Source organism: Zingiber officinale, chromosome 4B (assembly GCF_018446385.1).
Source record: "Zingiber officinale cultivar Zhangliang chromosome 4B, Zo_v1.1, whole genome shotgun sequence".
Lineage (NCBI taxonomy): Eukaryota > Viridiplantae > Streptophyta > Magnoliopsida > Zingiberales > Zingiberaceae > Zingiber > Zingiber officinale.
This window is the reverse complement of record NC_055993.1, coordinates 53,030,995-53,103,083: the sequence shown is the minus strand read 5'-3', so window position 1 is coordinate 53,103,083 and position 72,089 is coordinate 53,030,995. Positions and strand designations below refer to the sequence as shown.

Genomic DNA, 72,089 nt, shown 5'->3' with positions numbered 1-72,089 from the left:
TTATGCTCTAGTTAAACAAGCATGTATCATGTTTCAAGTAATAGATAGTAAATTCAATTTTATATGCATGAATGCTGGCATGTTCACCTAGTTTGTTTATATGATTAAGTTTTAATTTTCTTCCGCTGCAATGATTGCATATGCATGTATGTATGTTCGCGTAGCACCGCCCTTGCTATCAGTAGGGGAAGGGCGAGCGTTACAGTTGGGCGGGCGTTACAGTTTGGTATCAGAGCAAGTATGCCTTTCCACTACACACACATCAAGCCTCCATCCTGCCGCTCCAAGTAAGAAGTTCTATGCCTACTCTATTTCTTTTATGTATGATAAGGAATGCTTTAGTTTAAGTATGCATGAATGTAGGTTAAGATGATAATAATCTTATACTAGCCTTGTTGTCATTGATGAAGATAAGCATGGCTAGAAGACACAATAACAGAGTCGATGAGACAGTACCCCCACCTGATCTGATACATGTAGTTACTGAACTCCAGCGTCAGGTTACAGAACAGCAGCAAGAAATTAATGCTCTGATGAATCAGCAAGGGAATCCTACCATCCCACTAGTGAACCAGAATCAGATATCAGTCGTACCTACAGCTACACCAGTACCACCAATAGGCCCAACCCCAGTAGTTCGACAAGAGGCGTATCTAATTCAGTGGTAGAGACTGAAGCCGGAAAATTTCTTTGGCACTTGTGAACCATGGGACGCCCAGGCCTGGTTCAAGACTGTGGAAAGTATAGTAAAGCTACTGGACTAGTTTGAACATGAAAAGGTCAAGTGTGCATCATTCTGCCTTTCGGGAGATGCCAGAATGTGGTGGGATAGGGTTAAAGCAAAGAGGCAAGTGAACCAAATGAGATGGATGGATTTTGAAGCTGAATTTTTTGAAGAATTCTTCCATATGCGTGTGACAAACAAGCACTAAGACGAGTTCACCGAGTTCCGACAAGGTGACCTATCAGTTAATGAAGCCGTGAAAAGATTCAACCGACTAACACGCCTATGCCCAGAGTTGGTCAGTATGGAAAGAGAAAGGGTCAGACTCATGCTGAAGATGCTCATACCCGAAATAGCTCTGAATGTGGTCGCCGGGGTTAATAGACCGCAGACCGCAGAAGAGCTGTTCAGTAGTGCCCTGATCATCGAACACTACCTGAAGGCGCTGAACGAAGGCAAGAGTCGAGCCCAGTCAGGAGGACGGAAACCTTAAAGTACCAAAGCCAGCTGGAAAGGAAATCCCAATGGTAAGAGAAAGCAATGGAACAACTCTAAGGGTGGTCCAGCAAACAAACAACCCACGTACCCTCAGTGTACTACATGTGGAAATAAGCATCCCGGGGTGTGCCACAAGGGCACAAATAGGTGCTTTAACTGTGGACTGGAAGGACATAGAGCCAGGGACTACCCTACCCAAGTTCAGGCACCTCCTCAGCAGTATATTCAGAATCGGGGTGCTCTCTCACAGCTACACCAGATGCAAGCTGCGATAGAAGGTACTCAGATAAGCCAAGGGAGATTGGAAGCCCTGCCAATTACGACAAATGCCAGGATTTTCTCTCTCACCAAGGAAGATGTGGCGAATGCTTCTACGGTTGTCACAGGTCAGATATTTATTTTCTATCAGCATGCTACCGTATTATTTGATAATGGGACAACACACTCGTTCGTCTCTATGCCTTTCACAAAGAAGATAGACATGTCACCACAAGCTTTAGATTGCAAGTTCTTAACGACCCTGCCCTCGGGAGAAGTGATGCCATCTACCCATATGCTGCGAGCCGCTCCTATCAGAATCGCAGACAGAGAACTCTATTGTGATCTGATAGTGCTCGACATGCAGGATTATGATATTATATTGGGCATGGATTTCCTGAGCAAGTACGGTGCTTCGATTGAGTGTCAAAAAAGAAAGGTGATCTTCCGGCCTGAAGCAGAACCTATGTTTGAATTTATTGGAAAGCAAAGGGAAATTATGGGTTACAGGGTCGAAAGCATGTCCGGACAGCTCTCTACCCTGATAATAACATCGACGTTGTTCGATGATATATTAGAAAAACAAGCACGTGACCCAAGCATCCAAAGGATCAAGCAAGAGGTCCTAGAAGGAAAGAATGATGGATTTCGTATCACTGACAGTGGAATACTATACCTCAGAGATCGCTTATGTATTCTCGACGATCTAGAGTTGCGAAAGAAGATATTAGAGGAGGCTCACGGAACACCTTATGCGATGCATCCTGGATCCACCAAGATGTACCAAGACCTGAAAGGGAAGTTCTGGTGGTTCGGTTTGAAAAGAGATGTGGCTCGGTATGTCAGTACCTGCCTGACTTGGCAAAGGGTTAAAGCAGAACACCAGAGACCTGGAGGAGTACTACAGCCAATTCAAATTCCAGAATGGAAATGGGAAGATATTTCTATGGATTTCATCTCAGGACTACCCAAAATGACGAACGGATATGATGCTATATGGGTAATCGTGGACAGATTGATAAAGTCTGCCCACTTCTTAGCAATCAAGATGACTTACTCGACTGAGCAACTAGCTCAATTATATGTTAAGGAAAGTATCAGATTACATGGGCTTCCTAAGACCATCATTTCTGATAGAGATGGACGCTTTATTTCACATTTCTGGGAATGTGTTCAGAAGGCCCTTGGCACGAAGCTATTATTCAGTACTGCCTTCCATCCTCAAATAGACGGACAAATGGAAAAGGTGAACCAAGTGTTGGAAGATATGTTACGAGCTTGCGCCTTAGATTTCAAGGGGAGCTTGTGCCGATATCTATGCTTAGCGGAATTCACCTACAATAATAGCTACCAAGCTACTATTGGAATGGCGCATACGAGGCTCTGTACGGGAGGAGATGTAGGTCTCCTATATGCTGGTACGAAGGTAGTGAAAAGAAAGAGATGGGACTCCAAATAGATTTCATTGACGACACCACCCGAGCTATACAGAACATCCGCCAAAGAATAGAAACTGCTCAGAGCAGGCAAAAGAACTATACAGATATGCGGCGTATGCCGTTGGAATTCAGTGTCGGGGATTCGGTATTTATCAAAGTAGCTCCTATGAAAGGAGTGATGAGATTCGGGAAGAAGGTTAAGCTAAGTCCGTGCTATGTGGGATTATATCAGATCTTGAAAAGAATCGGCAAGGTAGCTTACGAGCTAGAGCTGCCTCAGGAGATGTCGACTATCCACAACGTGTTTCATGTTTCAATGCTCAAGAAATATATTTCCAGTACAGACCAAGTGATCGAGCCACAGACAGTGCAAGTTCAAAAGGACCTAAGTTATGAAAGTTGACCTATTCAAATACTAGATCGAGAAGTCAAAAGACTAAGGAACAAAGAGGTGCCCTTAGTAAAGGTCCTGTGGCAAGGTCAACGGTTCGAAGAAGCCACCTGGGAACGCGAGGATGATATGAAACGAAAATACCCAGAGATATTCTAAGTTCGAGGACAAACTTTTTATAAAGTATGGGGGATTGTAACACTCATAAAGTCTCTAGTAAATTTATATAGTTTTTGCATGATTAGAATGAGTTTTATGTGGGTTCCTTCTACCAAAAAAAGAGAAAATAGAACCAAAAAGAGGCATGGCCAAGGTATGAACCTTGAACCACTTAATAAGTGGCAAGCTTTAAGTGGTATGGAATAACCAATAGACCAAAAGGAAGTATTGTTAGAAAGGAAATGGAATTTGTGGTTAAAGGTAGGGAAGGTAAGGGAACACTTTTCTTCTTTCACCAAGAATAAGTGAGAGGGATGAAGAGAGAAAGCAAGAGAATGACAAGTTGTGTTCTTCCCTCTTCCTTTTATTTAGAATAAATAGGAATAAAAAGATAAGGGAAAGAAAAGTTCATTCTTCCTTCTCCTTTCATTTAGAATAAAAAAGGAATAAGAGGGCAAGGGAAATTGGTTTTCTCCTTCCTTCTCCTTCTTCTTCCTCCACCGAAATCCTAAGTTTCCCCTCTCCCATTTCCGAAAATAGACTTAAGGTTTCTCCCTTAGAAAACTACACAAGGAAGAGTCCTTAAGGCCTAATCCATCTCACAAGCGAGGTACACAAAGGGGAGTCCTAGAAGCGGAAGTCTTCTTCTTCTCCTCCACCAAGGGTACTTTTCTTAGTAAATCAAGCAAGAGGATGTAAGTATTCCCCTCACCTACAGTACAAGTAGTTTTCCTCGTTATTTTTTTTTATGTTGCTTAAAAACTTAGAACCATGCTCCTTTAGGTTTCGGCCAAGAAGAAATAAAAGGATTAGAGAAAGTTTAAAACCTAAACTATGCTTGCTTATGATTCCTCGTGGTGTGTAATCCATTATATGATGTCGGTTTAAGGTTTTGATGCTTTATGTTGCTTAAAAACTTAGAACCATGCTCCTTTAGGTTTCGGCCAAGAAGAAATAAAAGGATTAGAGAAAGTTTAAAACCTAAACTATGCTTGCTTATGATTCCTCATGGTGTGTAATCCATTATATGATGTTGGTCTAAGGTTTTCATGCTTTATGTTGATTAAAAACTTAGAACCATGCTCCTTTAGGTTCCGGTCAAGAATAAATAAAAGGATTAGAGAAAGTTTAAAATCTAAACTATGCTTGCTTATGATTCCTCATGGTGTGTAATTCATTATGTGATGTTGGTTTATGGTTTTCATGCTTTATGTTGCTAACTTAGAACCATGCTCCTTTAGGTTTCGGCCAAGAAGAAATAAAAGGATTAGAGAAAGTTTTAAAACCTAAATTATGCTTGCTTATGATTCCTCATGGTGCGTAATCCATTATATGATGTTGGTTTAAGGTTTTCATGCTTTATGTTGCTTAAAAACTTAGAACCATGCTCCTTTAGGTTTCGGTCAAGAAGAAATAAAAGGAGTAGAGAAAGTTTAAAACCTAAACTATGCTTGCTTATGATTCCTCATGGTGTGTAATCCATTATATGATGTTGGTTTAAGGTTTTCATGCTTTATGTTGCTTAAAAACTTAGAACCATGCTCCTTTAGGTTTCGGCCAAGAAGAAATAAAAGGATTAGAGAAAGTTTTAAAACCTAAATTATGCTTGCTTATGATTCCTCATGGTGTGTAATTCATTATATGATGTTGGTTTAAGGTTTCCATGCTTTATGTTGCTTAAAATCTAGGACTATACCTTTTGTAAGTTTCGGCCAAGAAGGAAATGGAATGGATTAGGGAAGTTTAACTCCAACTAGACTTGCTTATGTTTTCTCTCATGTTATGCTATGTATTATGTGGTATTAGTTTGATGTTCCATGCTTAAATGTGGCTTAAAAATCTAGTACCATGTCTTGTAAGTTTCGGCCAAGAAGGAAATGAAAGGACTTAGGGAAGTTTAACTCCAACTAGGATTGCTTATGTTTTCTCCCATGATATACTATGTATTATGTGATGCTAGTAGGATGCTTTCCTTGTTTAAAGTTGCTTAAGATTTAAGATCATGTCCCATGCAAGTTTCGGTCAAGATATGAGTTAGGGTTTGTAGAAAGATCAAAACCCCAACTATGCATGATAATGACTCTTCATCATATGCTATGTGATATGTGAACTTTATGTCACCATGTTATGCTTATGCAAGGCTTATGTATGATGAAATGCCTAAGAGATGCTTCCCTATAAGTTGGAAATAAGAGCACTCTTCATGATATGACAAGAAACATGATATGCTATTTTACTTTTGTATAGCTTGTACCGGACCCTAAGAATGGTCCATGGGATGGGCTCCTAAGTTGCCCCTAGGTTGAAGCACGAGCCTAGTTCCCTAGTAGGTTCGGGATTAGCTACCTCAGATTTATTTAGGGATGCGCACAATTCATGTATGTGGTACAAAGTCGGGTCCTCATGTTGAGATTTATGTTTAAATACCTATATGATATATGTTTTCAAAAGAATATCTTGCATATATTTATTTCATGCTATATGATTATGGTATACGTTTTCAAAAGATCATCTTGCATATACTTATTTCATACTATATGATTATGATATATGTTTTCAAAAGAACATCTTGCATATACTTATTTCATGCTATATGATTATTATGCTTTAGGAAGATGCTCTCTTGAGATATGTCTATGATACCTAGATGAACATGCCACTACCTTATGCTTATGCTCTCATATGCTATGTTTATGATTTGCCCAAATGAGTATGACACTACTTTATGCTAGCATGAAATGTTAAATCTAGATGTTGGTTAATTGAATATGTCACTACTCCATGTTTAATTCATGATTTATGACTTTTGTGAGTAGGAAAGGATCTTACTGAGCCTATATGCTTATAGTTTTAAATTTCCTTGTACTGCAGAAAAGGGTAAAGAATGACTAAACTAAAGGGAGCAGCAGGAAGGGCAATGATGTGTGTGGCAGTGGCATGGTAGAAGAGATCTATTTTTGTGTTTCAAGACTTATATATGTTTTAAGCTTTTGCATGTGAACTATTTCTTTTCTTGCTACTTTTGATTGTTTATACTTAAAGTGAACTTATACTTTCTCTTGTTTCCATGAAACCTTGAAATGTGAAGCACTTGTTTAATTAGATAATTGTTAGTTATCATGAACTCTAGAGAACAATATGCATATTTAGTTTCCCTCTTATTTAGTACGCTTTATGCTCTAGTTAAACAAGCATGTATAATATTTCAAGTAATAGATAGTAAATTCAATTTTATATGCATGAATGCTGGCATGTTCACCTAGCTTGTTTATATGATTAAGTTTTAATTTTCTTCCGCTGCAATGATTGCATATGCATGTATGTATGTTCGTGTAGCGCCGCCCTTACTATCAGTAGGGGAAGGGCGGGCGTTACAGAACATAAGGGTCGTCAGACCAGATACAAAATGCCACCTGTATGCATGTCAAACATATGCAACCACCAAAATGCAGCAACCAATAAGCAACAATCATAAGCACTAAATGCAATCATGCAAATTGGTGCAAAATGACATGTGTCACCCCTAACGCTAGTCAGCCATCTTACATGCGATGGTGAGACCGAGTGGGTAGGGCTATGACAACTGTGTACTCTGTCATCATTGCTCCTAAGTGACTGAGTGGACAGGATGCTGTCGGAGTACACCTATCCTCCTACCCCAAACAGAGTGGGGGAGCGCAATGCTCTCATCTCCCTGTGACAGCCTAGAGGAGGGATCCTTGACGTGCTACCACGTTACATCACGCTACCCATGAGTGGACCAGCAGAGCACTAACAGAGCAAACTGCACACACCCTGCCTGATATACCACTAACCCATGAGTGGTTGTGTGTGCAGATAATGTAATTGGCGATATGCTCAACAATAATGGAGCCGATAATCGCTCAACATGCAATCATGCAAGATGGTGCATGTCAGTATACATGTAGATACTGACAGTATACACCTCCATATAAAATGCTCCAAAAAGGAAATAGATCATACAATGATCTAGGAATCGTAAATCTAAGTACACAAATTAGATATGACAAATAACGAGTCTACTACACAGTAGGTCAATGTATGTCACTATTTCTAAGAACAGGAGTAGACATGACAACAATCAAGATGGTATAAGCATGAGTGTATAACAGATAAAGATATAGGCATACTACAAGAAACCAAATAGTGACATACTAAAGCAAATGCAAACATAAAAATTACTACTAGCTATAAACTATTATGCATATCTAAAATGACTATATCAAAGAGATAAGTCAGAAGTGCAAGCCTCATAAAGAAGATCATGTCAACCGTCTTCAATAGGTCTAAAAGTTTACATCCAACTCGAAACCTACAAATACAGGACACGAGGCACAACTAAGGATCATAATCCTGGTATCAACTATCAATCAAGCTAAATTGATCCAAACTCTTCCTTCACATGTTCCACTTTAATCCAAAACTCACCAAGATTCATTGTAGTCAATGATGACTCGTGAATAGAGAGGATGCACGGCCTGAGAAGATGGCCGGATCTCTGAATCGTCAACAAGTAATATTGTCAAAATTGAAATGGCAATCTAACAAACTCCACATTAACATTGAGCACAGATCAACACTCAAACCATTATATCACTCACCCACATCAAGTGATCGGCCGCATCCAACAACATCAGTGACGTTGATCAAAATAGAGCAGAGGCTGTGATTGGGTTGCTTCACTGGGCCAGCATAGCTAGAAAGACAACAAGTGGTAGCTCTCACCACGTTTGATGACATCGCTCATGGCCGTCAAGAAACCAGCGACGGCTTGTGCTTGTTGATGACACAAGAGAGGGCAGATCGGAAGATGAGAAGACTCGACACTACAACCCATAAAAACCAAACAAGAGAAAGATCGATTGAGGCCATCTTACCCTCGAAACTCAGAACGCACACCTAAGTCGATGATCGGGTAGTGCTGGCTTGATCGAGTGGCCACAACAAGCCAAGACCCAACACAGAAGGTGACGAGATGTCGACGACAAATCTGCCACATCACCGTGTGGTCTTCTCGCAGTGAGACGACGAGGCTGCTCAGTGAAGCGGTGCTTTGCCGAAAGTGAGCTCGCAGGCGATCGAGCGACATTGATGACGTTGGGCAGAGACGACGTAGAGAGAAGGGAGAGGAGAGATCGGACAGGGAAAGAGGATAGGAGATGTCGCGAGAGATCAAGGAAAAAGAGAAGAGCTCGGGGGCTAGGGCTCGACCTTCCCCCTTCGTGGTGGTCAGTGGCGACACAAAGAAGAGGGGAGGAGCAGATCGGGAATGAGGAAGAGGGGTAATCGGCAGAGGAGAATGAATGGAGAAATAAAAACCTAGGTTTTAATTAATCAACTTAGGTCAATCTAATTAAATGCTAAGTTTGTTGGTTAGTCCTAGGAAAACATACTGGTTCCACTGCATAAAATTTTTTGTACAAGTGTCGAACCTTTCTTTAAATAACATATTGTGTTCTTTAGAAGTTAAATTAGGAATCGCAGACGGAACTTAACATCATTGATTCCAAATTTAACTTATCTATTCGTAATGGTTTAGATTTGAATCGCAAGCGGAACTTAACACTATTGATTCAAATCCACCTATGTTATTAATTCCATTAAATATTAATTTCCAAAATTGGCTTATAGGACTGCATGGCGAGGCACATGACCTTCTTGGATATGGAAGCAACCACCACCGCCTAGACAAATCCTTTTAAGGAAAGCTAATATTTAATTTCCTTAAATAACTCTAGGTTAACCAAAAAGAACAATCGAATCACAAATTCGACAAAGTAAAAAACACAAACTCGAAAACAAATTCAAAAACTAGATCTAATTGCCTCTTGTGTTTGGAATTCTTACAAAGAAATAAACTAGCATGATGCGGAAAATAAATACTAGTAATATATTTCTTTATGAACTTTAATGACCTCTTGATCTTCTACCGTATTCCTCTTCTAACCTCGGACATTGTGTGGGCAACGATCTTCCGAGATGAGAACCACCAAACACCTTCTTCTTCCTTCTAGGTTTCGGCCACCAAGTGTCCTTCTTGATGGAGAGGTTCGACCACCACCAATGCTCCAAGGGATGCTAGAGACTAGGCTTCTTTTCTCTTCTTCTTCTCCTTGCTTGATCCGGCCACCAAGAGAACTCCACCAATGAAGAAGTTTCGGCCAAAATAAGGAGAGAAGAGAAAGAGGAGGGGTCGGCCACACCCAAGGAGGAGAGGGAGGAAGAAAAAGAATAGAGTCGTTAGCTATGAAGGCACCTCTACCCCCTCTTTCATAATCCTTGGTCTTGGCAAATAAGGAAATTTAAATAAAAACTTCCTTAATTATTTTGCCATGAAAAGGAAAATTTATTTAATTAAAAATAATTTCCTCTTCTCACATGTAATGGCCGGCCACTTTTAAAAAATAAAACAAGGAGAGTTTTAATTAACACAAGAATTAAAACTTCCTAATTTGTCTCCGGAATTTTATAAAAAATTTCTCCAATAATTTTTCCCTTCATGGTGGATTGTAAAAAGGAAATTTTATAAATTAAAATCTTTCTTTTAAACATGTGAATGATTTTCAAAAAGGAAAGTTATATCTAAAAATTAAAATCTCCTTTTAATCTACAAATAAGAAAAGATATCAAATCTTTTCTTAATCTTTTGTAGAAACTAATAAAAGAGAATATTTAATTTTAAACTCTCTTTTAAATCATGAACATGGTTAAAAAAGGAAAGTTTTCTCAAAATTAAAATCTACCTTTCAATCTACAAATAAGGAAAGATTTCAAATCTTTTCTTAATCTTTTGTAGAAAGCTATAAGATTTAAATTTTAAACTCTTTTTATAACCATGGAATCCACATAAGAAAAATTAAAAATAAAATAAAATTACTTTTTATTTTAATAGGGTCGGCCACCTAAGCTTGGGTTCAAGCTAGGGCCGGCCACCTCATGAAGCCATGAACCATGCCTTTGGCCGGCCCTAGCTTGGACTCCAAGCAAGCTTGGCCGGCCCCTATAGGATGGGTAAGAAGGTGGGTCTAGGTGGTATAGTACTCTATAATTAAGAGGCTACGATAGGGACCGAGAGGAGGAATTGGTTTTGGTCTCCCGATGAAATTAAGCACCCCGTGTTCGCCCCGAACACATAACTTAATTTCATCAATAAAAATTCATTCCACTAAAGAACTATTATTGAACTACCGCACCAATCCCAAATTATATTTTGGGCTCCTTCTTATTATGAGTGTGTTAGTCTCCCTGTGTTTAAGATAATGAATGTCCACTAATTAAATGAGTTATTGACAACTCACTTAATTAATATCTTAATCCGAGAATAGTACCACTCAACCTTATCGTCATGTCGGATTAAGTCCACCTGCAGGGTTTAACATGATAATCCTTATGAGCTCCTCTTGGGGACATTCTCAACCTAGATAACTAGGACACAATTTCCCTCTATAATCAACAACATACAGTATAAGTAATATCATTTCCCAACTTATCAGGCCTATTGATTTATCGAGCTAAATCTCACTCATTAATAAGTCAAATAAATAAATACTAAATATATGTGTTTGTTATTATATTAGGATTAAGAGCACACACTTCCATAATAACTAATGTCTAGTTCTTTTATAAAGTCAGTACAAAAAGAACTTACCTAAAATAATTCTACTCAATACACTTGGAGTGTATCAGTGTAATTTATTAGTTAAGATAAACTAATACTTAATTACACTACGACCACTTCAACGGTTTGTTCCTTTCCATTTTAGTTGCGTGCAACTATTTATAATTTATAAAGAAACGACAACATGATCTTCTGTGTGTGACATCACACACCATGTTGTCTACTATATAAATTATTTGAACAAATTACTTTTAACAAATAAATGTAGATATTTGACCATTGTGATTCTTTATTTCTAAATAAATGTTTATACAAAAGCTACGCTTTTAGTATACACTCTAACAATCTCCCACTTATACTAAAAGATTATGCTGCTATAAATCCTACCATACATCTGTTAGTTAGAGCCCTAGAGCCAATCATTTGATAATTGTTGTATGGACTCATTGTATCATATTCTTGTATATAAATAAAGGCATTTGTTTATGGTTATTATGCTTACTTGTATTGGTGCCAAATAACTAAGTATAATAGCGTCCTTGAGTAGAAGGTTCTTACCTATATCAATCGGTTAGTTGAATCGATAGTGAGATGATATAGGGAACACTACTCTTAATCATTCCTAGTCAAGTATTAACATTCAGGGACAATGTTAATGCGACGAGACTAGCATGTAGGTCAACTCGATGACTTGATCTCACAAGTCATAGATATGGAGATATCAAGTTGACACATGGGTATGCATTGGAGAATGTATATTGAATGACCCGCCATGAGAAAGTATCATGGATCGTTATATGAGTGTCATATACTTTCTCATGTGGCTATTAGTATGACTACTAGTTCTTGGATCTGAAGTCATCATGGTTCCCTACATAAGGAGTTACGTACTTTAGCTTCGTCAAACGTCACCCATAACTGGGTGGACTATAAAGGCGATTACTGGGTATGTAACAAATTATGCAGAGGGATGTGAGTGATGTAGATGGGATCTATCCCTCCTATATGACGGGAGTGACATCGATATTCTTGATAGAGTGAGACCACGAAGTGCATGGCCATGCCCAAATGAGTCAATATGAGATATTTAGCTCATTTGATTGAGTGAGTCTACTTGGGATTCAATATTTAGATTGATTAGAGGATGACACAGTCTATGCCTCACATTGATCAATCTAGATGTCAAGGATAGAAGGACACTTGTCATATATTGTGAAAAGTCACAATTAGTAGTCATAAGGTGATGTTGGATCTCAACATTCTTATAACTTGGGTAGTAATGATGTGTTACTAGATACCGCTCATTACTTATGCTTCTAAATGAGTTTAGGAGCATTGCCAACGTTATAAGAACTTATAGGGTCACACACAAAGGACAATTAGATGGAGATTAGGTACATTTGATGAACCTAAAGGATTAGGTCCATGTGATGAACCAAATTGGATTAAGAGTAATCCAAATTAGGCTAATTGAGTTGGACTCAATTTAGTTCATGTGTTAAGTGAGTCTAATTTGGACTTAGACTCATTTAATTAATTTAATTCAATGAATATAGATTCATTAAATTAAAATTGACTTGAACCAATGGTTAGATTAGATCAACCAAGGGGGAGAAGTGGTCAAGTTTGACTTGACTTAAATAGGAAGATGAAGAGTCAAGTTTTGACTTGACTTTGACTTGACCAATGCCACATCATCAAGGCTTCTTCATTTGGTCAAGTTTGACTTGACCAAATGTCACCTCATGTACGAGATCAAGAAACTTGACTCTTGATATTCCATAGGGGTTACAAGCCATGAAGTGGTCGGCCACTTTTAGTGTGGAATGAATTAATTTTCATTCAAGGCAATTTATTTCTTCTTCTTCCTCTCAAGGTTTCTTCTCTCCCTCTCCTCCTCCTTGTCGTGACCATCAAAGGTGCTAGCACACCTTTTGTGTGGTTTTCTCCATCTCTTGCTTGTGTGGATACACATAGAGGAGTATCTACTTTGATACTCTCGAGATCCGGCGAACCTAGGACGAGCGGGATTACGCGAAGGGCTTCGCATCAAGGGTAACCTCTTTATCTTGTAGATTTAAAGTAGATCTAGGCTTAGAAACATGTATATGAAATTTTATTTCTTCTCACGGATCCATGGTATAGGGTTTCGGGGTTTCCGCAACGCAAAAAATGGTTTTTGCGGTCCGAAAAACCCAACAACATCTGATTCCCAACCTTTCAACATGCCCATCAAAAGCTCTTGCCTTAAGGACCTTAGTGAAAGGATCTATAGGTCATCACCTGATGCAATCTAGGCGGCAACAACTTCTCCTTGTTTATACGATTTCTCGTATTGGGTGGTACTTGCGCTCTATTATGTTTACTTGCCTTATGGACTCATGGTTTCTTCGAGTTTGTTACTGCACCACTATTATTACAATAAATTAAAATAATCTTTGGATAAACCAGAAATCATATCTAAGTCCATCTTGAGGTTACTGAGTCATTCAACTTCTATGGCTGCCTCTGAGGCTGCCACATACTCAACTTCCATAGTGGAGTCTGAAAAGCACCTATGCTTAACACTCCTCCATAGTTATGGCTTTACCTCCTAAAGTAAACACAAAACCCCGAGGTTGACTTACTATTGTCCCTATCTGATTGGAGGTCAAAATTCTGTGTAACCCATAGGGATCAAATCATCTACTTAGTAATCTAGCATATAATCCCTAGTCCTTCTCAGGTACGTCAATATATGCTTTACGGCAGTCCAGTGTCCCGGTCCTGAGTTACTTCGATGTCTGTTAACTATGCACTGGGAAAAATAGATATCTGATCTCGTGCATAGCATACATTAGGCTTTCCAACAGCCGAAGCATAAGGAACTTGCTTTTATGTCCTTTATCTGCTTTGATGTCTTTGGAGACATCTCTTTTAGATAAAGTTACTCCATGCTGAAAAGGTAAGAAACCTTTCTTGGAGTTTTGCATGCTTAAAATGAGCAAGGATTGTTTCGATATATGAAGCTTGGGATAAGTAAAATATATTCTTTTCTTGCGATTCCTTTGATCCCAAGAATATATGCATTCTCCCAAGTCCTTCATATCGAATTGTTTGGACAACCATACCCTTACTTCTGACAACACTTTGATATTATTTCCAACTACAAAAAATATTATCTACATATAGTACAAGAAATATCACCACGTTTCCATCACACTTCTTATATACACAAAACTCATTCGGTTATAAAATAAATCCATAGGTCTGGATTACTTTATTAAACCGGATGTTCCAAGACCTTGAAGCTTTACTTCAGTCCATAGACTGATTGAGCTTACACACAAGATGCTCTTTGCTCTTTGCAATGAATCCTTCTGGTTGTTTTATATGGATGTTTTTTTCAAGACTTCCATTAAGGAAAGCTGTCTTGACATCCACTTGCTAAATCTCATAGATAAAAGAATCCGGATAGACTTAAGCATAACTACTAGTAAAAAGTTTCCTTTTTCAACAAGTCTTGCTTTAAAAGTTTCTACCTTCCTATCTATCCCTCTTTTCCTATTGTAGACTTATTTTCACCCAATGGCTTTTACACCATTTGGTGATTTTATAAGCTCCCAGACTCTATTAGAATACATATATTCTAATTCTGTATGTTTTTCAAAGATGCTGCATCTTTATCTTGGAGTGCTTCATCATATGTCCGGAGATCAGGTTCATGTCCACCAGGGATCGAGTCCAAAGACTCTCCAAAACATAAATCTTTTAGGTTGCCTAACAACCCTCCTACTACGACGAGGCATTTTCTGTAATTGTGTATCATTTGTGATACGTGTTGCAATTTTTTGTGATAATTAATCCTGTACAGTTGGTACTAGGTTAAACATGTCCTTTAATTTCCTTAAGAACAATTTTTACTCATGGGATTGCGGTTCATAGTATAGTCCTTTTCTAAAATCGGGCATTGGTGCCAACAATGACCTTCCGATTTTAAGGACTATAAACCTCTTTTCGTTTTTCTAGGATAACTCACAAACAAGTGACTCGTGTCCAACTTATCAGTGTCTCTCACGTGCTAGACCACCCAAATCCGAATATGCTTTAGACTAGGCTTACGCTCATTCTGCAATTCTGTGGGAGTAGAGAGTTCTGACTTAGAAGGTACTATGTTCACTTCCGTTTCCAATGTATATCCTTAAAACGGATTTGGTAATTTTCTGAATAACTCATCATCGATCTAATTATTCCATAAGAACCTTATACCTTCTTTCTATTACACCATTCTACTAGGGTGTACCAGGTGCAGTTAGTTGGGATTGAATCCCTTTTTCTGATAAGTGACTCCTAAATTCTCCCAAGAGGTACTCGCCACTATGATATTACCATAGTGACATGATACTTTTACTTTGACGTTTCTCCGCATCAGCCTTGTACTCTTTGAACTAATCAAAGCACTTAGTCTTGTGGTGCATCAAGTAAATGTATCTATATCTTAAATAGTTGTCTATAAAATAGACAAAATATTCAAACCTATATCTTATCTGGATATTCATAGGACCATACAAATCAGAATGAACCAATTCCAACACATACTCGGCTCTATACCCCTTAGACTTTAAAAGCTTCTTGGTTATTTTTCCTTCCAAGTAAGACCCGCAGGATTGGAAAGATTTCCACTACCAATGAACCTAAGAGTTCATTGGTTTTTATCCTTTGAATCCTACTCAAGTTAATATAACCTAGCCTTAGATTGCCAAGGATGTGATTGGTTCATTTCCGAAGGTTCCTTTCTCTTATTAAAGTTAGAAGATGTGTTACTAATTTCCATTTATTGTATTGTGGGAGTTATTGGATTTATAAATTGTCAACCAACGTACCAGAACAGATATCTTTCCTATTTTCTTGATAATAAGTTTGTTATCAAAATAGATAGAATATCTATTCTTCGATAGTTTAGAAATCGAAATCAAATTCTTTCTAAACTTGGTACGTAAAGATAATTTCTTAAAATCCATATTTTATTCCTATCAGAGGATAAGCATCTCCCACTGCAACAGCTACCACTTTTGCAGCAGTGCCCATGTAGACGGTGACTTCCCCTTCATATAGTTATTGGGTTTTCTGGAACCTCTGCAATGAATTGCATACATGATCAGTGGCTCCCGTATCTACACACCAGGTACCTGTAGATAACACCACTAATCATGTATTAACTAATGAATGAAATACACCTATATTGTTCTTAGTTCTATGAGGGCAGTCTACCTTAATGTCCAAGTCCTATTTCTAATCAATACAATTGAGACTACTAAGACTATTTTATAGTATAAAAACTAGGGGATTGACAGACATTTTAAATCCTAAGAATCACAAAAAAAATTTAGTCAAGACCAACACCTTAAAATCCCCATGAATTTTGTATGCCACGATAGAGTGGACGTATACAAAATCAAAGAGGAAATTTTATCCATTAATTTTATTATCTCGTCATCCTAACTTTATGACAAATAAAATTAATAGTTGGTCTATCAAATATTTGGTCAAAAACTTTGAATTTGAAATAATATTGATTCCTCAAAACAATATCATTTAAATTCACTAACATCTCAAACACCGTGAATTTTGCATGTCACGATAGTGTGACCGTATACAAATTCAAACATTTGTTACAGGAAGGTTTTACCCATTAATTATCTTGTTAATAAGTCTTTATGACAAATAAAATTACCTCAAACACCGTGAATTTTGTATGCCACGATAGTGTGGACGTATACAAAACCAAACATTTGTTAGAGGGGTTTTTCCCATTAATTTTATTTCCTTGTCAAACTGACAAATAAAATTACCTCATACACCATGAATTTTTGTATGTCACGATAGTGTGGACGTATACAAAATCTCAACATTTGTAAGAGGGGGTTTTAATTTTATTATCTTGTCAACCTATCTTTATGACAAATTAATAGTTAGTTTTCTTCGGTCATACAAATAATAGCAATGACTCCGATGGAGAAGATACTATTAGACATGTCTAAGTGTATACCATTACTTGACACTAAGTCCATTAATAAGATTATGCCCCTTCCGATAAGGAAGATCACACGCTCTTAATTAATTTCCTATAGTCATCCAAAATGAAAGTTTGATCTAGTGATCCGCAAACAAACTCATCCGATATGGAGGAAGGCACTCAGAGCCAACGCGCAAGTTTATTTGCATCACTTACAAACCAGTAATGGAGACCGTGGAATTTATTAAAATAAATCCCTCTCCCACTTAGTTATTTAAAGTGAGGAATTTTAAACTATCCTAGCATACATCACATGCATACACACACATCACAGTAAATAAAAGTAATAAATATGGAAATTTATTTTCCAACTATTATGCCATTTTTCCATCACTGTCTTCCGTGTGCTCCAACCCTAGCTGCTGCCATCATTAGCCACCACCATCGGGTCAAGTCGTCGCATCCATCTTGCTTCTTATTCCGCTGCGCCTCTGGTGCTCCAAAAGTACCACGCCTCGCAAGAATCCGATCCGCGATAAAAATAAAATTTTACATATATCGATCCTATATTCCACGAAGGAATGTACATGTAATCTAGATCGAAAATAAAATTCTAAAATCTTAGGGCTAATACAACACCTGCTGTATTAGTTACATACAATCATGCACACACAAAATAATGCCCTTGACATGTCCAAGGGTACAATCACACAAAACATTTATAAGTCATAATAGTTGGAGCCTGCAACCACAAAGTTAGCACATCCTACTATTATCCTGCTTAAATTATGTATGATATGTGCATAACCAATTTCGAAAACCAAACACACAGAGACAAACCCTAACTCAGATACCAATTGTTGGTTAGTCCTAGGAAAACGTACCAGTTCCACTGTACAAAAATTTTTATACAAGTGTCGAACCTTTCCTTAAATAACCTATTGTGTTCTTTAGAAGTTAAATTAGGAATCGCAGACGGAACTTAACATCATTGATTCCAAATTTAACTTATCTGTTCTTAATGGTTTAGATTTGAATCGCAAGCGGAACTTAACACTATTAATTCAAATCCACCTATGTTATTAATTCCATTAAATATTAATTTTCAAAATTGGCTTCCAGGACTGCATGGCCAGACACATGGCCTTCTTGGATATGGGAGCAACCACCACCGCCTCGACAAAGACTTTTAAGGAAAGCTAATATTTAATTTCCTTAAATAACTCTAGGTTAACCAAAAAGAACAATCGAATCACAAATTCGACAAAGTAAAAAACACAAACTCGAAAACAAATTCGAAAACTAGATCTAATTGCCTCTTGTGTTTGGAATTCTTACAGAAATAAACTAGCATGATGCGGAAAATAAATACTAGTAATACCTTTCTTTGTGAACTTTAATGACTTCTTGATCTTCTACCGTATTCCTCTTCTAACCTCGGACGTTGTGTGGGCAACAATCTTCCGAGATGAGAACCACCAAACACCTTCTTCTTCCTTCTAGGTTTCGGCCACCAAGAGTCCTTCTTGATGGAGAGGTTCGGCCACCACCAATGCTCCAAGGGATGCTAGAGACTAGGCTTCTTTTCTCTTCTTCTTCTCCTTGCTTGATCCGACCACCAAGAGAACTCCATCAATGAAAAAGATTCAGCCACAATAAGGAGAGAAGAGAAAGAGGAGGGGCCGACGACACCCAAGGAGGAGAGGGAGGAAGAAAAAGAATAGAGTCGTTAGCTATGAAGGCACCTCTACCCCCTCTTTTATAATCCTTTGTCTTGGCAAATAAGGAAATTTAAATAAAAACTTCCTTAATTCTTTTTCCATGAAAAGGAAAATTTATTTAATTAAAAATAATTTCCTCTTCTCACATGTAATGGCCGACCACTTTTAAAAAACAAAACAAGGAGAGTTTTAATTAACACAAGAATTAAAACTTCCTAATTTATCTTCAGAAGTTTATAAAAAATTTCTCCAATAATTTTTCCCTTCATGGTGGATTGTAAAAAGGAAATTTTATAAATTAAAATCTTTCTTTTAAACATGTGAATGATTTCCAAAAAGGAAAGTTATATCTAAAAATTAAAATCTCCATTTAATCTACAAATAAAGAAAGATATCAAATCTTTTCTTAATCTTTTGTAGAAACTAAGAAAAGAGAATATTTAATTTTAAACTCTCTTTTAAATCATGAACATGGTTAAAAAAGGAAAGTTTTCTCAAAATTAAAATCTACCTTTCAATCTACAAATAAGGAAAGATTTCAAATCTTTTCTTAATCTTTTGTAGAAAGCTATAAGATTTAAATTTTAAACTCTTTTTATAACCATGGAATCCACATAAGAAAAATTAAAAAAAAAATTACTTTTTATTTTAATAGGGTCGGCCACCTAAGCTTGGATTCAAGTTAGGGCCGGCCACTTCATGAAGCCATGAACCATGCCTTTGGCCGACCCTAGCTTAGACTCCAAGCTAGCTTGGGCGGCCCCTATAGGATGGGTAAGAAGGTGGGTATAGGTGGGTATAGTACTCTATAATTAAGAGGCTACGATAGGGACCGAGAGGAGGAATTGGTTTTGGTCTCCCGATGAAATTAAGCATCTCATGTTCGCTCCGAACACATAACTTAATTTCATCAATAATAATTCATTCCACTAAAGAATTATTATTGAACTACCACACCAATCCCAAATTACATTTTGGGCTTCTTCTTATTATGAGTGTGTTAGTCTCCCTGTGTTTAAGATAATGAATGTCTACTAATTAAATGAGTTACTGATAACTCACTTAATATCTTAGTCCGAGAGTAGTACCACTCAACCTTATCGTCATGTCGGATTAAGTCCACCTGCAGAGTTTAACATGACAATCCTTATGAGCTCCTCTTAGGGACATTCTCAACTTAGATAATTAGGACATAGTTTCCCTCTATAATCAACAACACACACTATAAGTAATATCATTTCCCAACTTATCGGGTCTATTGATTTATCGAGCTAAATCTCACCCATTGATAAGTCAAAGAAATAAATACTAAATATATGTGTTTGTTATTATATTAGGATTAAAAGCACACAATTCTATAATAACTAAGGTCTAGTTCTTTTATAAAGTCAGTACAAAAAGAACTTACCTAAAATAATTCTACTCAATACACTTGGAGTGTATCACTGTAATTTATTAGTTAAGATAAACTAATACTTAATTACACTACGACTACTTCAACGGTTTGTTCCTTTCCATTTTAGTCGCGAGCAATTGTTTATAATTTATAAAGAACCGACAATATGATCTTCTGTGTGTGACACCACACACCATGTTGTCTACTATATAAATTATTTGAACAAATTACTTTTAACAAATAAATGTAGATATTTGACCATTGTGATTCTTTATTTCTAAATAAATGTTTATATAAAAGCTAGGCTTTTAGTATACACTCTAGCAAAGTTAATTTCTCAATCAACTCTCACTTAATTTGGGTATTCCAAATAGACCTTCTTTGAACCCAATAACTCTATCCCCTGTAAATATATCATACGAGCTCCAATTAAATCTCAGAAAATTTCTAAAAATTCCTAAAAAATCCTATAAAATTATTTCACAAATAATCTTATTTTTTAATTATTATTTTGGTGTCGTATTTTACATACAATCTTCCCCTTTTGATGTGGATTAACCTAAGTTAGGGTAATATAAAACAGTAAAGTAAATGGATATGAAATTTAGAACATTAAATATGAAAATTAAAATAATAAAAAATTATGCATCCCCCTAGACTTAACATTTATTTCTCCTCCTTTGATCACATTAAAAATATGAGTAAAATATTGAAAATACATTGAAAAATTTCTAAGGGTTGCATCAATAGTAATTAATACTTAGAAAAATTCTGAAATTTATTTTTCAAAAATCTAAATTTCTACGATTTAAAAACTCATTTATTTGATATTTTAAATTTTTTTTTTGAGTATGTAAAATAGAAAATATATTTGCAAAAAAAAATCAAGAATTAAATGTTTAAGCATTTTTAATTAAAAATTATCATTTTGAGAATAATTTCATAAATATTAATTAATAGTTAAAAATTTTAGAAATTTTTTTTGTTTGACAAAGAATATGATATTTTATCATAAAAATTTAAAATTTTAAAAATAACTCTTTGAAATAATTTTAATTCTAAAGAAATAACTTTTATTGAAAAATTTATAAAAAATAATAGCAGTCAAAAAAATTTCATAATTTTTTCCTAATCTTAAGTAATAAAATTTTTTTCCATAGAAAAATTAAGTTCTAATTAATTTCAAACAGAAAGAATATGAAATAATTTATTTGAAAAAGTTAGATAATTTTAAGTATGCAAAGAAAATATTAATGCAAATTAAAAGAAATATTTATATAGATTTAACTTAAGCATGATTTTAGTACCCATTATAGGTTTCTACATAATAGATTAATCAAAAATTTTCTTGGAATATATTTTCTTGTCATTTTTCTAATTTAACCCTTATGAAATTTATAATTGAAACACCCTGCACTAACCCTTATGACATTTTTCTATTTCCGTCCCAATCATCAAATTTGTTTTTCTATTTTTATTTATTTATTATTTTTAAAAAAAATCAAAATAAACCGTCTTTAGCTTCCCACAAGAAAGGAAGTCACTCATGTCTCTATTATTACAATAGGAAATTCTATATTTCATTTTCAAATCACAAACTCCTAACAGTGGTAGTGTCTGACGCATCTCATCTCACTAGCTCGATCAAACCACCTCCGTCTCCTCCATATCAGTCCCAGTATTCTTTCCTGTTCCTGTTAGAAATTGATTATGAGTCCCTGACTCTACAAGTACTATCCATAAGCAGTAATGAACAAGTTTGATAACCTTAAACTTTATAAATTAAAATTTAAAATAACAGAAACATAACATTCATATACTAGCAATAAATTTGCACTAAAAAAAACAAAGAGAACCTACAATTCAAGTTGCTAGTCACAGATAGGATGCCTTTATATATTTTTTTTATAAAGCTAACCTTGCATTTCATTTTAGGGAAAACACAATAAACTTACGAGGTAAAATGTTATAACTACAAGTCAGAGTGTGATAGTGGTGGCCCATATATGAATCCTTTTTATGTTGTCAGTCAAACCATGAGAGGTATCTTTTTGGTGTCATTCTCATTCATTTCTCCTTTACCTTATGAAGGGTCCTCCTTGAAGCTCATCCTAAGGCACCCAACCCATACTGGTCACCTACCATGCTCATGTTCTCCTAGTTATAAACACATACCCATCTATACAAAATATGGTTAAAACAACAACTTATAAACTGATTTTGAACAAAACATTAGGTATACTAACAAGTGATACGCTAACAATACTTAATTAATTGATACTAACCTTTAAAGCTTATGTAACTGAAATTCACAGCCCATAAATTATGAACTTAGCCATTCAAATATTGCAAAATTGAAAAGAACCATATTCTAACTAATCCAAACATAGCAACTAATCATATCCAAAATTGAACAAACAACAATTAAGCTACACGTAAGCATAACATTGAGAACATTGACAAAATTAAAACTAAGGTATTCCAGGACACAACAACCAATGACAAGAACAGAAATCATAAATTCCACCCCTTTTTTTTACAATGTTTTCAGTTGGACAGTGAAGAAACCAAACAAATACTATGAAGCGAGAGAGAAAGAAAAGGTCTGGCACTTGGTTTCTACCCCACAGAACTATCTATGGAAACAAGTGCTAATAATAATAACTGTAACACCGAGGAAAAATAGAAATCCATCAATCATCAACTTACACACAAACACATCCATAACAGAACTCGGCAAGATGAAATAGAATCGATTGCATCTTCAATTATAGCCTTCTTCCTCCACAAATCCAACAAGAGTTCTCGGAAACAACAAGGGAGTGACAAGAAAAGCAACCAAAAATCCTTATCAAACAGGACTCGCCTTAGTACAACAAATCTTGCCAAGATCACAGAGATGCTAAGAAGTAGCATATCATTATCATTTCCGATCAAAAACCCCAAGAACGGCAAGATCCGATCAAGAAGTCCCGCAGCAACTCAGCGAGATGCAAACATAAAAGCCAATATCAACTTCTACCCGAGAAAACCAAAGCACACAAACACGAAAAACCGTCGGATCCAAAAAAACAAATGAGCTAACAAACAAGATCAGCAACAAAACCCTCATCCTCCCGGCCTCTCGGCATTTCTCCCTTATCCCTATCACAACCTCCCTTTATATCCCCCTTCTTCTCTAATTGGCCCCCAACCCACTAGTAATCCTCCCCACTTTTGACCCATGACCCAACTTATGTGAAATTCTTTTAGTTAATGAAATAAAAATCCTATAGGGTCTTAATTAAATTTCATAGGATCCAAAACTTTTCCATATCACTTTCATCCACTTACCCCCTATTATTTATTACCCTTTTTTTTATCACTGAACTCTCTGTTCTGAACCGTTTAAAGTGATGGAGCCTTATATGTGGGCCTTACAATTCTCCCCTCCTAAAACAAAAATTTTGTCTTCGAAATTAAACTTACCAAATAACTCGGGATAGCCGTTGTGCATGTCGAGCTCAGCCTCCCAGGTAGGTTCCTCTACAAGCCGGTTCCTCCATAAGACCTTCACCATTCAGATCTCCCTGTTTCTTAACTTTCGGATTTGTTGATCCAGAATTTGAATGGGTTTCTCCTCATAAGATAAATTTGGCGTCCACTGTATAGGCTCATGACGAATCACATGAGGAGGGTTCGAGATATACTTTCAGAGCATGGAAATGTGGAACACATTATGAACTCCTATAAGTTTGATGGTAAGGGGACCCGGTATGCTTGGGTACCAATCTGATTCAAAATCTCAAAAGGTCCAATATATCGTGGTCTGAGTTTCCCCTTCTTCCCGAATCTTTGTACCCCTTTCATAGGAGACACTTTGAGAAAAAACATGATCTCCTACTTCAAACTCTAACTCCCTTCGCCGTTGATCGACATAACTCTTCTGGTGACTCTGAGTTGCTTGCAGATAGCTTGTGAATCCTTGAAACTTGATCTACCATGTGAATCACTAGATCCGGCCCCAATATTAGCTTCTCTCCCACCTCGTCCCAATGTAACATAGTCCTGCATCTCCTCCCATACAAAGCTTCATACGGAGTCATCCCGATTGTAGCTTGGTAACTATTGTTGTAAGTAAACACTATTAAGGGCAATTTACACTCCCAACTTCCTCAAAAGTTGATTGCACAGGCTCGGAGCATATCCTCCAAAATCTGAATTACCCGCTCTGACTGTCCGTCTGTTTGAGGATGAAATGCCGCGCTAAAAGCAAGCTTTGTAACTAACCCACGGTGCAAACTTTCCTAAAATCCACAAGTGAACTTTGGGTCTCTATCTGATACTATTTAGGCAAGAATTCCATGAAGGCAGACAATCTCTCGAATATACAATTCTGCATACTGTCATTGTGAATGTTGTCCTTACCGACAGGAAATGGGCCAACTTCGTTAGCCGATCCACTATAACCCATATAACACTAAATCCCCTTGGCGCGATCAGCAATCCCACCATGAAATCCATGGCTATATTCTCTGATTTCTAGGTGGGTATCGGGAGGGGTTCCAAGAGTCCTGACGACCTTTGATGTTCTGCCTTCACTTGTTGACAGGTAAGATGTTCTTGGACCATCTGTGCTATGTCCTTTTTCATGTCCGACCACCAGTATAACTGTTGCATATCCTTGTACATTTTTGTACTTTCAGGATGTACTGAGTATGGTGTGGTATGTGCTTTTGCCATCAGGTCCTTCCTAAGAGTACCTACTTGGGGTACCCAAATACAACCCTTGTACTTTACAAGCTCGTCTATTATTGAGTAAATAGTATGTCCTTTTGCTTCATCTCTCTGTTCCATTCCGCTCTGTTGGTGCATGATGACCTTCCGAATCTGATCAGTAGTTTGATTTTATGGTCATTGCTGATAATCTGTTCTCCTCATTGGTCGCCAACACTTCTAGATTTAATCATTGAAATTCTGAAATCAGCTGTTGTTGGATCGTCAATTGATATAAGATCGAGGATTTGTGGCTCAGAGCATCTGCCACCACGTTGGCCTTACCGGGATGATACTTAATGTCGCAATCATAGTCCTTTATTGGCTCTATTCATCGTCTCTGCCTCATATTCAACTCCTTCTGCGTAAAAAAATATTTCAAGCTCTTGTGGTCCGTGAAGACTTCATAGCGTTCACCATATAGGTAATGCCTCTATATCTTTAACGCATAAACAATTGCTGCCAACTCCAAGTCATGCATGGGGTAGGTTTGCTCATGCCTTTTCAACTGACAAGATGCATAAGCGATGACCTGTACATCCTGCATCAGCACTGCACCCAAACCACTCTTGGAGGCATCTGTATATACTACGAACCATTTAGTATTATCTGGGATTGCAAGCACTAGCGCAGTTATCAATTGTTCTTTTAGCTCTTCAAAGCTCCTTTTGCACTGATCTATCCATGTTGGGTTTTTCGGGCCGCGAAAATCACTTTTTCGCGTCGCAGAAACCCCGAAACCCCTTAGCCATTGGATCCGTGCGAAGGAAAAATTTTGAAAATACGAGTACGAGTTTTAAACTTCGATCTACAGTAGATCTACAAAGGAAAAACATTTTATACCTTTGATGTGTGCCCGTCGCAATCCCGCAAGTCCAAGGTACGCCGGATCTCGAAGTTGTCAACGTAGACAACTCTCTAGTGATATCCACACGAACAAGATGTGTTCTCTAACACTCAAGGATGGAGAAGAGAGCACCCCAAGTGTGCTAGCACTTTCTAGGGCTCTCGGATGGGATTGGAAAGAAAAATAGAGAAGATGAAATACAAGAACACTCTTCTTCTTCTTCTATGTGACAATCACTCTATTTTTCTTTCATGAAACTCAAAACCACTCACCTTGTTTCTTCCTTGAAACTCACGGCCAAGAAAGAGGGGAGGGAGAAGAGAATGGCTAGAGGAAGGAGATGAAATGAATGAGAGCCTTGAATGAAAATTCATTCCCCATTCATTCTCTTGTGTGGCCGGCCACATGAGTAACTCCCACACATTTAATGTGGCCGACCACATTAATGGGAAAGGAGGCTTGTAACCTCCATGAGGTGGCACACCATGATGATGTGGAGCATCATCATTGGTCCACATCTTGCCATCTCACTAATGATGTGGCAATTAGTCAAGTCAAACTTGACTCTTCCTCTTCCTCTCAAGTCAAGTCAAACTTGACCAAATCTCTTCCATGGTTGATCTAATCTAACTATTTGATTCAAGTCAACTTAATATAATGAATCTAATTCATTAAATTAAGTTGATTTAATGAGTCATAATCTAAATTAGACTCATTGAATACATGAATCAACTTGAGTCTAACTCAATTAGCCCAATTTGGATTACTCTTAATCCAATTTGATTCATCAAATGAATCTAATCATCTTGGTTCATCATATGAACCTAATCTCCATCCACTTGTTCTTTGCGTGTGACCCAATAGGTTATTGTAACGTTGGCAATGTCCCTAAACTCATTTAGAAGCTTAAGTAATGAGCGGTATCTAGCAATACATCATTACTACTCATGTTACAAGAATGTTGAGATCCAACATCACCTTGTGACTACTAATTGTGACTCCTCACAATATATGACAAGTGTCCTTCTATCCTAGACATCTAGATTGATCAATGTGAGGCATAGACCGTGTCGTCCTCTGATCAATCTAAATCCTGAACTCCAAGTAGACTCACTGAATCAAATGAGCTCAATATCTCATATTGACTCATTTGGGCATGGCCATGCACTTCGTGGTCTCACTCTATCAAGAATACCGATGTCTCTCCCGTGATATAAGAGGGATAGATCTCATCTACATCACTCACATCCCTCCGCATAATTTGTTACATACCCAGTAATCGTCTTTATAGTCCACCCAATTACGGGTGACGTTTGACGAAACCAAAGTACATAACTCCTTATGTAGGGATCCATGGTGACTTCAGGTCCAAGGACTAGTAGTCATACTAATAGCCACATGAGAAAATATATGACACTCATATAACGATCCATGATACTTTCTCATGGCGGGTCATTCAGTATACATTCTCTAATGCATACCCATGTGTCAACTTGATATCTCTATATCCATGACTTGTGAGATCAAGTCATCGAGTTGACCTACATGCTAGTCTTATTGATTAACATTGTCCCTGAATGTTAATACTCGATTAGGAATGATTAAGAGTAGTGTTCCCTATATCATCTCACTATCGGTTCAACTAACTGATTGATATAGGTGAAAACCGTCTACTCAAGGACGTTATTATACTTAGTTTATTTGGCACCAATACAAGTATAATAACCAAAAACCAAATGCCTTTATTTATATAGAATATGATACAACAAGTCCAAAATACAATCATCAAATGATTGGCTCTAGGGCTCTAGCTAACAATCTCCCACTAGCACTAGTGCCAATCAGTGTAGTCTCTAAGCCCAAATGACCTAGTGTGACCATCATGCTTCCTCTGTACCAAAGCCTTGGTCAAGGGATCTGCGATATTAGCCTCTGTAGGTACTCTGCAAATCTTCACATCTCCTCTTTCGATGATCTCTCGAATGAGATGGAAGCGCCGTAGTATGTGTTTGGTCCGCTGGTGTGAGCGAGGTTCCTTCGCCTGTACTATAGCTCCATTGTTGTCACAATAGAGCTCAATGGGGTCAGCAATGCTAGGAACCACCCCAAGTTCAGTGATGAACTTGCGGATCCAAACTGCCTCCTTTGCTGCCTCTGATGCAGCAATGTATTTGACTTCTGTTGTAGAATCAGCTACTGTATCCTGCTTCGAACTCTTCCAGCTGACAGCACCACCATTAATGCAAAATACGAACCCCGACTGTGATATATAGTCATCCTGGTTGGTCTGAAAGCTAGCATCACTGTAACCCTTTACAGCTAGCTCATCATCGCCTCCATATATCAAGAAATATTCTTTAGTCCTTCTTAAGTACTTAAGAATATTCTTGACCGCTATCCAGTGACTTTCACCTGGATCTGATATCTCGTCATGCTCAAAGCATACGAGACATCAGGTCGAGTACATAGCATAGCATACATGATCGATCCTATGGCTGAGGCATAAGGGATCTGATTCATGCGGTCTCTCTCCTCTCTAGAAGAGGGACCTTGAGCCTTCGAAAGACTCACGCCATGTGACATCGGTAGAAATCCCTTCTTAGAGTTCTGCATGGCAAACCGTAGGAGTACCTTGTCAATGTATGTACTCTGACTTAGGCCAAGCAATCTCTTAGATCTATCTCTATAGATCTGTATCCCTAGAATGCGGGATGCCTCACCTAAGTCCTTCATTGAGAAGCAACTCCCTAGCTAGGTCTTGACAGACTGAAGTATAGGGATGTCCTTCCCAATGAGTAGTATGTCATCCACATACAATATGAGGAAGACAACTATATCCCCTACAACCTTCTTGTAGACACAAGGCTCATCTTCATTCTTGATGAAACCAAACTGTTTGATTACATCATCGAATCGAAGATTCCAGCTCCGAGAAGCTTGCTTTAGTCCATAAATGGACCTATGCAGCTTGCGTACTAGGATCTACAAAACCCTCAGGTTGTGTCATGTACACATCCTCGAGTAGGTTTCCATTCAGAAACGCGGTTTTGACATCCATCTGCCATATCTCATAGTCATGGTAGGCTGCAATAGCAAGCATAATCCTTATGGACTTAAACATCGCTACTGGAGAAAAGGTTTCATCATAGTCAATACCATGAATCTGCTTAAAACCTTTAGCTACCAAGCGACCCTTATAGATAAGTCAATCCATGTCAATCTTTCTCTTAAAGACCCACTTACACCCAATGGATTTTATCCCTTCAGGTGGATCAACCAAAGTCCATACTTGGTTGGTGTACATGGATTCCATCTCAGATCTCATGGATTCTAGCCATTTCAAGGAATATGGTCTCATCACAGCTTCCTGATAGGTGGTAGGATCATCATTTATGAGCACAATGTCATCATGGTCAGACAAGAGAAATGAATATCTCTCAGGCTGACGACGTATCCTATCAGACCTGTGAAGAGGTATGTCTACTTGAACTGGTTGTTGTTTCTCAACTCTTTGTGGAACAACATCATCCACAACACTTTGTGGTTCCAGTTCAACTTCCGTCGAGGCATCAATGCTATTGTTCACATCTTGAACTTCTTCAAGATTGAACGTGCTCCCACTAGTCTTTCTAGAAACAAAGTCCCTTTCTAGAAAGACCCCAGTCTTTGCCACAACTACCTTGTGCTGACTGGGAATGTAGAAGTAATATCCCTTAGTTTCCTTGGGATATCCAATGAAATAGCACTTGTCGGATTTGGGTCCTAATTTGTCGGAGACTTGACGTCTAACGTAAGCCTCACAACCCCAAATCCTCATGAAAGACACCTGGACATCTCTCCCAGTCCATATCCTATATGGTGTCTTTATCACGGCCTTGGATGGAACTCGGTTGAGTATAAAAGCTGCCGTGTCTAGAGCATAACCCCAAAGGTATGTCGGAAGATCTGTGTGACTCATCATAGATCGTACCATATCTAATAGGGTACGATTCCTCATTTCGGATACACCATTCCACTGTGGTGTTCCAGGAGGAGTGAGTTGGGATAGAATCCCACACTCAGCTAGGTAGTCACGAAACTCATGGCTAAGGTATTCTCCACCTCGATCGGATCGAAGTATCTTAATACTCTTGCCAAGATGGTTCTGTACTTCATTTTTGAATTCTTTGAACTTTTCAAAGGATTCAGACTTATGTGTCATCAAGTACACATAACCATATCTACTGAAGTCATCAGTAAATGTGATGAAGTATCTATAACCGCCTCTAGCAGCGATATTGAAAGGGTCGCATACATCACTATGTATGAGTTCTAACAAATCAGTCGCTCTTTCGCTGTGCCCACTAAAGGGAGTCTTGGTCATCTTGCCTCGTAGGCATGACTCGCATATCTCATAAGATTCAAAATCAAATGAGTCCAGCAAACCATCTTTATGGAGCTGGGATAAGCGCTTGCCATTTATATGACCTAAGCGACAGTGCCAGAGATAGGTTTGGTTCATGTCACTTGACTTGAACCTCTTGGTACTAATGTTATAAATAGGACTCTCAAGGTCTAGAATATAGAGTCTGTTTATCAGAGGTGCACTACAATAGAACATTTCGTTTAAATAGACGGAACAACATTTGTTCTTTATTATAAACGAAAAACCATTCTGTCCAAACAAGAAACAGATATAATGTTCTTAGTTAAAGTAGACACATAACAACAATCATCTAATTCTAGTACAAGCCCAGAGGGCAGAGATAGATAGTAAGTTCCTACAGCAATAGCAGCAACCCGTGCTCCATTGCCTACTTGTAGGTCTATCTCACCCTTCGTCAATGCCCTGCTATTTCTCAGCGCTTGTACATTAGTACAAATGTGTGAAGCACATCCGGTATCTAATACCCACGATGAAGAAATAGAGAGGTTGACTTCTATAACATGTATACCTGAAGTAGAAATCTTATTTCTCTTCTTCGTAAGATCTTCCAGGTATTCTTTGGAGTTCCTCTTCCAGTGCCTTGCTTGTCCTTGATATAGGTGACAAAGATGTTCAACCATATCGTAAGCGCCCATCAACTCATGTTGCTTCTGAAGCTCAGAGTTCATGGTCGCGAGCATAAGACAGGACACATCTAATGCGTCATCTTGATGCTTCTTGTAAGCATCTCGGTCTGCTCGCATGGCAGTGGCAGGAGGAGCCTCCGGGATGGGCTGCTCCAGAACATACAGTTTACGTTCTTGGGTGAGAACTATTCTCAGGTTTCTGTACCAGTCCAGGAAATTTGCTTCGTTGAGCTTGTCGTTCTTAAGGACAAAACGCAGAGAGAAGTTGTTCGTGTTTGACGTCATGGAAATTCTACAACAAAATAAATGTAGAAATAAATATCATATTCTTAATCATTTAATTAGGCCTTTAACTAAATGATGCTCCCACTGAATTATATAATTCATGTGGGACAAGATCCACATCATACTAACCCTTTGAGTTAGCTTTGGCTAATACGCCAAAGACTTAGTATGATCGGTAGGTAACGATTACCAATTACATCTCTATGCAACTCTTGTTTATAGGATCAATATCCACATTTATATTAAAACTCGAGTTAGCTTTGGCTAATACGCCCGAGAATTAATATATATGTGATTTTGACCTATCTTTCCAACAGTTGGAAGAATGCCTATAGTTATACTCGATCCAACCGAGTTAACTAGGAATACTCAATCTAATTGAGTTGTACTCACCCATGCGTTGATAGGAGGGACCAAGATTGTCCCTCCGTACCCTACCAAGATAGTATGTGTTGCTCTGCTTTGGCAGATTCAACAACAATATGCGATCGAGGTAGTGGTAGGTATCACGGCATGGTAGGCATTACGAGTTGACGTGATTTAGATCTAATCTAAATGATGATGCGTATCATATACTCGATAGATCTAATCTAATCGAAGGGTGCATCATGTGCACGACTTAGATCTAATCTAATCGCTAGACACTAATTAACTACTTAATTAAACATGCATCACATACATATAAGCAATTAATTAAATTATTTTGTGATTGTGTCATGGCCCTACTACAATCTTCTCAAGCCAATGAGAAGATCGGATGGTCAACCTAAGGTCAACAGCTTCTCAAGCTTCTTCGTTTGACCACCTTGTGTTGCTCGCGCCCTCCTCGTAACTCCGTCTCGTGTGGACCTTCCACCGCTTCAAAATTTACATTATAATTTTGAAACTCGAGTTACATTCGAGTCTAAATCTAATTTACAATCAGAATATAAGAGAAAGGCATGACGCACATGTCGTGAAAATAAAATAAAATAAATACAGTACGCACATCACATAACGACACGCAGGCCATATTATGAATTACAACACATTTCCAAATCTAATTTGGGTCTTTGGGCCATGACTATCATAAAATTAATATATAATTCTAAATTATATATTTTTTTCATAATTTTCTATAATTTTCATAATTTTTACAATTTTATGAGTAAATTTTTCCCGGCGGTCCCGTTTAGCGTTTTCGGGCGCAATCACGGAACGAATCCCCTTGCGGGGCCAGGGGCAGCACCCCTACCCGCAATCTAACCATCGGGAGGGTTCCTTTGCGATCTAACAGTGCCTAAGCCCACTGTCCCAAAAGGTTTTGGGGCGAAACATTACCGTTTCAGAAAAACCTTCTCGGTAGTCGAAGCCTACAAGTGTCTAAACACTTGTGCTTCGCTTCTACGAGAAAAATACCCATTAAAACTATAAAAAAATGAATTTACAGAAAGTTTACAGATCTATATTTTTCATAAAAATACGAATCTAAACTCGTACTCGCTTCGCACGTGGCTCTGATACCACTGTTGGGTTTTTCGGGCCGCGAAAACCGCTTTTTCGCGTTGCGGAAACCCCGAAACCCCTTAGCCATTGGATTCGTGCGAAGGAAAAATTTTGGAAATACGAGTACGAGTTTTAAACTTCGATCTACAGTAGATCTACAAAGGAAAAACATTTTATACCTTCGATGCGTGCCCGTCGCAATCCCGCAAGTCCAAGGTACGCCGGATCTCGAAGTTGTCAACGTAGACAACTCTCTAGTGATATCCACACGAACAAGATGTGTTCTCTAACACTCAAGGATGGAGAAGAGAGCACCCCAAGTGTGATAGCACTTTCTAGGGCTCTCGGATGGGATTGGAAAGAAAAATAGAGAAGATGAAATACAAGAACACTCTTCTTCTTCTTCTATGTGACAATCACTCTATTTTTCTTTCATGAAACTCAAAACCACTCACCTTGTTTCTTCCTTGAAACTCACGGCCAAGAAAGAGGAGAGGGAGAAGAGAATGGCTAGAGGAAGGAGATGAAATGAATGAGAGCCTTGAATGAAAATTCATTCCCCATTCATTCTCTTGTGTGGCCGACCACATGAGTAACTCCCACTCATTTAATGTGGCCGGCCACATTAATAGGAAAGGAGGCTTGTAACCTCCATGAGATGGCACACCATGATGATGTGGAGCATCATCATTGGTCCACATCTTGCCATCTCACTAATGATGTGGCAATTAGTCAAGTCAAACTTGACTCTTCCTCTTCCTCTCAAGTCAAGTCAAACTTGACCAAATCTCTTCCATGGTTGATCTAATCTAACCATTTGATTCAAGTAAACTTAATATAATGAATCTAATTCATTAAATTAAGTTAATTTAATAAGTCATAATCTAAATTAGACTCATTGAATACATGAATCAACTTGAGTCTAACTCAATTAACCCAATTTGGATTACTCTTAATCCAATTTGATTCATCAAATGAATCTAATCATCTTGGTTCATCATATGAACCTAATCTCCATCCACTTGTTCTTTGCGTGTGACCCAATAGGTTCTTGTAACGTTGGCAATGCCCCTAAACTCATTTAGAAGCATAAGTAATGAGCGGTATCTAGCAATACATCATTACTACCCAAGTTACAAGAATGTTGAGATCCAACATCACCTTGTGACTACTAATTGTGACTCCTCACAATATATGACAAGTGTCCTTCTATCATAGACATCTAGATTGATCAATGTGAGGCATAGACCGTGTCGTCCTCTGATCAATCTAAATCCTGAACTCCAAGTAGACTCACTGAATCAAATGAGCTCAATATCTCATATTGACTCATTTGGGCATGGCCATGCACTTCGTGGTCTCACTCTATCAAGAATACCGATGTCTCTCCCGTGATATAGGAGGGATAGATTCCATCTACATCACTCACATCCCTCCGCATAATTTGTTACATACCCAGTAATCGTCTTTATAGTCCACCCAATTACGGGTGACGTTTGACGAAACCAAAGTACATAACTCCTTATGTAGGGATCCATGGTGACTTCAGGTCCAAGGACTAGTAGTCATACTAATAGCCACATGAGAAAGTATATGACACTCATATAACGATCCATGATACTTTCTCATGGCGGGTCATTCAATATACATTCTCTAATGCATACCCATGTGTCAACTTGATATCTCTATATCCATGACTTGTGAGATCAAGTCATCGAGTTGACCTACATGCTAGTCTTATTGCATTAACATTGTCCCTGAATGTTAATACTCGACTAGGAATGATTAAGAGTAGTGTTCCCTATATCATCTCACTATCGGTTCAACTAACTGATTGATATAGGTGAGAATCGTCTACTCAAGGACGTTATTATACTTAGTTTATTTGGCACCAATACATGTAAGTATAATAACCAAAAACCAAATGCCTTTATTTATATAGAATATGATACAACAAGTCCAAAATACAATCATCAAATGATTGGATCTAGGACTCTAGCTAACAATCCATACATACTTCGCCCCTTTTTTGGTCAATGAAGTCAGTGGCAATGCGATTCGCACAAAGTTTTGTATGAATCTCCGATAATATCCTGCCAACAGGAGGAAACTTTGAATTTTCATGGCATTTCGAGGTGTTACCCAACTTTGAATTGCTTTTATTTATGTGGAATCCACCTCTATACCTCTCCCCAAAATAATGTGCCCCAGAAAGGCAACTTGTCCCATCCAAAAATCATATTTTTTAAATTTAGCGTATAAGTGCTTATCCTTCAGGGTCTGCAATACCACAGTTAGATGCTAATGGTGCTCCTCCTGGCTCCGTAAGTAGTCTAATATATCATCAATGAAGATAATAACAAATTTGTTCAGGTGGGGTTGAAAGATGTGATTCATCAAGTCCATGAAAGCGGCTGGGAAATTAGTAAGCCCAAATGACATAACCAGAAACTCATAGTGGCCATATCGAGTTCTGAAGACAGTTTTATGAACATCCACCTCCTTTACTTTCAATTGATGATACCTAGACCTTAGGTCAATTTTTGAGAATACAGTAGCTCCTTGTAGCTAATCAAACATATCTTCAATCCTTAGTAATGGGTACTTATTCTTAACTATAACTCGGTTCAGTTTTCAATAATCCATGCAGAGCTACATGGTCCCATCTTTCTTGCGAACAAATAACACCAGTGTGCCCCATGGCGAGACACTTGGTCAGATAAAACCCTTATCTAGTAGATCTTGTAGTTGCTCCTTCAGCTCTTTTATCTCTATAGGTGCCAACCAGTAAGGGGCTTTAGATAATGGGGTGGTTCCAGGTATCAAATCAATACCAAACTCTACTTCTCTATTAGGTGGTAGTTTGGAAATATCATCTGGAAACACTGCTGGAAACTCCTGGACCACCTCTACCTCATCTAGACTTGTTCTCTGTGACTCGGCACTAACCATGATACTGACAAGGATTCCACCAAACCCTCTTTACTCAACATACGATGAGGTTTACATGTCGTGATAACATGAGGTGGGTTTTGTATACTGGTGGCCTGGAAAACGAAATAATCTTCATTCAACAGTTTTAACTTAACTAGTCGCCGCTTGTAATCTATGACGGCTTCATGCAAGGTTAGCCAATCCATTCCTAGAATCACATCGAATTCGGCCATGTCTAGCACAATCAATTTGGCATACACTGTGCAGTTTTGCATTAGCATCCTACAATTCTCTATCACCCTATCACTGTACAGTTCTTCTCTTGAGGGTAAGGAAACTCTGTATCCTATGGTCATTCTATCAGGTATCATTCCTAACTTTACAACATAAGGCATAGATATGAAAGAGTGGGTAGATCTTGAATCTATTAATGTATGGGCAGGTAGACCGGTAATGGAAATCATACCTGTGATGATGGCGGTATCCAAATCCACCTGCTCCTGTCTCATAGTCGGCTCCTTAAGTAGTAGACAGTCTCTAGTGTAATGTCCATGTTTCTTGCACATATAGCATACATTTGAACCCATCAAACATTGCCCAGGATGGGCTTTCCCACACTTGGGACATAGAACTCTATCCTTGCTCTGAGAGGCAACGTTTTCCACCGGTTGAGGTCCCTGGAGTTGCTGGTGAGTCTGTGCCTTCTTCTGTGGCTTGCCCTGATGCTGAGTAGTGAAAATCTTCTTTTCTAGTCCCAATTGATCCCTTCCTTGATAACTGACCCTCTTGTTTTGTGCCTCCTTCATCATTTCTCTCCGGTCTCTTTTTGCCATCAGCGCCTAATCCACTGCCTCCCGTAGGGTGGAGGCTCTGCTCAATCGAACATCATGTAGTATCGCAACACTTAGTCCTTCCATGAAATGCTTCAGGTCCTCTTGTGGTTGATTTGCAATCATCAGCACAAAGTAGCGCCCCCTCTCAAACTTCTTCATGTAGTATGCCATAGTCGTATCTCCCTATCATAACTCTAGGAACTCTCTTGCTAATCTGGTTCAGTTTTTAGCGGTGAAATACTTTCCATAAAACACGTCCTTGAATCTTTCCCAAGTGAGGATAGCTAGGCCCACAGCAGCAAGCGCACCCTCCCACCAGATACGTGCATCGTCGCGTAGCATAAAGACTGGACATCTGACCTTATCAGCTTTGGTAAGCTGCATGAAGTCATATATCATTTCCAGTGATCGAATCACCCCTCTGCCATAATCTGATTGGTGGACCCCTTGAACTATGTGGGTCCAAGCTCCCGGAACTGTCTATACACTGGTGTAGCGCTCGAGGTGACTCGACTGAGTGCTTGCTCGCTTTCTCTCATCCTCATGAACTATTGGATCTGCTCCCCATGGGCATGACCCTGCTCCTGAAGAAGTGAGGTGAGAACAACCATAAATTGATTTAACTGTTCCCCCACTTCTCCATTGTTTCTTCTTGTCGCCATTATCCTGCACATCCAATACAATCATTTCACTATCTTTCTCCTCATGCCATGGAATTTACTATAACACTAGACAAATAATAGTTATAAGAAAAATAAACCTACAGACTCGAAGGCAGCTTTGTCCGAGTTGGAGATGAGATTCATTGCACACACTATTTCTCAGGAATGACCACTCTAATACCAACTGAAACACCCCACACTAACCCTTAAGACATTTTTCTATTTCCGTCCCAACATCGAATTAGTTTTTTTTATTTTTATTTATTTATATTTTTTTTAAATCAAAAGAAATGGTCTTTAGCTTCCCACAAGAAAGGAAGTCACTCATGTCTCAGTTATTACAATAGGAAATTCTATATTTCATTTTCAAATCACAAGCTACTAATAGTGGTAGTGTGTGTCGCATCTCATCTCACCAGCTTGGTCAAACCACCTCCGTGTCCTCCATATCCATCCTAGCATTGTTTCCTACACCTGTTAGAAATTGATTATGAGTTCCCTGACTCAACAAGTACTATCTATAAGCAGTAATGAGTGAGTTTGATAACCTTAAACTTTATAAATTAAAATTTAAAATAGCAGAAACATAACATTCATACTCTAGCAATAAATCTACACTAAAAAAACAAAGAAAACCCACAATTCAAGTTGTTGGTCACAGATAGGATGCCTTTATATATATATTTTTTATAAAGTTAACCTTGCATTTCATTTTACGGAAAACACAATAAACTTACGAGGTAAAATGTTATAACTACAAGTCATGATGCGATAGTGGCAGCCCATATGAGCCCTTTTTATGTCGTCAGTCAAACTATGAGAGGTACCTCTTTGATGTCATTCATTTCTCCATTACGTTTTCAGTCAAATTTGGAAGGGCCCTCCTTGGAGCTCATCCCAAAGCACCCAACCCATACTGATCAGCTACCATGCTCATGTTCTCCTAGTTATAAATGTTGGGATGTATACTATAAGCCTAGCTTTTGTATGAATATTTATTTTGAAATATTTTGAAATGAGAATCACTTTGGTTAAATGTTTACATTTTATATTTATATATATGTCAATGTAGTTATTCATTTAATTTATATTGTAGAAAAAATGGTGTGCCGTGCAACCCAGAAGATCATGTTATCGGTTCCTTATAAATTATAAATAGTAGCTCACAACCAATATGGATTGAGACAAACCATTGGAATGGTTGTAGTGTAATTTGATATTAGTCTGTCTTGACTATAAAATTATACTAGTACACTATGTGTGTATTGAGCAAGATCATTTGAGGTTGTTCGATTTGTACTAACTACATAAAAGAACAGAACCTCTGTTATTATGGATGTACGTCCTCTTAATCCCTATATAATAATAAGCATGTATACTTAGTATTTATTTCTTTAATTTATCAATGGGTGAGATTTATTCTTTAAATCAATAGACCCGATGAGTTGGGAAATAGTACTGTTTATATGTTGTGTTGTTAATTATAAAAGGAATCTGTGTCCTAATTATTTAGGCTGATTATGTCCCCTTGAGGAGCTCATAAGGATTATCATGTAAACCCTGCAGGTGGACTTAATCTGGCATGATAATAAAGTTGAGTGGTACTACTCTTGAAATCATATGTTAATTAATTAAGTTGTCAGTAACTCATTTAATTAATAGATATACGATATCTTAAACACAGGGAGATTAACGTACTCATGATAAGAAGGAGCCCATATTGTAATATGAGATTGGTGCGGTAGTTCAATAATAACCCTTTAGTGGTATAAGTTATTATTGATGGACTTGAGTTGAGTGTTGGGGCTGAACACAGGAAGCCTAAGCCCATCAGGAGGCCTAAACCAATTCCTCTTCTAGATCCCTGTTGTAGCCTCTATATAAAGCCTCACATCCACCCATCTAGGTTGGGTTTTGGTTTTGGTTTTCGGTGCCACCTCTTCTTCCCCTTGCTAGGGTCGGCTCCTCTTCCCCTTGCTAGGGTAGGCTCCTCTTCTACTTGCTAAGGGCAGGCGCCACCTCTTCTCCTTGCTAGGGGTCGGCGCCTCCTCTCCTCCTTACTAGGGTCGGCGCTTCCTCCTTTCTAGGGCCAGCGCCTCCTCTTGCATCCTTTGTGGATGGCGGCTTGGAAAAGAAGAAGAAGAGAAGAAGGTACCCCATCCTAGCTATTCTCTTGGTGGTCGATGATTTGGAAACAACGAAAGGAAGGGTGTTTGTTTTCTTGATAGATCGTCACCCACACGACGTTCAAGAAGAGGAGAGGAATACAACAGAAGATCAAGAGGTCTTTAGCTACAAAGGAAAGGTACAACTAGTTCTTTAATTCCGCTGCGTAATTAGTTTAGTTTTCTTTGTATCGATTTTGAATACCAACACAAGAGGCCAGCGATCTTTTACTTCGATCAAGGTGTGCTTTGATCCATCAAGAACTTGCTTGATTGATCAAACACATGTCTGATCGAACATGATGGTTGCTAGGAAAAGTTCTATACTTGTACAATTTTTGTATAGGGAATTTAGACAGAACGAAATTCCAGCGCCTTCAAGTGGTATCAGAGCGAGTTTTATGACTCTGTGTGATTGGTTTTCGGTTAAATTATGCACTGCTCATATATAAGTTTAGGCAGGATAATAGTAGGATGTGCTAGAAAGTTTAACTCTGTGGTTGCAAGCATCCTTGGTCCAACTATTATGGCCTTTTTGTGTTTATATGTGATTTGAACCTTTGGGCATGTCGAGGTTATTTTGTGTGCATGATTATAATAATTAAATACAGTCGGTTCCTGTATTATTATTTTTTTTACATTCTGTTCGATCTAGATTACATGTAAATTCCTTTATGGAATATAGGATCGATAAATGTAAATTTTTATTTCTTTTTGTTGCGTCTTGTATCCTTGTTATGCATGGTGCTATTTTGAGGACCAGAGGTGCGGCGAAAAAGGAAGCGAGATAGACGCGATGGTTTGATCCATTAGCGGCATATTGGAGGACATCGATGGATGAGGCCATAATAGTTGAAAATTATATTTTTATATTTATTGCCTTTATATGCTGTTTTTATGTGTTGTGATGTGTGTGTATGTTAAAATTCCTCAATTTAAATAACTACGTAGGAGATGGATTATTTAAATAAATTTCACGATCTCCATTACTGGTTTGTAAGTGATGCATTTAAACTTACGCGTTGGCTTTAAGTGCTTTCCTCCATATCGGATGAGTTTGTTTGCGGATCACTAGATAAAACTTCCTCTATGGATGATTATAGGAAATTATTTAGGAATGTGTGATCTTCTCCATCTGAAGGGGCACAATCCTAATTAATGGACTAAGTATCAAGTAATGATATATACTTAGGCGCATTTAATAGTATCCTCCCCATCGGAGTCACTGATATTATTTGTGTGACCAAAGATGAACCAACTATTAATTTTATTTGTCATAAAGTTAGGTTGACAAGATAATAAAATTAATGGGTAAAACCTCCTCTTACAAATGTTTGAATTAGTATATGTCTACACTATCGTGGCATACAAAATTCACGGTGTTTTGAGGTGTTGGTGAATTTAAATTATATTGTTTGAGGAATCAATATTATTTTAAATTCTAAAGTTTTAACCAAATATTTTATTTTGTGATTCTCAGGATTTCAAAATAACTTTCAATCCTCTTGTTGTTATTTTAAAAGAAAATAAACTTACTGGTCCAAATTATATTGATTGAAAACGAAACTTGGACATTGTCTTAACTATTGAAGAATATAAGTTCGTACTTCTTGAGGTCTGTCCTAGTGTGCTTGATAAAGATTCTAGTGAAGAGGACATAGAGACACATAGGAAATGAGTCAAGGCAGATGAGATAGCGCGGTGTTACATTTTGGCTTCTATGTCAAATGTGCTACAACATCAGCATCAGGTCATACCCACTGCCTATGATATGATGTTCAATCTCAAGGAACTCTTCGGACACCAGAATCGGGCTGCCATGCAGGAGGCCATGAGAAACTTAATGACGACCACCATGACTGAGGGGACACCCATGAGGGATCATATCCTCAAGATGATGACTCATTTGAATGAGATGGAAGTTCTTGGAGCTGAAATCGATGGGGAAATCCAGGTCGATATCATTCTTTAAATTTTTCCCAAGAGTTTTGAGCAGTTTTGCCTGAACTACAACATGAACAAAAGGGTTTATTCGTTGGTGGAACTTCTGACAGAACTCCAAGCGGTAGAAGGGTTATTTCGTGAAAGTTCTCAAGTTCACATTGCTGAAAACGTTTCTGCCTCTAAGCCGAAAGGCAGAAATAAGAAGAAGAAACAAGTTGGTTCGGCAAAGAAAATGATTCGACCTCAAGGAACTAAGCCGCAGGTAGGTGTGAAGAAGCCGAAAGGTAAGTGCTTCACATGCAAGCAGTCTGGACATTGGAAGGTGGGTTGTCCTCGTAGAAAGGAGAACAATAAAGGTATATCTTATTCATTAGTTGTTGAAACATGTTTAGTGGTGTTATCTATCGGTACCTGGTGTGTAGATACGAGAGTCACTGATCATGTCTGCAATTCATTGCATGGGTTCCAGGAAACAAGAAGACTACATGAAGGGGAGATCACCGTCTATATGGGCAATGCAACGAGAGTGGTGGCTGTTGTAGTGGGAGATGTTTATTTATCTTTTGATAGGAATAAAACTTTGATTTTGAAAAATTGTCTTTACGTACCATATTTTAGAAAAACTTGATTTCAGTTTCTAAATTATTTATGGATGGATATTCTATTTCTTTTGATGACAAAGTGGTTGTCAAGAAAAATAGGGTGGTTATCTGTTCTGGTACGTTAGTTGACAATTTGTATACTCTTAATCCAATAACTCCCACGATGCAACAAATGGAAACTAATAACACATCTTCTAATTCTAATAAGAGAAAGCAACCTTCGGAAATGAACCAAACATATCTTTGGTATCTAAGGTTGAGTCATATTAACTTGAGTATGATTCAAAGGTTAATAGCCGATGGACCTTTGGGTCCATTGGTAGTGAAAACTTTCCGACTTGCGAGTCTTGTATGGAAGAAAAAATGACCAAGAGGCCTTTTAAGGCAAAGGGGTATAGAGCCAAAGAAGTGTTGGAATTGGTTCATTCTGATTTATGTGGGCCTATGACTATCTAAGCAAGAGGTGGTTTCAAATATTTTGTCTCTTTTATAGACGACTATTCGAGATATGGGTATATTTACTTGATGCGCCACAAGTCTGATTGCTTTGATAAGTTCAAAGAGTACAAGGCTGATGTGGAGAAACGTCATGGTAAAAGTATCAAGACACTACGGTCTGATCGTGGTGGAGAGTACCTCTTAGGAGAGTTTAAGAGTTACTTATCAGAGGCCGGGATTCAATCCCAATTGTCTACAGTTGGTACACCCTAATAGAATGATGTGGAAGAATGAAGTAATAAGACTCTTATGGAAATGGTTAGATCAATGATAAGTTATTCATAATTACCAAATTCGTTTTGGGGATATACTCTGGAAACACATTCAGAATTACCAACTTGGTACCTTCTAAGTCAGTACCCTGTACTCCCACAGATTATAGAATGGGTGTAAGCCTAGTTTAAAACATATTCGGATTTGGGGTAGTCCAGCACATATGCTGAAGGGAGACACTTATAAGTTAGAATCACGTACAGAAGTTCGCTTGTTCGTGGGATATCCTAGTGGAACGAAAGGTGGTTTGTTTTATAGTCCTAAAGATCAGAAGGTCATTGTTAGCACCAATACCCAAGTTTTAGAAGAGAACTATGTAATGAACCACAAGCCCATGAGTAAAATTGTTCTTGAGGAAATAAGAGAGGACACTTCTACTTTAGTACTAACGGTACAAGATGAGATATCACAAGTAACTACAACACGTGTCATAAATGATGCACAATTGCAGGTAGTGCCTCGTCATAGTGGGAGGGTTATTAGACAACCTGAAAGATTTATGTTTTTGGGAGAGTCTTCAGACTTGATCCCTGGTGAACATGAAGTTGATCCCTGGACATATGATGAAGTACTCCAAGATAAAGATGCAACATCTTGGTAAAGTGCAATGAATTTTGAAATAGAATCTATGCATTCTAATCAGGTTTGGAAGCTTAAAGAACCAACAAATGGTGTAAAAGTCATTGAATATAAATGAGTCTACAAAAGGAAAAGAGGAACAGACGGGAAGGTGGAAACCTTTAAAGCAAGGCTTGTTGCGAAGGGGTATACTAAAAAAGAGGGAATCGATTATGAGGAAACTTTTTCGTCAGTAGTCATGCTTAAGTCTATCTGAATTCTTTTATTTATTGCTGCTTATATAGATTATGAGGTTTGGCAAATGGATGTCAAGACAACTTTCCTTAATAGAAGTCTTGAAGAAAACATCTATATGAACCAACCAGAGGGATTCATTGCGAAGGGCAAAGAACATCTTGTATGTAAGCTCAATCGATCCATTTTTGGACTGAAGCAAGCATCGAGATCTTGGAACATCTGGTTTGATAAAATGAACCAGTCTTATGGATTCATTCAGTGTCTGAATGAGTCTTGTGTATACAAGAAAAGTGACGGAAACGTGGTGGTATTTCTTGCACTATACGTAGATGATATTTTGCTCATTGACAACAATGTCAAAGTGTTGTCAGACGTAAGGGTATGGATGCCCAAAAAGTTTGATATGAAGGACTTGGGAGAATGTGGACATATTCTTGGGATCAAAGTAATAAGGGATCGTAAGAAAAGGATGTTGTGCTTATCCAAAGCTTCATACATTGATATTATCCTAGCTCGTTTTAGCATGCAAAACTCCAAGAAAGGTTTTCTACCTTTTCGGCATGGAGTACCTTTATCTAAAGAGATGTGTCCTAAGACATCAAAGGAGATAGAGGAGATGAAGGCAGTTTCTTATGCTTCGGTTGTAGGAAGCCTAATGTATGTAATGCTACGTATGAGACTGAATATCTATTTTGTCGTGGGCATGGTTAGTATATATCAAAGTAACCCAGGATCGGGATATTGGACTGTCGTAAAACATATATTAAAGTACCTGAAAAGGACTAGAGATTATATGCTGGTTTACTAGGCAGATGATTTATTCCCTGTGGGTTACACGAATTTGGACTTCCAATCAGATAGGGACAGTAGTAAATCAACCTCGGGATATGTGTTTACTTTGGGAGGTGGAGCCATAACATGGAAGAGTATTAAGCAGAAATGCGTTTAAGACTCCACCATAGAAGCTGAGTGTGTGGCAGCCTCTGAGGCAAGCAAAGAAGCTGTATGGCTTAAAAACTTCTTGATGGACATAGATGTGATTCCTGATTTTTCCAAAGTTATCACAATTTATTGTGATAATAGTGGTACAGTAACAAACTCGAAGGAACCACGAGCCCATAAGGTAAGTAAACACATTGAGCGCAAGTACCACCTGTTACGAGACATCGTTAAACAAGGAGAGGTTGATGTCGCCAAGATTATATCAGCAGATAACCTGACAGATCCTTTCACTAAGGCCCTTATGGCGAAAACTTTTGATAGGCATGTTGAGCGGATGAGAATCGGATGTATGGCAGCAGTTATGGCAGGATAGTCTTTTAGTATAAGTGGGAGATTGTTGGGATGTATATTATAAGCTTAGCTTTTGTATGAATATCTGTTTTGAAATATTTTGAAATAAGAATCACTTTGGTCAAATGTTTACATTTTATATTTATATATACTCACACTGTTGGGTCCGAAAATGTAGCTAGAGGGGGGGGGGTGAATAGCTCGGTGCGATCTCGTGCTCGTCGTTGCTCGCTTCTTGGGATGATGTGCAGCAGAAATACAAGAAACAAATACACAACGCCAACTCTAGGGATTTACTTGGTATTTACCTCAAGAAGAGGTGACTAATCTAAGGATCCACACACTCAGGCTCCCTCCACTATAAAATCACTCCTTCTCGGTAACTACCAAAGGCGAAGAAGCCTTACAACACTCTCAATACAACAAGAAATAAAGAGAAGCAAATACAAGGGAAAGCTTACAAGATTTACACAAGAAACCCTAACCCTAGCTTCTTCTTCTTGTTGTATTCTTGCCTCTTGACTTGGACGTGCCTCCAAGATCCTTCAAGAACTGGCGTGAGAGTGGAGAAGAAAGCTGTGGAGAAATCGCCTGTGGTCGCGTGGAAGAAAGCAGAGAAAGTCGTGGAAGTTCTATCGACGAAATCGCACGCCAACGTCTTTATCCAGCGCCAACGGTCGAATCCCAATTGATTGGATTGCTTCCAATCGATTAGGGAGGCTTTGGATTGATCGACCAATCGATCCACAGTGCCTCTGTGCTCTCGGGAATTGCCTGGATCGATCGGCCGATCGATCCAGGGCTTATCGCATGAAATCGCAGCTCCCAATCAACGACTGATCGATTGGAGGCTCTGGATCGATCGGTCGATCGATCTAGAGCTGTTCTATGCGATTGTGATCTTTTCCCAATCGATCAACTGATCAATTGGGAAGAGGCTTGTCGCAGGGACTCATCTAATCGATTAGCCGATCGATTGGGCATGAGCCAATCGATCGGCTGATCGATCCGGCTCATGGTTTTTGCCCAAAACCAAGTCCAAAGTCTCCTAAACCAACATCCGGTCAACCATGACCTGTTGGTACATCATGCCTAGCATCTGGTCACCCTCGACCTGCTAGGACTCCCTCACCAAGTGTCCGGTCAATCCCTTTGACCCACTTGGATTTTTCTCCTCGTGCCAAGTGTCCGGTCAATCCCTTTGACCCACTTGGACTTATCTCCACCAGGTGTCCGATCAACCTTAATCCACCTGGATTTCCCATGCCTGGCTTCACTCACCAGGACTTCCCTTCTGCCTAGCTTCACTCACTAGGGCTTCTCATCTGCCTAGCTTCACTCACCAGGACTTTCCTTTTGCCTAACTTTACTCACTAGGACTTTCCTCCTACCTAGCTTCACTCACTAGGACTTTCACCTGGCTTCACTCACTAGGATTTTCCTTCTACCCAGCTTCACTCACTAGTCCATCCGTATGTCGTGTATACTTCTGTCCGGTGTGATGATTGGAGTTGTGTTGATTGTATGTCTGTGGTTTATACACGTGTTTGATGTGTTTTTACTGGAGGATACATATTGATTGTACACGTGGGGTTGTGTAGGTGTGTCTGTTGAGGTTATTGGAGATTTTTGGTTGACTATACATGTGTGGTTATATACATATGTTTGGTGGGATATATGGAGGTATCATGATGATTATACTCATGTTGTGGGACACTTAGGTGGATTTAGAGTTGCATGGATGATGACGGTGTCCGTATCATGATTATATATGTATATCATCATGTTCATCATTCATGTCATACTGACGACTATCGTCTCCCTTGTAGTTGAGAGGGTTGTCAGTCTTTTATAGCCGTCCATTCGGCCACTGATGGAGAGTGGTAGTTTGGAGTGGAGCTAGTCCTGTCGCGCTTACTTAGCCGCTCAGTGTTCTGGAGTAGTGAGTCTTGAGGGTACAGTGTCAGAGGGCTAGAGATGTGAGTGGTCAGGGACCCTTAGCTAGGTAGTTATATAACTACTTAGCTGACCGTCCGCTTCGGCCGCCTATAGCGGTGTTTGTACTGGAGGCTAGTACGGTTTGTCACGGACCCAAGCCTCTCAGCCATACAGGGGTCGTGGTGTCTAGAGAGGTGGCGGGGGTGACCATGGAGCATGCATGCACATTGGCATTTGATGCGCGGTGCATCTTTGGAGATATATTTGCATACATGCCTAGTAGATACTAGCTGCATGTGTTTGTGGTATGTTGCATTTGTTTACGATATGATTGTTGCATATGGTTGTCATGCTGCATACATGTCATTTATTTTACATGTATTTGCAGTCGTATTTATATTGCACAGGTGTCACGGGTATGTCTGTTGCAGATCCAGTGAGGTTACTGATCTTGGTACCTTGCGTCGATTTCAGATTGGGTATGTATTTACCATTATGTCAGTAGTGGTTTGAGCAGTTTGTATGTCAGTCATGATTATGTCGGGTTACTACGTCAGGTATGTTCAGATGCATTGATTATGATAGTATGATCATGTTCTTTGTTTCCCTACTGAGACTGTATACTTTTGATCTCCATGTTTTGTTTATGGACCATGCACTATCTTTTCTATTACCCGCTGAGTTACCTATACTCACCACCGCATGTATACATTTATGGTTTCAGGTAGCTTGTAGATGGTTGGTGTCGCTCGGAGTATCCTGTCTGCCGGGTCCTACGTCACATCCGAAGACCGTGCTTATTTTCTTTTGTATATTCTTTTATTATTTTTGGCATTGTATTTGTGTATAGCCATGTGGCTATCCTATGGTTTTGGTGTTGTATTTGTGTTTAAGCCGTGCCGGCATGCATTGTATTTATTTGTGTTGTGTGGGCTTTCCTTCGTTTTTCCGCTGTGTTTTGGTACAGCCGTGTGGGCTGTTTTATATATAACTGCGTGGTTGTGATTGTTTCATTCCAGCCGTGTGGGCTGTTATTATAACTGCGTGGTTGTGTATATAAATATTCCAGCCGCATGTGGCTGATGTATTTTGCTTGTAGTGATGCTTCAGATTGTCACCGGTACAGGGGAGGTGCTGTCGGATTTTTGTCTGGTAGAGACTCCTTTGGGGGCGTGACAATTTAGTGGTATCAGAGCGAGGTTTATGATACTTGCTATGTGTTTTGGATTTTTCGAGATTTGTCTGATACCAATTTCTGGTATCAAAGCAGGTACGATGCCTGTTATTTGTGTTTTGGATTTCATGATTCGATAATTTTGATGTGACTTTTCGGGCTTTGGGACCAGGCACCAGCAGGACATCTCCAGGCCATAGGAGGTATGTTTAGATATTGTGATCATTCATTTCTGTTAGTATATGCATTGTTGTTCTGATAGTCATAACATGTGTTAGTACTCTCATGTTAGTACTTGCCTATTTGTTTGTAGCTTGCATTGCATGTGTTGGGTCAATCACTGATCATGGTTGACCCTACTGGAGATCAAGGATTTACAGTCTCAGAGGATTGGTCATATCATACTATCAGTGGTTTTGGTGTATGCTATTACTATATGGTTGAGAGTTAGAGTCACATACCTGTCTTTGTTATTATTAGCTGGGTAGTGGGAGTATCTATATACTCATGTTGACCTTGTTGGTAGAGTATCGGTTTACTCCTGTGTCTTCAGTCAGTCTATGTTTGATTTACCGGGTTGACTGGTGTAGTTGTGGTTTGACTGATTTTAGTTGGTTTTGTGCTCTTGTTAGTTTGGTTAGTAGAGGATTGATCTACACCTGTTAGTTCGGTTAGTAGAGGACCGTTTTACCCTTGTTGACTTGGATAGTTGAGGATTGACTTATCTTAGTTGGTTTTGTCAGTGGCGTATTGATGTACTCTTGTTGGATCATATAGTACTTGATCGTTTTATTTATGTTGATCCGTTCAGTAGGAGACCGACCTACTCTATTTTTAGACATTCCTATCTTTGGGATACTCATACTTGGTTAGACATTTTGAGAGACATGTTTGAATACATGACTTGTACCATCATGGAAAGGACTGATTTAGCCGCATACCATTGTTGACTTAGTCAGTCTATAGAGGATTGTCGTATCCTATTTCATGGGGACTTTGACCATGGACTGTCTGTACCTGGTAGGATGACTTAGAAGGTACATTCGGATAGGATACTCCACTGATGTGGAAAAGTGTAAAGCTACATGATTAACACTTATGAGATATAACCGTTATTATGGCGTATGAGTTGGAGAGTACTTTCGGACATTTGGATGTATGATTTGTACTGACAGGAGAGAGTTGAAGTTAGCTGCTTAATCCTTGTGTGACCCGGTACCACGTGAAGGATGAAGTAGGGAATACTTTTTGGGGATTAGGTCATCACTTAGCGATTTCCTTGAGTGTTTGGAGAGAGAGTAATTCTCTACTTCTTTTGATAGTAGGATGGATTATAAGGCGATGATCAATCGACTCGCCTAACGTTGTCCCATGGGAGATCCTGACTCATGGAACTATTGGATATGATTATATATCCATTACTTAGTGATATGTACCCTGCAATGGTGCGGAGGAAGTGGTATTAGTTGAGTAATACCTAGGAGGTCCGACAATGACTAGGTATAATTCTAGATGATGATCCTCGAGGGGTAGAGCGTCGATTGACTGATAGTTTGATCAACTATTTAGTTATACCGTTCCTCTATCTTTGTCTTCATTGCTCGATACTGGAGGTTACTGAACCTCAGGGTGGAGCAATCACAGTATGATGGGGTACAAGACAATGGTTAGACGACTCAGCTAACATTGTCTCTATCAGATGACATAAGACCTTGACCACATGATCATTTTACCAGATCTTGTAGTCTATATCTCATATTAGAGGGTTTGACCTTTTATCGATATTTGTCGAGGGACATATATAGTATAATTATGAGAGTTGTGGAGATATCTTCTTGATGGGTAGACTTTTAGTCAGGAGATTGTGTGACCTTTTGATTTTGGATTGACATTCCTTTATTGTGGATATTTGATTACTAGAAAGGATGAGATGATGAGATTTGTCAGATTTTTTGGATACATTTAGTTGTTGGTAGTGAGTGTTGAAGGTTAGATACTTTCCTTGTTCTCTATCTCTGTGTAGGAGACTATCTGGTATGATTGATTGAGGTTGAGGATGATTGGAGATTGGTGGATATTGGGAGATCAGGTGTGGTGACAGGTTATTTGTTGATGACCTGTTTGTGGATATTTGACTTGATGATCTATTATTTGGTGTTGGATGTTGATAATGACATGGAGTGTGGTATGTCTGTGATATATATGGATTTGTTGATTGTAGTGTGTGATCAGATCACAAGTTTGTCGAGGATCTTACGGTTGGATCTGCTTGTTGTACGGATATTATGAGGATATGGTTTTATCATTTAGGCATACAATGCTCTAGATGTTTTGATGGACTCGATGTATTTGGTATATCTAGGATGTTTGGATCAGTTTTCATTGTCTTCATTAACGATGTTGTAATCTATTCCCGATCCGAGGTGGATCACGTACACTAGCTTCGCATAGTTTTAGAGATGTTTCGATGGGAACATATATATGTGAAGTTAGTAGTACGTATTGTGATTGTCTTTTACGAGTTATTGGGACACGTTGTGTTTAGTAGAGGATATCGGTGGATCCATGAGAGTTAGAGGCTGTTACTAGTTGGGAGTAGTTGTAGTTTATATCGGAGACTCGCATCTTCCTTGGTCTAGCTGGATATTACTGGAGATTGGATTGAGAGTTTCTCTAGCATTGTTTTGTCGTTGACTGGACTATCTAGGAGGGGTATGGAATTTTCCTGGATAGATGCTTACGAGATCAGTTTAGATAGCTGCACCTATCTTAGTATTACTTTCTAGTGTAGATGGATTTGTACTCTACACAGATGTATCGTATCTTAGAGTCGTTGCAGTTTCGATGTAGCATGAGCAGAGTAGTCTCGTGCCAGTAGTTAGAATTCTCGTATAACGAGAATTAGATTCTTTATCTCTATGGGAGATTGGGTGTGTTTTCGAGTCACTTCTTATCCGGGGGAAGTTTCTGCAGGAAACAACTCGTTCTGGATTTGTGGTATATGTTGTATAGACATTGGAGCACTCTTATTGGTGGAACGATATAAAGAAAGACATCGCGGACTTGGTAGCTTGATGTCTATTATGTCAGCCAGTGGAGGTTGAACATCAGAGATTAGTAGGATTATCTCCGTTGATTTGGATACTGGAGTGGAGTTGGGAGCATGTTTTGACGGATCTTGTTGTGGGATTATCCAGGACATGGAGAGGATATGATGGTATGGGTATTCATTATTGGATGACGACTTTGCTCCCTAGCCATCGATTTGTGGGACAGATTCTTTTGGATTGAGTATTAGGATTATGCTGTGGAGAGATTACCGGACCTTATGGTATATCTCTGAGGGTTATATTGGATGGAGATCAGCGATTTCACATCATGTTTTGACTGAGGTTATAGCAGACTTTGGGTTAGGAGTTTTACTTTAGCATAGATTTTCATCTTAGAGTGATGGATAGTTTGAGCGCTCTATCATGTGTTGGAGGATTTATTGATAGTGGATTTTGGATCTTAGAGGTGTTTGATTTATTCACAGTTGGCTAGATTGCAGAGTGGGAGTAACAGGAGCAGAGTGAGCTCATAGCTCACAAAGTCATCACTATTCACTTGGAGGTGGATTGTCGTGCTTGGAGATATGTTTATGAAGTTATGACGGAGTAGTGGATGAGGATACTGTTTAGATGTTACCCTTGGATGAGGATCCCTAAGTTGACCAGTAAATTTGGGGACCAAATTTTTATTAGTGGGGGAGAATGTAAGATATCGCAAAATAAATGATAAATATTACTGGACGAGAAATCTTATTGGATTTTTCCAGAATTTTTAGAAATTTTCTAGGAATTTTTCGGAACTTGTACGACGAGTTTTGAGGGGATCGTTCGGCGGGTGCGGATAAAGCCTGTTTGGGATACCCGTTTAAGTGAGGAAATGTTTAATATATAAATTCCTTTATTTCCTTTTCTCCCAAAACCAAATCGCCGATTCTCCACCCGACCCGAACTCTTTCCCCTCTTCTCCTCTCGTTGTTCTCTCGCGGATGAACCGAAGCTGGCGAAGTTTCAGCGACCGTCGACGTCGACTGAGGAGTACATCGTCGGAGATCGACAAAATCGGCGGAGTCTAGGGTTGTCTTCGGTCGAGGGGTGTCTGTTCCGATGAGTTCTGCGGTCGATTCTCCCCGCCCCTAATCGATCGTGTGTGCCGAACCCTAGTTCCTGTTTCGCGCCGCTGGATGGAGCTTAGATTTGGTCGATACCTTTCGTCTCTGAGCTGTAGACACTCACGTTTCCTTGCGCCGATCACTGATGTCACTGGATCGAGCGAGATCCACTCGATCGCCGGCGTGAAGGGGGCAATTAGGGCATCAAGGGTGAGAAATCCGAACCTTATTCCTTCTATTTCTTTGATTTGTGCCCTAGCTTCAGACCTATACCCTTTGATTCTTCCTACTGACATCGCAGGATCAGATCTTGATCCTCTTCTTTGGGGTTGATTTAGGTCACGGATTGGGTGAATTCCTTGAAGACAACCGAATGAGGTAAGGTTGGGTTATTAATTCGGTTGGTGTTTGGATCTGTGATCTTCTTGCTTGATTCATTGCTTGATCCGATCATGAGGTTTTGTTCTGTTCTTGCTGTGGTGTTCTTGATGCCGGCAGCACTCAAGCCAGCATCAACAGTAGCTTGATTGAGGTATGTGTAGGAGTAATTGAGTACATGATGTATTGATGAATTAAATTCATTGATTGTTTGGCTGCATTGGATGAATTTCATTATAGAATTGGAGGTGTTAATTGTGGGCAGAGTATAGATTTATTATGTGTTTGGAGGTTGGTTTGCCTTTCGGTGATGTAGTGGTTGATTGTTGATGATGATACCGGGTTAAGATGATCATATTATCATATTTCATTTAAGTTATAATCTGTGTAGTTAGTTGTGCTAAGTCATGGATTGAATGATGGATTATTTTGGGTGGATGAATATTGTAGGATTGATTCATAATGTCTAGTAGATGGTTTAATGGATTGTGGGAATAAATCAAGTTATTTTGGATTGATTAATGGATTGTAGATAATGAGTGGAAAAATTGAAGGATTTATGATAGGCTTGATTGGTGAGAATTGAGGAATTTATTGGTGAATTAAGAATGAACTCATTATCTAGTTGGATCTTTAGGTGGAATTAAACAGGGTTACCTAATCGACGTAGGATTAGGTTTAGAGTTTGGTTAGTTGCTGATTATGTGATTAGCTAAACTATATATATATATCATGTGATTTGCAGGACGGTGATTTGAGGCGAGCATCTCGATGTGGGGGTTGTATTCTGCATGATCTACGTTTAAGGCGGGTATTTCTTCCTTGCCTCTATGTAGATTTTATTGAGCTTAATGCATGGTTTTATGAGATGGTTTAGGATGCTTTATCTTATATCGTGTTCGTTTGTTGCTTTCCTGCTTGATACCGATGCTTGACCCTTGTGATGATCTATTTAATTCTTATACAGTCTACACTTTGGATTATCTATACTCTGTGGTATTTGTGTACATGTAGAGTATGTATGGTAGGGATTACTTCGTTGGTGGTATTCATATGAGGCTTGTCCATCCGTATGTCGTGTATACTTCTGTCCGGTGTGATGATTGGAGTTGTGTTGATTGTATGTCTGTGGTTTATACACGTGTTTGATGTGTTTTTACTGGAGGATACATGTTGATTGTACACGTGGGGTTGTGTAGGTGTGTCTGTTGAGGTTATTGGAGATTTTTGGTTGACTATACATGTGTGGTTATATACATATGTTTGGTGGGATATATGGAGGTATCATGATGATTATACTCATGTTGTGGGACACTTAGGTGGATTTAGAGTTGCATGGATGATGACGGTGTCCGTATCATGATTATATATGTATATCATCATGTTCATCATTCATGTCATACTGACGACTATCGTCTCCCTTGTAGTTGAGAGGGTTGTCAGTCTTTTATAGCCGTCCATTCGGCCACTGATGGAGAGTGGTAATTTGGAGTGGAGCTAGTCCTGTCGCGCTTACACAGCTGCTCAGTGTTCTGTCAGCCTCGACCACTCTGGAGTAGTGAGTCTTGAGGGTACAGTGTCAGAGGGCTAGAGATGTGAGTGGTCAGGGACCCTTAGCTAGGTAGTTATATAACTACTTAGCTGACCGTCCGCTTCGGAGGCTAGTACGGTTTGTCACGGACCCAAGCCTCTCAGCCATACAGGGGTCGTGGTGTCTAGAGAGGTGGCGGGGGTGACCATGGAGCATGCATGCACATTGGCATTTGATGCGCGGTGCATCTTTGGAGATATATTTGCATACATGCCTAGTAGATACTAGCTGCATGTGTTTGTGGTATGTTGCATTTGTTTACGATATGATTGTTGCATATGGTTGTCATGCTGCATACATGTCATTTATTTTACATGTATTTGCAGTCGTATTTATATTGCACAGGTGTCACGGGTATGTCTGTTGCAGATCCAGTGAGGTTACTGATCTTGGTACCTTGCGTCGATTTCAGATTGGGTATGTATTTACCATTATGTCAGTAGTGGTTTGAGCAGTTTGTATGTCAGTCATGATTATGTCGGGTTACTACGTCAGGTATGTTCAGATGCATTGATTATGATAGTATGATCATGTTCTTTGTTTCCCTACTGAGACTGTATACTTTTGATCTCCATGTTTTGTTTATGGACCATGCACTATCTTTTCTATTACCCGCTGAGTTACCTATACTCACCACCGCATGTATACATTTATGGTTTCAGGTAGCTTGTAGATGGTTGGTGTCGCTCGGAGTATCCTGTCTGCCGGGTCCTACGTCACATCCGAAGACCGTGCTTATTTTCTTTTGTATATTCTTTTATTATTTTTGGCATTGTATTTGTGTATAGCCATGTGGCTATCCTATGGTTTTGGTGTTGTATTTGTGTTTAAGCCGTGCCGGCATGCATTGTATTTATTTGTGTTGTGTGGGCTTTCCTTCGTTTTTCCGCTGTGTTTTGGTACAGCCGTGTGGACTGTTTTATATATAACTGCGTGGTTGTGATTGTTTCATTCCAGCCGTGTGGGCTGTTATTATAACTGCGTGGTTGTGTATATAAATATTCCAGCCGCATGTGGCTGATGTATTTTTCTTGTAGTGATGCTTCAGATTGTCACCGGTACAGGGGAGGTGCTGTCGGATTTTTGTCTGGCAGAGACTCCTTTGGGGGCGTGACATTTCCCATGCCTGGCTTCACTCACCAGGACTTCCCTTCTGCCTAGCTTCACTCACTAGGGCTTCTCATCTGCCTGGCTTCACTCACCAGGACTTTCCTTTTGCCTAACTTCACTCACTAGGACTTTCCTCCTACCTAGCTTCACTCACTAGGACTTTCACCTGGCTTCACTCACTAGGATTTTCCTTCTACCCAGCTTCACTCACTAGGTCTTTCACCTGACTTCACTTACCAGGATTTTTCAATTGCCCAGCTTCACTCACCGGGACTTTCTATACTGCCTAGCTTCACTCACTAGGTCTTTCACCTGGCTTCACTCACCAGGATTTTCCAGTCAAGTATCCAGTCAACCTTGACCTACTTGACTCTCCTTCACAATCTCCCCACATGAACAATTGCACCTGCAATCTCCATGTGTCATCTCCATGTATTGTCAAACATCAAAACCCAAATATCAAGACTCGAGCTTGAACCAATTCAAGTTTAGTCAACCAGGTCAACCTTGACCTAGGGAATATTGCACCAACATACACGGCCTGGTCCATTCCCTTCACTGCCCAGGTGACACGGTCGTGCGATGCTCACACGGCCGCGACATGCTCTGCCACTGCCCCCTTGCACAACCGTGTAGATCTACACGGCCTACTCTACCTCTGGCTCTGTAACTCCTGCATGGTCGTGTCTGGGACATGATCAGGGCATTCTTGGCTTCTAGCAATGTTGCACGGCCGTGTAACACACACGACCATGCACTGCTTTGGCTCTGGAAGGCTTGCACGGTCGTGTGATACTCACACAGCCTGGACACTCCTTCATTCTGCCAATGCTGCAGGGGTGAGGATCACCACACAACCTGGGCAACTCCCCATGACAGGGTCGTGTGGCACACAGGGATGGTGGTTTCCTCCTTCATTCAATTGTATATTTCGCCTTGAACATCAATTCTGCTCCAAAATCGACTCCTGCATACAGAAAATGTACAAAAGCATATCTTCAAACAAAAAGAGTAAATATGCTAAAAGCAAAGCTGGAAGTACAAAAATGCATAGATAAAGCATGCACCAAATATGTGAATGTGCGTCAAAACATGCTAAAAAAGTGTATATAATCTATGCACATCACTAAGTTCATAATTTATAGGCTATGAGTTTCAGTTGCATAAGCTTTAAAGGTTAGCATAAATTAATTAAGTATTGTTAGTGTATCACTTGTTGGTATACCTAATGTTTTGTTCGAAATCAGTTTATAAGTTGTTGTTTTTACCATATCTTGTATAGATGGGTATGTGTTTATAACTACGAGAACATGAGCTTGGTAGGTGACCAGTATGGGTTGGGTGCCTTGTGATTAGCTCCAAGGAGGGCCCTTCCAAATTTGTCTGATAAGGTAAAGGAGAAATGAATGACACCAAAGAGGTACCTCTCATGGTTTGACTGACAACATAAAAAGGGCTCATATATGGGCCACCACTATTGCACCATAACTTGTAGTTATCACATTTTACCTTGTAAGTTTATTGTGTTTTCCGTAAAATGAAATGCAAGGTTAACTTTATAAAAAAAATATATAAAGGCATCCTATCTGTGACCAGCAACTTGAATTGTGGGTTCTCTTTTTGATTTTTTAGTGCAGATTTATTCCTAGAGTATGAATGTTATGTTTCTGCTATTTTAAATTTTAATTTATAAAGTTTAAGATTATCAAACTCACTCATTATTGCTTATGGATAGTACTTGTAGAGTTAGGGGACTCATAATCAATTTCTAACATAAACTGGAAAGAATATTGGGATGAATATGGAGGACACGGAGCTAGTTTAACCCAGTTGGTGAGATGAGATGAGGCACACACTACCACTATCAGGAGCTTGTGATTTGAAAATGAAATATAGAATTTCCTATTGTAATAAGTGAGACATGAGTGACTTCCTTTCTTGTCAGAAGTTAAAGACTATTTCTTTTGATTTAAAAAATAAAAATAAATAAATAAAAATAAAAAAACAAATTTGATGATTGGGACGGAAATAGAAAAATGTCTTAAAGGTTAGTGAGGGGTGTTTCAATAATACTAATTTAACCCTTAATAATTTCTTAAATTCTAAGTAGCAAAATTTGAACAAGCAAAATTTTTTAAATTTTTTATTTGTTCTTTCAATTTTGTATTTTCAGTTTTAACTTTATCAAACTCATCTAGTGGACATGCTTTAGCTAAAATTATTTTCAAATTTATATTTTTCTTTTTTAAATTTATATTCTTAGTTTTAAGTTTACATTAGATTTGGACATTGATTTTATACTAGAATATAACTATTTAGGAGGTAGAAGGCATACCTCACTTACCAGATCTGATTTGAAGTTGGATTCTTCTTCTTCACTCTTCTTTCTTCAGATGTATCTCTCCCTTCATCGATACTAGCTTTCGATTTGCTTGGTCCTTCATGACTATACATTAGTGCTAGTCTAGCATAGGTTTCTATCTCGAATTCAGATGACAAACTTTCATCCCAAGTGACCTTGAGATTTTTGTGCATTGTTTACATTGGCCCTTTGTCTTTCTTCTTCTTGAGCTCTGGACATTCATCTTTTATGTGTCCTCCCTTTTGACAATTATAGTATCGAACCTTTCATTTACTCCTTGGATTTTTCCTAGTCTATATCTCTTTAAACTTATTAGATTTAAAAAACTTTTTAAATTTCCTTCTCATATACGCTTCTTGGTTTCCATCAATATTTGAGTATGACTTAGGTTCATCCTTCTTGTTGGCTCTAAGTGTTAGGTTCTGACTTGATTCTGCTCTTGTACTAACACATCTAGATTCAGGTAATTCTAATGTTGAAAAAAAGTTCTTCTAAGGTACTTATGTCATGCCCTCAAAGTATACTTGTCCGCAAAACTAGACGGTACCCCCTAGTGACAATTTGAGAAATATGATATCAAACTTAGATCAAGCAAAATAAACATTGATGCAGTATAAATTACAACTCATAACAACTGATTTGTATATTATGCATGTGAATATAAACATATTAAGCAACACTCAAGGATTCAACTAGGAAATACAACCATTAACAAAGGCAGCGGAAAAATAAATCACATGAATAGAAATCCAAACTTGAGTGGGACTGGCAGCCATGACTTCTGAGCGGCACGACACATCATCTACTTACTAACCTGAAAGTTAAAGGAAAAGTAAAGGGTAGTGAGTACAAAATACTTAGTAAGTATAAGAAGATAGTGCATGAATAATACAATGTAAGGAGCTCAAAGGATGTAGTCTTACGTAAAAAATACTTACTGCAAAAGTAAGAGTACCGACATAAAATTATCTTCTAAATAAAACCATAACCACACCTTAACCCTTCATCGACCTGCTCCACTAGGTATAGCCAATAAATGAAGAGTACATACAGTATATTACGAACCACAAGTGTACGGTTACGTCGTCAGTAATAATAAAAGATATCGTATCCACAGGGACTGTTGATTAAGCACTAGTCAACTTCGCACAACGAATTATCAGACAAACCTAAGATTGGTGAGAAAAGAGAGTAAGAGAAAGAGAAGAGAAAAGAGAGATAATGGATCTTAAGAGGGATTGAGCTTAGAAGATGGTGGATGATGGATTCTAGGATTTCGATTTCCTTGTAATGCTAGGTAATGTTACATAGATTGCTTAGTTCCTATCCTCTATGTTCATGCTCTTGTAGGAAGTTAGATTCATTACCGACTCTCCCCTGCAGTGGATAAGTCGGCATGATCTCCTACTCCATGTCCTATGCTACTAAATGAGAATGATTCCTATGTTGTCCTTACACGGGCTTGCCTGTCACGTGTGTCCCTCAGATAATCAACATAGAAACACACTAACATACAATAACATAGAAATATAAATAGTGATTATGCCCGATCCCCTACTTCCTTGTGGAGATTTTCTTCTCCTTTCAAGGTGATACCCTAAATCGTCCTTACACGGGCATGTCTGTCACGTACATCCCTCGGATAATCGATCTAGGGTATCCCCCCTACGGGATTAACAATTCTACGCAACCATTTGATAAAACATGCAAAAGATATAAACAATATTCAAACACATATTACATCAAACATGAACAAGGCATCAACAAGTCATTGAATAGAAAACATGTAAAATCTACATAGTTTTACATCACCATCACATCACAAATACTTCCTATATCCTAGATCTAGAGATCTACTCCATTGCTAAGGAAGAACAACCCCAAAATATAAAGAAAAGCATACAGACAACCCTAGATTTGAGAAGAAGGGGAAGAAGAGATGCTTGCCGATGATTCCGATGTCTTGGGGATGCCTCCTTGCTTCGGAGATGGATGGATCGCCAAGGGATGGAGGAGAATGAAGCTCTAGGGTTTCCCCCTAAGGGGAGAATCCTTCCCCAAGGAGAGGGACGAAGTCCCAAACCCAAGATGAGTCAAAGAATGAGAATCTTGACGCTTTTATACCTCCTCCAAACTGCCCAAGAAAACCACAAAAATAGGGGTCCGGTAAACTGGGATTTTCACCCACTAAACTAGGTTTTCTCATGATTTACCCTGAACCAAAGTTGTATCTATTGAAATTATCTTCAATCTGATACTTGGATCGAGCCCTGGGTCCAATAGAGCTGAAAGTTATGATGGTTCAAAGTTTGGTCAGCAGTCTAGGCGGAGGTCCAGTTGAACCCGCGGTTGGGAGGCACGGCTGTGCCATTTAGCACAGGCAGATAAGTCTCTCTCTCTATTGGACATGAAGAAAAGTTGTAGATCTTAAAGTTAGCTACGTTTCAATATAAAGAACAGCCCAAAACTCTAACGGAGTACAAAGTTATGGTCATTTATTAACGGTCTGCAATCTGCCATAATTCAGCACAACTCTATTTTTGGCGTGGCACGGCCCGTGTTCTTCGTCACACGGCCGTGTGGAATCTACACGGCCTCTCACGGCTCCTTCCCAGGTTGAGTCACATGATCGTGTGGATCACACATCCATGACCTTCTTCGTCTATGCCAAGGTCACACAGCCGTGTGATTTCACACGACCGTGGCCTTCCTTTGCTCTAGAAACTTGGCACGGTCATGCCATTTGGCACGGCCGTGTGCTGCCTGGCCACGGGGAGCTTGGTACGACCATGTGAGTCACACGGTCGTGACCTTCTTCACATCTGATGCTAGCACGACCGTGTCATTTGGCACGACCAAAACATATCAATGGCCACACGGTCGTGTGGTATACACGGCCCAGGCTGGATTTCTTCCGGAGTTGCTCCTGTGTGCATTTTTGCTCCATTTTCTCTCCAAATAGCGTCCTGTCAATCAAAATAAGCAAAGAGCAGATCTCTGAATAAAATATAATGGAAGTATGACATTACAATGAAATAGAGTGCAATAAATATAGATTATGCTAATGAAATACAAGTAGATGTGCGTCAAGACATGCATAAAAGTGTATATAACCTACGCATATCACAGTACATCCAAAATTCACCTGTATAAACTCAGCACATAACAAACACATAACAAATCCTTACTACATGCAATTATATGCTACCACGAATGAGGCTCATGGGCAGTCATTGTATCTATTATCTGCTGGTGATAATACATGCTACCACCATCTAATCTAGTGGTATATAGGGTGGGGTAGCTATCTAGCTCCCTAGCTACTGACTACGGGCAACAAGACACACCACCATTACCTGATCTAGTGGGCAATTAGAGCACATGAATGTTACTATCTGCGGGTGACAATATAAGCTACCACTACCTGGTCTAGTCGATAGACAGGACATATAGCTATCTAGCTACGGATTGTGGCCAACAATACATGCTACCACTATCTAGTCTAGTGGGCAGTCCGATGTATCCTAATTGCTGATGATTCTCTCAACCATAAATGAGAGACAATAGATGATAGGATATATCAAAAATCACTAACGACTCTTTCAATCATGAATGAGAGACAATGGTCGTTAGAATATGCTAACGGTCACTAACGACTCTTTCAACCATGAATGAGAGACAATGGTCATTAGGATATAATGACATAACGATAAGCAGAAAATGAATAGTCACTACGGGATGATCATTCTAACAATAAGCAAAAGCCCAAATCATCAACCAGGGGTCAAGCAGGATACTCAACATCCTACACTATGGTATAGTGATATTATACATATATAAAAATCAAGCATGAAGAATCATGAGACTATATAGATATAAAATGGATTATCTCTAAGGTTAAGCAATACAAGGTCAAGCTCAAGAGTTAATATGAATAGTGTCATGATAAGCAAATAATTTCTACTTAATCAATATATAAACAGATAGGTTCATGCACTAAGATCAAAGATCTAAGAAAGACAAGCAGGAACTATCCACTTCTTTTTTAGATCATTCTAACCATCTTTAAGTTTGTGAGATCACATCGAGCTTGAATCCTATAAATATAGGATATAGAGTCAATCTAAGTACGAGAACAATCGATTTCTCCATCAACTTATTATTTAACCAATTAATCTATAACTAAATCAATTAATTAATCTTAATGATCAAACTTTTACTAAAAGTATAATTTATTAATTAGTCACAATTATAGCTAATTAATAAATCTATTAGCTATTTGATAATCCCTATTACTTGCTTAACCATTGTTTTAATAAGTAATAAAATTGATCATTATTTAATAACTCAATCAATTAACCTTGATCATCATTCCAAATCAATCAAATGCCCTAAACTTGCTAGCGAGCACAACCTAAGGTGATTATTTTATTAATTAACTTGACTAATTAATCACATAAATAATTAATCAACCTACATACCAATAGCTTCTAATCAATCTCTCATCTTTTTCTAATATAAATTAATCAATCGAATAAAACTTAAGTCAACTAATTCATTACCCTCTTCTTCTTCGGTGACGGCTCACTGCGAATGACAGTAATAGTGTAGAGAATAGGTGGCGCACATTGTTGGTCGCTCCGGTGGTGGAGCAAAGCAGCGGTCGATGGTGAGGTGGTGACACACGAGCGCGAGGGGAAGAAGAAGGGCTGACTATTAGTGCTTCGGATGGTGCTGGTCAGGCGAACTATCAGCGCCTGCTACTCAATAAGCCAGAGTAGCTGGCAATAGCGTTCGTACACCCAGTGCGATGGCGGTGGGCTTTCGATAACTGTGGTGGTCTATAAACACGCGGGGTGGGGTGGGGGGGGGGGGGGGGGGGGGCCAGCCTCAGCTTCCCTACAATATTTCAGCTCTTTGGCAGTGACAAAGGAGATGTGGATGGGTGGGTTTGCCTTCGGCCGACCACCAAGGACGATGGTGGGGGAATTGGCGCACGGCTCCAACGATCAATGGTGAGGCACATATCATGCGTGGGAAAGTGGCGGTGGGGAGGGATAATCTAAAACTTAGGTTTAAGGAAATTAATTTAGTCTAATCAAATTTATCAACTCTCACTTTAAATAGGGTACTACCAAACAATCTTTTCTGTTACCCATTTATCCCCATAAAATATAAAAATATGTATATAAAATTCCTAAAAATTCTATAAATTTATTTTCTTAGTAATTATTAATTATTTTTTATTTATTTTCCTATATAAATTTAATTAGTTCAAAATTTAATCATTTTAACTTTTTATATTTTTGGTATTTTATATTCTCCCTCATTAATAAAAATTTGGTCTTTAAATTTACTACTTAAACTGTAATACTAAGATATCCTCATTTAAGGGTAACAATTAGGTCATACACACCTATATTAGTATATTCTAGTATCTTGAAATGTCTACAACGGTTTAAGATCCCTTATACACTACATGATTTATTAGCTGCTTCCGAAATCTTTTGCACATGTGCATAATAGATCCTCCCATTAGTGAATGGTGCACTCTGTCCATCTGTCCATCTAAAATGTTGCACCAAAATAAAGTTCTACACAAAAAATGATGTTTTGTACACATGACCATTGGAAACTCCGCCATGTGATTTAATAAGTCTGTCTAACATGTCAGTACAAAATGGATGATTGGAATCTCTCCAATCAATGATCACCCAATTCAAATCAACTACCCTCCAAAGTCCATCCTACTATGGTTCCATTTTTCACTTAGGTACGAAATCTCCCGAAGTAAGCTTGCTAGTCTCTGATGCTCCTTGTGGGTTATGGGCCCACCATGCTTTTGCTGCATCACTCTGAAGTTCTTCCTTCACTTGTTGACACACCAGACATCAAACTGCAAGGTCCCCAACGTCCTTAACTTGAGACTGTGCTTCTTAATTTCCAATAGGTTGTTGACGAGACTAGCACCTGCTTTCCAACTTGGTATTAGTTGGTGCCATAGGAGAATCTACCTTTTTTTGCATTTGGTTCAGGTCTCAAAGTGTCAACTGGTCACTTCCGCTATCGACCCTGACCATGACTACGAATAAGTCTGACTCACTAAGTGTCATATGTCAAAGCCAACTAAGTGAGTAACTAATAGACAGGTATAGAAACTACAACATAATCCAACTACATTGGAGAGATTCTAAGAAACCATACCTTAATTTCTATGACTTTCAACTTGTCTAACAATAACCCAAACAAGATAGTAAATACAAAAGGTAAGATAATCACTAGAAATATACCTTACTTTCCTATAGCTCAGAGATGTCCTTTGGCTTGCCTTGCATCCAAACTCAAAAAAATCGTAAATTGAAATAAGATGGAAATCCCCCCCCCTCTCAAAACCCAACACTCAAACTCGAACCATGCTCTAATACCAATGAAATTATCACATCCCGAGGGTATAGTTGTTCGCCAAACTGGACGGTACCTCCTAGTGACAATATGAGAAATATGATATCAAACTTAGATTAAGTAAAATAAACATCGATGTAGTATAAAATTACAACTCAATACAAATGATGTGTATATGTATGCATGTACATATGAACATATTAAACAACACTCAAGGATTTGACTAGGAAATACAATCATCAACAAAGGTAGCAGAAAAATAAATCACACGAATAGTAATCTAAACTCGAGTGGGACTGGCAGCCAAGACCTCTAAGTGACATGACACATCATCTACTTGCTAACCTAAAAGTTAAAGGAAAAACAAAGGGTAGTGAGTACAAAATACTCAATGGGTACAAGAAGCTAGTGCATGAATACTATAATGTAAGGAGCTCAAAGGATGCAATCTCAAATAATAAATACTTACTACAAAAGTAAGAGTACCAATATAAAATCATCTACTAAACAAAATCATAACTAACACCTTAACCTTCACTAACCTACTCCACCAGGTATAGCCAATAAATCGAGAGTACATATAGTACATCCAAAAATCACCTATATAAACTCAGCACATAACAAGCATATAACAAATATATAACAAATCTTGACTACATGCAATGATATGCTACCACGAATGGGGCTCATGGAAAGTCAAAGTGTCTATTATCTGCAGGCGACAATACACGCTACCACCATCTGATCTAGTGGGCAGATAGGGTGAGATAGATATCTAGCTCTTTAGCTTCTGACTATGAGCGACAATATACACTACCACTACCTAATCCAGTGGGCAATCAGAGAACATAAATGTCACTATCTACGAGCGACAATACACGCTACCACTACCTGGTCTAGTGGGCAGATAGGACGTATAACTATCTAGCTACAGATTTCGGCTGATAATACATGCTACCAATATCTTGTTTATTGGGCAGTCCTGTGTTTTCTAATTGCTAATGACTCTTTCAACCATGAATGGGAGACAATAGTTAACAGGATATACTATCGATCACTAACGACTCTCTCAACCACAAATAGGAGGCAATGGTCGTTAGAATATACCAACAGTCACTAATGACTCTCTTAACCATGAATGAAAGACAATGGTTATTAGGATATAATGACATAATTATAAGCAAAAAATGAATAGTCACATCTAATATAATATTCTATAGCCATATCTCAGTCTAACTTCACTATCGTATAAGCATGAGTCTAAATAACTAATACAAGTCTAGTAAACTACTCGACATCCTACACAACGACATGATCGTTCTAACAATTACCAAAAGCACAAATCATCAACTAGGGTTCAAGCAGGATACTCAACATCCTACACTATGGTATGGTGATATCATACATATATAAAAATCATGCATGAAGAATCATGAGACTACATAGATATAAAATGGATCATTTCTAAGGTCAAGCAATACAAGGTCAAGCTCAAGTGATAATATGAATAAAGTCAAGATAAGCAAATAATTGCTACCTAATCAATATATAAACAGATATGATCATGTACTAAGATCAAAGATCTAAAGAAGACAAGCAGGAACTACCCACCTCTTTTGTAGATCATTCTAACCATCTTCAAATCTGTGAGATCACATCGAGCTTGAATCCTATAAATATAGGATACAAAGTCAATCTAAGTACGAGAACAATCAATTTATCCATCAACTTATTATTTAACCAATTAATCGGTAACTAAATCAATTAATTAATCTCAATGATCACACTTTTAATGAAACTATAATTTATTAATTAGTCACAATTATAGCTAATTAATAGATTTATTAGTCATTTGATAATCTTTATTACTTTCTTAACCACTATTTAATTAGTAATAAAATTGATTATTGTTTAATAACTGAATCAATTAACCTTGATCATCATTCCAAATCAATCAAATGCCCTAAACCTATTACCAAGCACAACTTAAGGTAATTAGCTGATTAATTAACTAAACTAATTAATCATATAAACAATTAATCAACCTACTTACCAATAGCTTCTAATCAATCTCTCATCTTTTTCTAATATGAATTAATCAATCGAATGAAACTTAAGTCAACTAATTTGTCACACTCTTCTTTTTCGGTGGCAGCTCATTGCGGATGGCAGTAGCAGTGTAAGGAACAGGTGGCGCACATTGCTAGTCGCTCCAGAAGTGGAGCCAGGTGACAGCCGACAATGACGTGGTGATGCACAAGAATAAGGGTTGACTGGCAGTGCTTTGGATGGCCGGATCAGGCGAACTATCAGCGCCAACTACTCGGTAAGCCGGAGTAGTAAGTGATAACCATGATTTTACTATAATATTTTGATTCATATATGCATGATTTGATGTCTTGTTCATAGGTTAAACTCATATTTACATCATATTTAATGTATTACATTTATTCTTTGACTTAATTGCAAATTAGCTTATAATCATGGTATTTGATGCTAATATTCGATATATTATTTGTAGGCATCAAAAGGATCATGGACCCAATCGATCAGATCAAATTTAGGCTCAAATTTAGTGTTGGATCGTGATGTTTCGATAGAGGGGGGTGAATATCGATTACGAAAATTCTTCGAAAAGAGTTAAGCACAGCGAAAAAAGTAAACAATACTAACACAGACCAATTTTACTTAGTTCGGAGCCTGTGTCGACTCCTACTCCAAGGCTCACACTCGTTTAGTGCTTTCGGTGGGAAATCACTAGCAGTTCGAAAATTATTACAAACTAAGTACAGAAAATACTAATGAAAATAAAAGTAATACCGACAAAGGAATAAATCGAAAAGGAAAACGTGCGTTGTCGGAGCTTCGTTAGAGTCGCAGAAGCGCAGAGCAACAAAACAAGCAATAGAAGATCTTCTTGTCAGTTGTTGTTTTGAGCTCCACCCCTGACCCTTCTTTTATATGAGGCTCGGGGCGCCCCGGATCCCTTCTGGGCGCCCTGGTGAGACGTGGCAGGACCAACCAACGAGCTCCACGTGGCGACGACGCGATCAAGATAAAATTGCCTCCCGGGCGCCCGGATCTCCTCTGGGCGCTCGGACCACCTTTCTCCAGAGATTCCTTCTCCTGCAAGACAAGGTTAGTCCGAGAAAAATATATAATATGTTTCCTGCAAAACAAAGTGTTAGCGCAATTTTATAAATTCAATATCAAGAGTATGACTTAGATTCCATATTTTCGAGACCGGAATCTAGTCACGATCTCGACTTAGATATCCGAAATGGATCTAAGCCGGATTGACGCCTAATGTTCCTTTCCCGAAAACGCGTCGTCACAGTCACTCCCTTCTAGTGACTTACCTTTACTCACCTACCAGATGTCCGGTCAGCCCTTCGACCCGTCTTGACTTCTCGCCAGCTATCCGGTCAGCCCGTTGACCTAGCTGAACTTCGTGCCAAGCGTCCAGTCAGCCCGTCGACCCGCCTGGACTTCTCGCCAGCTATCCGGTCAGCCCATCGACCTAGCTGGACTTCGTGCCAAGTGTCTGGTCAGCCCGTCGACCCGCTTGGACTTCGTGTCAGACATCCGGTCAGCCCGTCGACCTGTCTTGACTTAGCATGTACACTCGATCAGAGTGTTAGATAACAACGAACCTAACTTAACCTGATTTTTTATTCATCAAAACCTGAGTTAGATCATTAGTGCTAACCGTACCAACAATCTCCCCCTTTTTGATGAAATGACAATATGGTTTAGTTAGTGAAAATATATGAAAAAATCAAGCATGATTTTTGAGGTTTTTTAAGGGTTTAAGTTAGTTTTTCAATTTTTTATTTAGTTGCTCTAACTTAACCACCTATCCCTCCTCCTTTGGCATTCATCAAATAAGGACATAAGCAAGTAACCAATACAGGATTCAAGCAGAATAAAAGTTTTAAGAAAAATGTCAAGCTAACTTGGGGGAGTTTAAATTTTAACACATAGTAATTTAGCTTTTATTTCTTATCTTTTATAACATAACTAAGTTTTGAAAAATAACTAAGTATTTAGTATATTTTGAGTAATTTTTAAAGATAATGAACTCAACAAGAATTTTTCAAAAAAAAAAAGGTTAAAAAAAACTAATTTTCAAGTATAAGTTTAAGAAAGCTAAGTTTTAAAAAGACTAATTTTAAAAAATAAATGTTTAAGTTCCAAAATTTTTAAAAAAATTTCAAATTTTCAAAATAAGGTTCAACTTTGAAACATTTTACAAATATGAGTTTTTAAAACCAAGGTTTAAGATTAAGGTTTAAATTTTCAAACTAAGTTTCAATTTTGAAACACTTTTCAAACATGAAAAATCAAAAATTTCAAGGCTAAATTTGAAAAAAAACTAAGGTTTATAAAAAAATTTGAAACATAAGTTTTCAAAACTAAGTTTGAAAAATCTACTTTTCAACACTGACTAAGTTTGTAAAAACTTTAAATTTGAAAATCGAAATTCAATCTCAAAACTGAAAAAAGATTTTAGAAAAGATATTATGTTTAAGGTGGAGAAAATAATTTTAGTGCTAATTGTTGATTTAATCCTCCCCCTAAACCTGACATCTAAAATAGCTGTCTAACCAATTAGGTACTTACTGACTATCAGAAGATAGCAGCTTTCACTTGGTTAGTCAAGTTAAGTTCATTGTAATCAGTTAGCAGTTGAATAAACTGAATAACTTAACTTGATTAATATATGTTTGGTATTTAACACCCAAACTTATTTTGATGCACTGACATAAGCATCTTAAGTCCAGGCAACTGGCCTATACATCTCACCCCTTTCTATGTATGTCAATCACAAGCAAGGTAAACCTAGGGTATTGGTGAGATGCTCAAATACTAGTCTAGGGGAACATGATTTCTAAATGGATTTTTCTAGTCTAAGGCTAAAATTGTTTTGAAATTCTAAAACTAGGAAAGTTTTAAAGAAATAAAACAATTTTAACCTAGAATTTGAATTAGTCAATTTTAAAATAGTTTTGAATTTTGAAAATCCTAGTCTATTAAACACATCCTTAATTTTCTACGCAGATTACTAAATTCACTTTCAGGGAGTGGTTTTGTGAATATGTCAGTTAAATTGGACTTGGACTCAATGTATTTGAGTTCAATGTCACCTTTAGTAACATGATCCCTGATAAAGTGATGCCTAATTTCAATGTGTTTAGTTCTGGAATGATGCACTGGATTTTTTGTTAGGTTAATTGAGCTAATGTTATCAATTAAGACTTTGACATTTGTAAGGTTCAAGTTAAAATCTTTTAGGGTGTGCATCATCCATAATAATTATGCAACATACTCTCCTATTGCTATATATTCTGACTCAGTTATGGATAGGGCAACACAGTGTTGTTTTCTACTAAACCATCTGACAAGTGATGGACCCAGGAATTGACATCCGCCACTTGTGCTTTTGCGGTCTAATTTGCATTCAGCATAATCTGAGTCAGAGTACCCTATTAATTCAAAATTATTAGTCCTAGGATACCAAATGCCTACATTTGTTATTCCTTTAAGGTATTTAAAGATTCTTTTGACTTGAGTCAAATGAGATTCTTTAGCACAGGTTTGGTATCTAGCACATATACTAACTGCAAATAAGATATCTGGTCGACTTGCAGTTAAGTATAGTAGGCTACCTATGGCACTCCTATAGTATTTTAAATCAACTGGTTTTCCATTGGGGTCATCATCTAGGATTGTGTTTACTGCCATAGGTGTTTTTATCTCTTTGGTGTTTTCCATTCCAAATTTTTTAAGTAATTCCTTAGTATATTTTTGTTGATAAATGTAGTTACCTTCATTTGTCTGTTTGATTTGTAATCCTAAAAAGTAGGTTAATTTGCCTACCAGACTCATTTCAAACTCGTGTTCCATTAAACTTATAAATTCATCTAAAAATTCTGAATTTGTTGAACCAAAGATTATATCATCTACGTAAATTTGTGCTATAAAAATATCTTCTTTTATTAATTTGACAAATAAGGTTGGGTCAATTTGACCTTGGTTAAATCCTTTAGAGATTAGGTAAGAAGTTAGTCTTTCATACCAAGCCCTAGGTGCTTGCTTAAGTCCATATAAGGCTTTCTTCAATTTATAGATATAATCAGGGTGTTCTAGACTCTCAAACCCAGGTGGTTGACCTATGTAGACTTCTTCTTTTATTAGTCCATTTAGGAATGCTGACTTAACATCCATTTGGTATAGTCTAAACCCTTTGTGTGCTGCATAACTTAGTAACATCCTAATGGACTCTAGTCTAGCCACTAGGGCATATGTTTCATCATAGTCAAGTCCTTCTACTTGACTAAACCCCTTAGCAACTAGCCTGGCCTTATTTCTAGTAATTTCTCCAGTTTCACTTAATTTGTTTCTAAATACCCATTTTGTTTCTATTATTTTCTTATTCTTGGATGGTGGTACCAAGTCCCAAACTTCATTACGCTCAAATTGAGCTAATTCTTCTTGCATAGCTATGACTCAGTCTGGGTCAAGTAGTGATTCGGCTATGGTTTTAGGTTTAATTTTTGAGATTAAAGATATTTGACTTAGATTTCTAAAAGATGATCTAGTTTGAACCCTAAGATCTGGGTCACCAATTATTTGATCAGTTAGGTAATTTGGGTTGACTCTTATAGTTCTAGGGGGTTGACTCTCCTGAGGTTGTTCTTTTTCTTCATGACTTAGAATTTGGTTGGTTCCTTCAGAGTTATTATTTTCTTAAACAAATTCAATTGGTTGAGGTTGTGTTTATTCTAGGTTTTGTTTGGATTCTTCAAATTTCACATTAGTAGTTTCTTCAATTCTTAAGGTAATCTTATTATAAACCCTGTAGCCTCTACTATTTAGGGAGTAGCCTAAGAAAATCCATTTTCAACTTTAGAGGTGAATTTTCCTAAGTGTTCTCTTATGTTTAAGATGAAAGATGGGCACCCAAATACTTTAAAGTATTTTATATTGGGTTGTTTATTATAATAAACTTCGAAAAATGTTTTGTTATGGGTTTTATTTAGTGTTGTTCTGTTTTGTACATAGCAAGCTGTACTAACAGCTTCTGTCCAAAAATATTTAGGTAAGTTGTATTCATTTAACATTGTTCTAGAGGCTTCAAGTAAGGTTCTATTTTTTCTTTCTACAATCTCATTTTGTTGGGGGGTTTTAGGGCACGAAAATTCGTGATGGTAGATATTTTCAAGACAGAATTTGTTAAAGTTATGATTTTTAAATTCTCCCCCATTATCACTTCTAATTCTTTTAATTTTAAGGTCTTTTTCATTTTCAACTTGTTTACAAAAGTTTGTAAAAATTTCAAAAGTTTCATCCTTATTTTTTTAAAATTTTACCCAAGTAAACCTAGAATAGTCATCTATTATTACTAGACAGTATAGGCTTCCATTTATTGATTTGACTCCATGGGAGTTAAATAAGTCTAAGTGTAACAGTTCTAATATTGAGTTGGTTTGTGATTCATTAGTTGGTTTGTGGGTGGATTTTGTATGTTTACCTTGTTGATAGACATTACATATGGTTGAATCTAAGTTAGGTAATTTTGGTAGACCTCTAACTAATCCATTTAATCTGCATATATTTCTAAAATTTGTGTGTGACATCCTTCTATGTCATAACCAGGTTTCTTCTTTCTGTGTTAAGTGACACTTATTGAAGAAGTGATTAAGTTGATTGCATAGATATTGTCTTTTCTAACCTCTTTTAGGCTTATGTTAGGATTGTCTAGGTGTTTGATTAAGCATTCTGTAGATAAAAACCTAACCTTATACCTAGTATCACACAGTTGACTGATACTTAAAAGATTATATTTGAAATTTTCAACAAGTAAAACATTTGTAATAATAAAGTCAATTTTCAGTTCGATATTACCTATACCAATTACCTTGAGTTTATCGTTGTTCCCAAAGGCAACTGTTCCTAGGCTTTTATAGGTGAGTTGAGTGAATTTTGTGTGATCTCCAGTCATATGTTTAGAGCAACCACTATCCAAAATCTACTTAGTTTCCTACAATAGGTAGGAATTGGAGTTAGTCTAACTATTGGACTTATACTTATTTTTGATAAAAGTAAGTTGAATTATTAAAAAAAATTTAAGTTTAAGTTTTAAAATAATTTTTAAATTAAAAAATTAAGTTTAATTTTTAAAACAATTTTTAAATTAAAAAAAATTTAAGTTTATTTTTTAAAATAATTTTTTTAAAAAATTAAGTTTAATTTTTAAAATAATTTTTTAAGTAAAAAAAATTAAGTTTAATTTATAAAATAATTTTTA

General features: G+C 38.1%; 1 long non-coding RNA gene across 1 annotated transcript; it reads right to left on the bottom strand.

The window, feature by feature from the left end:
- Positions 1 to 21,670: 21,670 nt before the first annotated feature.
- LOC121975067 lies at positions 21,671 to 23,408 on the bottom strand. The gene is made up of 2 exons (XR_006110202.1): positions 22,930 to 23,408; positions 21,671 to 21,914 (listed from the first exon to the last, which is right to left on the bottom strand). It is a non-coding gene; the product is annotated as an uncharacterized LOC121975067 (long non-coding RNA).
- Positions 23,409 to 72,089: the final 48,681 nt, after the last annotated feature.